Here is a 71,044-nt window from a genome sequence, read left to right as displayed (position 1 = left end):
TTACAGAGGTATCAAATTCAGCACAATCAGCAAAAGACTAGGATCCAAAATGTCTATCTTCTGCAAAGAATCTAACTGGAACCATCAAAAGCTCAATAATTCGACTTTGCAAACGATGACAAAAACAGGGCAGCACCCGAATATTACTTAATCAAGAAAGAAACAACAGGTTAAATTTCTAATTTGGTAACAACCAAATGAACTAAGATGAAGAGAGGAAAATAAAGGTGGTTACCAATATAGTCCATTTCTTCGAGCTTTGATTTGATTTCAGAGGCCGAGAGGCGGTCTTCATCAAGGAGAAGCACCCTGAGACCTTTAGGAAAATCCTTCCATTCCAACAAATCATCAGCAGAACAAACCATAGCTGGTTTCACATACTTTCTCAAGTAATCAATGAGCGTTCGTGATCACCATCTGTCAAAATCAGACTAATTCTGCACAGACCCAAATGGAAAACCCCATCAAAATTCTAATATTCTGAACAAGGAGCCCATCAAAGTTGTAGCTATTTTCAAGCTCTGAAAAATCCAGTTCAAATCTCAAAAAGATGCAATGAAACTACTAATATGTCAAAACCTTATCTAACTCTCTAGAAAAGAACATGTAAAGATGAGTGAAATGAAGGTAGAAAAAAACATCTAAAAAGCCATTTGAATCTCCCCTAGATCCATGCAAATACTAATTAGGACTTCGAGAAAGATATATATTAAAAATTCAAGCAAGAAAGGAGCACACGACTTACTACCTTTTGGCTCATCAAACAAAGTGCACAAAAAACTCCTCTCTACAAAGTTTTCTTCTTCTTCTAGATCTCAGAGAGAGAGAGAGAGGATTTAGTGCGCTAACGGTGTTTTCATGGAGAGTTGCTGTCGGTTGCTGTAGACCACAGAATATACCAAAAACCATACAAAGTAGTAAAATTTCCATAAAAAACAGTGAGACTATGGAGTGTTTCAACCATCCATATATGCTTGCCTCAGGATAGGATAATCGGCACCCCCCTTTACAGTGGTGCGGATTATCCTACAGGGGTGAATTTATCATGCCTAAAATTAAAAAAACCAATAGAATCACGTGAGATGAAAGGATTTGAGATATACTATACTGTAGATAACAAATTGCTAAATAGACTGCTGCTTTTGTTACTCTTTCTTAACAGCCACATTTTTTGGCCCCACATGTGCTACATGTACGTGATCAGATCCATTGATCTAATCTATAGGCAAAAATCCAACCCATTGGTATCGAACTCACCTGATTCTCATGATCTTCGACCTATGGATAGGATGTTGCTAATTCAACATGAGTCTAGAACCACTTGGGTCGCCTCATGATGGTCTACAAGATCTACAATCCGATTACACAAAATGTTCTGGTGTGGGACCCAAAGGTTGATCGGTAGGATCAATCCTAACAGTAAATAATCCAGATATTGCATTGATCTCTCCATTAGAATTTAGAACCATCAATTTCCCAATTCTTGCTTGGACAATTGCCTGAGAAGTGCTCATTGTGAAATAACGAAATACCAAATTTCAGGTTCTCAGGAGCTTTACAATCATCTCCCACTTTGTAGGCGTGCAACTTCGGCCAGGCTCAACCCGATTTTGGCTCGGGTTGGGTTGGCATTTCCTCAAGTTGGGTTGGGTTGGGTTAGGGTTCGGAGAAGCCAACCAGATTTAATTTTTTATTTTGGGCTGAGTTAGACTGAGTCCTGTGCAACCCAACCCGACCTGAACCCCAACTCTGTACCCCTAATTTTATCGCAATTTCAAAATCTTGGGTCTGTCTTTTTTTCTGTTTTTTTTCGCATATTTTTTTTTGGCCTCAACCCAACCTAAGCCAAGTTGCACACTTACCACTTTGCCATTGAAAGAAAACGATAGGTCATATAAAAAAAAAATCAAATTGTAGCCGATGTTGCAAAATGGAGCAACAAGACGACTCGTGGTGTATCTTTGTTCCTTGTTTAATATATCTGGTAGGGGTCCTGCCTAACCCAGCTTACCTCTCAAAAATAAATAAAAGACGACTCGTGCCCACAATGATCTAATTACACCCATAAATCTTTACAAACAAATTTTTAAACTTGAAGAAAATGTTGGCATACGCACAAGCAGAAAATCACCTTAGCCTTATAATAGGGAAATGTCATCGGCACAACCATACTTTGATATTTGCACAGACCCAGCTATCTTTTCTTCTTTAATTGGTGAGAAAAGTATGGAATGTGGGCACATGTTTCGAGGAATTATGGATTTCGGGTACCATTTAAAACAAGAATGAAACACGGGCAATTCTTCAAAATCCGGTGGGAAAAAAACCCCAATACCCTTCTGACATCATGAGGACCAAGATGGAGTCCCCTTATGTTGGTCCTCATCATTCGCCTTTTTAGTATTTTACTATTTTCTTTTAGAGAGAAAATCTCCTGTAATTAATACATCTCACCACATTTATGTTTGGCGCACTGCACGAGGCTTATTTTGGTTTGTCTCTATGAGTATTTGAACCAGCAGAAGCTTGGGTTCAACTGGATCTTGGCCGTCGGAAAGAACTGCAGATGGAAGGATGCGTGACACGTTGGAAAAAAACTTTTCCGAATGGTGGCACCTTTATTGACAGTTGATTTGGGTCGGATTTGAGAGAGAGAGAGAAGAGAAACTTTTCTGAACGGTAACATTATTGAATACGTCTGTTTTGGCTTAGAATCTTTTCACTTCTCTTTTGGCTTATAATACAGCCTCTCTTTATGAGATTCCGTTAGCATACCCTATTATTTACGCCAGAGTACCAATTATTTTCGCCGGCGTACCCCTGAATTCCGTCGGCGTACACCCTATTTCCACTTACACCCTCTTTCCGCCTGCATACCCCATTATTTACGCCGGTGTATCCCTGAATTTCGTCGGCGTACACCCTATTTCTACCGGCATACCCCATTATTTACTCCGGCGTACCTCTGAATTTCGCCGGCGTACACCCTATTTCCGCCGGCGTACCACATTATTTACGCCAGCGTACCCATTATTTTCGCCGGCGTACCCTTGAATTCCGCCTGCGTACACCCTATTTCCGCCGGCGTACCCATTATTTCTGTCGGCATATCCCTGAATTCCGTCGGCGTACCACATTATTTACGCCGGCGTACACCCTATTTCTGCTTTCATCCTATTTCTGTCGGCGTATCCTTTAATATTCCGACGGCGTTCTCAGCCAAAAGAGACGTGAGAAATAAGAAAATATTCAATAACGTCGTCGTTCTAAGCCAAAAGAGACGTATTCAATAACGTCACCATTACAAGCCAAAAGAGTAGTGAGGACCAAAAGAGAAGTGAAAAGATTTTAAGCCAAAAGAGACGTAGTCAACAACGTTACCGTTATAAGCCAAAAGAGAAGTGAGGACCAAAAGAGAAGTGAGAAAAGATAATGATTAACTTCGGGTTGTCGGCGTTTCAAAAAAATTTCCAACACGTGTCAAGCATCTATCCGTCCCTAGTTATTTCCGACGGCCAAGGTTCTGTCAGTTCAAATACACATTCAAACGAGCCAAAAGAAGCCCGCCAATTTAATAGGCAGTAATGAAAAAAGGAGGACTATGTCGATGTCAGAAGGGTATCAAGGTTTTTTTACCACCTTATTTTGAAGAATCGCAGGTGTTTCATTCTTGTTTTAAAAGGTACGCGAAATTCATAATTCCTCGAAACATGTGCCCACATTCCGTACCTTTCTCTTAATTGCTTCTGAAAGCTTTTTGGGAAATGTAATAACCTTTTGACAGCCAAAAGAGATGGTTCAGTAAGGTTGCGACACGATGCTAATGTGCATCTCACTGTATAGATTCGTTATAAGATTATCGGCACACGGTGCGTTTGGATTGTTGTAATTGGCTGTTCGAATCTGCATCCTATTTCGAGTTTGCCCATTTACATGTTTGGTTTTAAAAAATGAATGGAATCTGGGGGGACCCAAATGACACCCGGGTAAAATTAAGAGACAAAAATGTGGGAAGGCCTCTGCTGGGACGGTTGAGATCATCTGCTCAGTCTGATATGTCAACTTAGGTAACCTCAAAAAACAATGTTATGCATCGATAAGTTAGATCTAGGTGAGACAAAATGTTTTTGTCCTATTATCCAAGTAACCAAAATAGATGATCCGTAGTTATCAAAGTAGTAGATGACAAATGTCCTCAATCTATAAACTCCTGTAAGCGATATAGACCGTTCGTTTGGATTCATGGGCACTACAGTGCATGATCTCAATCCTTTTCAACCAGTGGCTCAGAACAGATGACTGAAGTTAACGGTTAGGATTATTCAATCATCACTATCATCTCTAGTAGTGGGCCCATCGCGCATGAAGCTTGTAGATGAACCATTTGAAGCCCATGCACATGTGAGCATTGGGTCACAAACATGTCCAATATTTCTTAACATATTACGATATTTTACTATTCTTTGATGAAATGATAAATATCATTAGGGATATGCTTTTTTATTCTCTGAAATTCCTTATTATATTACATGAAGAAGATATTCAAATGTAGAAAGTGGAAAATCTACAATAATGGAGGTAGAAATAAGAAAGTTTAATTTAGGTATTAAACAGCTTATCTATCATGTCGGTTCATAATTCACTAGGTTTTTTGTGAATTATTGTGAACCGTATAAGTATGAGATTGAGTGAATTATTCAATATGCCACACATATCTTTAAATTTTTCTTGCTTTATCCTATGATCCTATCTACCAGCTTAGCTGGTCTGGTCTCTCACGAAAAAAACAAGAAAAAGGACTCTAGAATTCAATGCCTTGAGGTTATTTTTGATCATATACACATGTAGTAATAAATTGCCTACCTCGCTCATATCCTAGATCTATCTATACAGATAAAAAGAGGCAAGACTCCAAGATTTCTTATACATACTACCGTATTCTTTTACTTTTTTTTAGTGAGCCATCATTTTCAGCTTTGCATTAGGTGGTTTATCCATTATCCCCAGTCCACATCATAGAGAAAGTTTCTACTAGTTTGCCTTTCTCGAGAAGGACTTCCTGGTCAGTTATTCCAAGGTTTGTAGGAATCTCACGTCGACCCAGTTAGTTTGAACTCGGCAAGTCGTAAAATGTCATCGTGTTGAGGACGTTATGGAGAAATTATATGATGAAGGGCCGTATAAACACGTAGAGGGGGTACAATGGAAGTACCACCCTTGATATTTGATCCAACAACAGCTCATTTTTTAAGAAGCTGTTGTTGGATCAAATATCAAGGGAAATGATAAATATGCCCCTTTTAATTGCTTGGGACACCCAGCTACAGTGTATCTATGACTGCAAAGGGGCTGATGTACTCCACATTTGAAGGAAAGAAGTTGGGTGTCCCAAGTAATGAAAAGGGGCGCATTTATCATTTCCCAATATCAAGTGTGGGATGATGAGTACGTGTTTATACGGCCCTTCGTCATATAATTTCTCCACAGTATGATAACTTCATAAAGTGGGATTGATCCACTAGAAATTTAGAAAAAAATATTCAGGGTAGCTTTCATCATCTGTCTAAATTTTTCTTGCCTGGTCCTATGATCTTATCTACCAGCTTAGCTGGTATCTCTCACAAAAGAGGAAAGGACTCTAGAATTTAATGCCTTGGGGGTTTTGCTGATCAGATAGGTCACATTTAATAACTTCACCCATATCCAAGATCTATTCATCTATCTAAAAAGAGGCAAGAGTAAGACTCCAAGCTTCCCCATAAATATCACACTAACTTCTTCCTAATCTTATTGAGCTATCATTTCCAGCTTTCTACAAGGTGGTTTCCTCATCGTCCCCAATTAACATCATAAAAAAAGAAAAGAAAAAAGGTTCTATTAGTTTCCCTTTCTTGAGAGGGAGTTGCTAGTTAATTATTCCAAGGTTTGTAAGACTCATTCGAGTCGACCCAGTGAGTTGGAAATTAGCAACTCAGTAAAATTCCTTTATGATGAGGACATTATGATCATCAGTCCATAAGTGATAAGTGGGGTTGATCAATTAGAAATTTAGAAAATATCTCAGGGCGGTTTCCATCATTCCTCCTTAAACAAGATTAGAATTGATGAAACAGCATGCTGTCTAGCACATAGTATTGAAAAAACAAAAGCTTGATCAAGTCAAAATTTGAAAAATTAAGCTTGGAAAGGACAAAAAGGTACTAATCGGGCATTGATAGCCACAGATTTTTCGATGCAGAGCATCAGGTCTGAATTGTGGGGCCCCGCATGCCAATAAGTCTATAAAAGGCAAAAGAGAGGAAGTTGAAGAATCTTATGATCTTATCTGCTATGTGAAGTATGATGTGGAAAGGACATACAGAAGGAAGATGTGATCTGATTCCATGTGTTAAAGCTCACCCTCCTTGCCTCTCCTTTTTTGAGTCCCTCATCCATAATTGAATTTTCAAATTTTAATAATGAGTACTTAGTTTTAATTAATAAAAAGTAAAACACCATTTTAAAATTTCATAAAAGTTAACTTTTCACCCACATTATGGAGTGTGGTTGCGGTTGTGATCCACCTAATTGCCACTTCTCACTTTATGGAAGAGTTTTTGCTTGGCTGTTGGTAGAATTTTAGGAATTGTAAAGGGAAGTGATATATTCACCTCCTTTTCTCACTTGGGGCAGTCCCTCTAGTGTATTTATGACTACAGTTTCAAATTTCGGGTTTGGAATGCATTTCGGCCGAAATCTAACGAAATATTTTATCTCGTACAAAATTTCGGCCGAACTTTTGGGAAAATATTAAATAGTGAATAAAAGCCAGATTTTTTAGTGAAATTCCTTAAATTTCGACCGAAATATTAGTTGAAATAATGTAAGGTTTCAGGTATTACCGATTTTGATTTCGGTCGAAATTTAAAACCATGTTTATGGCTACTGTTTTACACTGACATAGGGGAGAATATATCATTTACCATTTTAAAGACCCTCACCAGGTAATTAAAATGTGTAAAATGAAAACAACACTTCCACCGTTAAAAGAAAGGAGTGAGAATATCATTTTCTTATAATCTGTTTTATATATAAATATTATGCACACACGTACCACATTTTCTACTACACAAGGGGAACATGGTGAGCGGGTTTTAAAGTTATAAAGTTGAATTTTTGTGTTTTAAATTAAGTATCAGTCTTGCCTTTGAAAAAAGACAAACGAACAACTTTTTTTAGAAAAATATTGTGAGGAAATCTACTGATCTCTATGGCTCTGAAACTGTCCTTATACTATCCTTTCCCTTGACATTGAGTGGTTACTGGCCTCTTCAAAACTGTAGAAAATTCAAATATTCAGATGATAAAGTTAGGTTGGCCTTATCTATCCTCTTTTTTTTCCTGGTGGAAGGTCACATGAAAGTGTTACTTGTTATCTTCTTTGAGATCTCTGTCTCCATCTAACTCATATTGTTCAAGGCCTTGATCATTTCTTTGTCCTTGGAAGTTCACATAAAGTGACACTTTATATCTTCTTTGAGATCTCTGTCTCCTTCAACTAACTCATTTTGTTCAAGGCATGGATGATTTCTTTGTCCTTTCAAATTACACAAATGTTCAATGAATGGAATGGTGAGGGTTCTAATTGTATCCGACTATGACTCCCTTCAAATCCATTTCCATGCCTTATATTTTGATGTCTAATGCAATACTCATGTGCTTTCTATTCACCCATTTCTTCTTATCTTCCTCTAACTTTAATCTCCCACCACCTTTTAGTAAAACCACCCATATTTCACTAATTTATAGATCCCTAGTTAAGCCACTCATCTCTCACTGAGGTGTAATGTTCTTTATGTTTTTCAGTTTTTCTCATGCTCAAGGTCTGGCTACATATGTAATTGCACCTCTCAATGAGGGTATCATGGCAAACCAATTTGGATGTGAATGGGTTGAATTTCCCCACTGAGGTTTTGATTTGCTGAAATGTAAACAATTAAAGATTAGCTAACTTGGCCTCTTCTCATTTTCTTAGTTCAGTTGAATGTTCAGGTTGCATCTTTTCTACCACTTCATAAACTGTCTGTCTTAGTGTCCAAAAGTAAATGGTTGAATAGGTTCTAACCAGTTTGTGTTTGTTGTGGTATCCCCATTGAGTTATGATAACTCGCCTCATTTATTTCCTGTTACTTACTGCTATTGGTGAAGCCTGATCTCAGTCTAATCTAGAAAGTACACTCTACCTCGACTGCGGCAGTCCCGCTCGCCGCTGAGCGGGCCGGGGGTTTGCAGGGGAGCTCCCGCCCCTCTACCAGAAGGCGGGGTTCGGGGGCGGTAGTCCCGACCCTAATTTTTAAGGGTATTTTTATACTAGGGGTAGTTTCGTACTTTCATGAATTAGGTTTTCTCTTTATTGTAACGCGTCTTAGAACGCCATATAAAAGGGATGTGATAACAGGAGACGCCCCATAGAGGTGTGAGGGTTTGTAATCTTTTCTTTAGAATAGTGGAATCGTTGGCTTGTCGCTCTGCCGTGAACGTAGCCCATACCAAACTGGTTGGGTGAACCACATAAATTTGTGTGTTCTATGTGTGATCTTTCGTTTTATCTTTGCATCGTTATTTTGCTGCGTTGTTAATTCCTAACACTTATAAACATGGAATTATGTGGTTTCATGTCTTTTTTACCTTAGTTTTTTGGTAGAAACCACATGGGTTTTAAATTTCGGATTTCGGTCTGCCCTTAACCCGAAATGTTACAGGTTTTGGCCAAAATTACATCCTAAATTTAAGGAAATTCAACCCAAAAATCTCGATTTTTTTTATTAAATAATATTTTCACAAAATTTTGACCAAAATTTTGTATAAAATAAAATATTATTTTTAATGGTTTCGTCGGATTTTGGCCGAAATTTCAGTTTTGGTGAGGACCAAAACGCATTCCGAAACCGAAAATTGAAACCATGGAGACAAGTATGTGGCTGTTTTAGTTGCTTGTGGAGGGTTAGAACTTAGAAGTGGAAACAAGACAAAATCCCCTAAAAAAAGATAATAGATCATGTTCTCTATCACCAATTCCACTATAAGGAACACAACCTGGTCAGTCAGCAACTTCTAGTCAAACTTGAATGATGTTGTTGCAGAAGCTTCAGCGATGAAGGAGTGTTTGAAAACTCTAACTTAGACATGAACTCGGACAAGGTAAAACATTGTTGACTTGGGAGAGTCACAAATTGATGCGATCAATTTTTCATTACTTGGACGAGTTAAGTGAGTTTTCAATTGATTTGTCTAGGAAAAACTTGGACTCAAACGAGAACTCAGCCAAGGCAAAAATAGTCGACTAGTGTGAATCTATGACTGACTCACGGAGTTTTTAAACAGTTTACTAGAGATCAGTTCATTTAGTTTGGACTCAAAGTCTGTTCTCAAAATCCAAAACAAACAAGGCAATTCTGAGGTCAATGCTCCTGGTGTTTAGATTCTTGGAAAAATTGCCAATGGGAGATACCAAAATACAAGAATTGTGAACGAGGTTTTAAAAATTGTTAAAGAGGGTTGATAACTCCCTTTTGAGAGTTTGATAACCCCATTTAGAGGGTTGATAACCCCTTTTTAGAGAGTTGATAAACCCCATCTCGTCCCTCTCTAACAATTTTTCAAAAGTGTGTCCCCCATTCACAATTCTTGTTTTTTGGTGTCCCCTATTGGCAATTTTTCCTACATTCTTTAGAACACCAGAATAACGTGCTGTACGAGTGACAGGAATACTTCCCTGATTATTGATGAGCCACAAGCCAGGAAAACACAGCTGATTTCGAAGGAAAAATATGAGCAGAAGTACAGGTGGGACCCACTTGTACAATGATCCTTACCATTTATCTGTTAATGCGATAGAAGTACCAGTAAGGCCCACTTGTTCAATGATCCTAACCATTTACTAGTTAGTGGATGATCAATGCATGAAAATCCACACCCATCAGACGATTCTAACCCTTCCAATTGTGCCCCTTATGCTCTGTATGGTTGCCAGGTTTTTTTTGGTCCCGGGAGTTATGTGGGAGAAAAAAATACCCTAGGAGATAGGTGGGAAAAAAAAAGTCCTGGAAGTATCCTGGTAAAATAAAAATCCCATGTTTGGTTATGTGGGAGAAAAAAATACCCTGGGAGATATGGTGGGAGAAAAAAAAACCTTTGTTTGGTTGCTTGAACTGTTGGGTAGAAAAAAATTCTTCTCAAGCTTATTTTTGGTTCCTGAGTTTATTTTGGTTCCTGGGGTTATCTTGGGATGGGATGAAAAGGCAATCATTACAAAAGTGGGATTAAAAAATTCACCCCACAAGTAATCATTACAAGAGTGGGATTAAAATAAACCTAGTGCTAAAAGGCAACCAAACATGGGATGGGACCAAAATTTAACTTACTCTCCCACAAAACTCCTAGGAACGAAAAAAAACCCGGCAACCAAGACGATGAGAAAAACCATGGCCTGTAAACCACTAATTTAGAGGATTAGAGTAGTCTAATGGGAGTGGATTTTGATATATGCCCCATCTGTATCAAAGCCCAACAGATGAGTGACTTGGATCATTGAGCAAGTAGGGCCCACTTGTATTTCTATCTGCTCATATTTTTCCTTACAAAAATATGGAGATCTATCATGTAAGGACAACCCAAGAGGAGAGTTTTTTGGGTTTTTGGAGATGACATCTTTTCTACGTGGATAGCGATCAACGGCTTATGATTAGTTTGATTATGGAGGGCCCTAATTAAGGGCAGGGATGAAAGGGGCATAAATGGGCGAAGCTCTTATCAGAAAATAACTAGCTCATGTATGAGAGGCCAGACCACTTAACCATTTCTTTTGGAATTTACTGTTTCTTTTAGGCCACGTTTGGATACCAGCAAGATTTAGATTTAGATTTAGTTGATATTTTTAACTCGATCAGATCCTTAGATTTCCAAATCAGCTACAATAGTACAAAAAGTTCCGATTTTCAAATCTTTTCTACGAGACATTATTTGGAAATCAATATTTGTGGCAACTTCCGTCACCATCGCTACTCCTCGACGTTACTCTGGCAGCAGCGAGACATCCCTCCCTCGCTCACTCTCTCTCTCTCTTTCTCTCTCTTAAAACATGATCATGAAGATGATTGATGTGTTTTGTATCCAAAACTCTTTTTTGCCTTTTTTGTTCGTAATTGTCATAATTTTCAATTTTATTTGTAGTTTTGGCCGTAATTGTCATATTTTAGTACCCCGTTTGGTATTTTTCGTAATTTTTCTGCTTTGATTCCATTTTCCCGTAATTTTTCATTTAAAACTTAGTATTCGCGCATGATTATTATTTATGGCTATTATGTATTGCTAGCCACCTTTGCACAAACCGTACTTCGCAGCAAAGGATGGGCGAACAACCAGAAAAGTACGCTCGGCGAAGGTGACTAGCAAATCCCTATTAAAAAAAATCTTCGCTCAGCGAAGGTGGCTAGCAAATCCCTATAAAAAAAAATCTTAAAAACATACGTCAAAAAACCAGTTGACCTGCGGGCCGGGTGCGGGTCTAAGCCCAATGACCCGTAAAATTTCTCGCGTCACTTTGACCTGTCCAGTTTGACCGTTTCCCCATGATTTAGAGGGAAATGATGTGATTATGAGAGTTTTTATATATATAGTGTAAGTCCTTACAGTGAGTATTGTTCTTCAAAAAGCACGGTATGGCTTACATCTTAGGATGATCCAAAACGTCCATTTGATGGGCCACAATGTAAGTAGGTTGTGTGCCAAAATTCATTTCCATAGGATAATTACAACCCTCCAATCAATAAATGTTTCCTAAATATGTCGTTCCTCTATAGACTGCATGGCTAGGATCATCGCATGGAAATGTGTTTTTTGGGAACATCCTATTTACGATGTGGCCCATCAATTGGACGGTTTGGATCATCCTATGGTGTAAGTTATACAGTACTTTTTTTTAATAGGGAGTGTAAGAAATATGTTTTTGGTTTGCAAGCTTTGTCACAAAATTCTTGTTACAATATATATGGTGTAAGCCCATGTAGTGAACTAGTTTTTAATAAGCCGGTAGAGGTCCCCACAAAACCCCAACTTACCTATCAAAAATTGGAGTGAATATTTTACCGCCTACACCATAGGATGATCCAAACCGTCCATTTGATCATTCCGAAATGATGATCGCATCCCTACAATCTATAGATAAATGACATAATTTGGAAACCCCGCAACTGTGTTGGGATCATCTTATGGAAATGATTTTTGGCATACAACCTATGGTGTAAGTCCGTAGAATCAAGTATTTTTCAAAAGAATCGTATGCCTTGTATCATAGGATGATCCAAACCGTCCATTTAATGGGCCACAGTATAAATTGATTGTTCCCAAAAAATAATTATATATGATAATTCCATGCCATTCTTTTAGAAAAACTTCCTATTGTATCCTATTAGCTGGGGGCATTTAAGTCATTTTGATGCTAGAAGTTTCTCGGAATGAGAAATGATTTGAGGGTACAATCGTCAATTGCATACGAAAAGTACCAACATATGGTACCTGTCTATGACAATTACGGAAAAAAAAAACTACCAAAAAGAGGTATAGACATATGACAATGACGAAAAAACTACGTTATATGACGCATTCGGGACAAGTTACAAAATATTGACAGATGCCGAGCACCTGAAGAGGAACAACAATTATGGAAATCTCTATCGATTGGAGGGCTACGATCAGCCTATGGAAATGATTTTACGGGTACAACCGATTGATGTTGTGTTCCCATCTAATGGACGGTTTGATCATCCTATGGTACGGGCCATACCGTACATTTTAACAAAGTGAGGAGTACAATCATCAAAATACGGTGAGTAGTGCCATTATAAAATATGGCAGTGAGGACATTAGCACTATATATAATTTGAAACCATCAATGTTCTTGGATATTCCCACGCGGGTCGGGTTCAACCCGAATTTGGGTTGGGTCGGGTTGGGTTAAGATTTTTCACAAATCGGGTTGGGTTGGGTTGGGAAAAATCAACCCGAATTGGAATCAGGTTGGGTTGGGTTGTCGGGCAACTCGACCCACCCGACCCGAAACCAGAATTTGGGTTCCATCTGAAGAAGTTCTGTATATGTGTTTTTCTTTTTCAACATTAAAATAGTCTCCACAGTCCACAATGGACGGTTTGGATAATCCTATGGTGTGGGCCATACCGTACTTTAATCAAGTGAGGACTGTGATCATCAAAATATAGTACTGCGGATAACATTTCCCTTTGTTAATTGTTAGTCCCTGTTTGTTTTGGATTTTGAGAACCGATTGTGAGTTAAAAACTTATTATTGGTGACTCACTATTGGTTCCCAAAATCCAAAACAACCCGGCTTGAGTTGAGGTGGTCAACAATTGGTACCATATCAAATTGGGTCAACCCGACCCAAGTTACACCCCTAACGATGACGAAAAAACTACTTTTCCTTATTCACTATATGAGGGTCAAATTACGGAAAGTTTGATATTACGAATGCAGGACACCTATAAAAATATTGACGAATTTCGGGCACCTTAAGAGGAACAACAATTATGGAAACCTCTATAGATTGGAGGGCTAGGATCAGCCTATGGAAATGATTTTACAGGCACAACCTATTTATGTTGTGTTCCATCACATGGACGGTTTGGATCAACCTATGATGTGGTCTGTACAATTCTTTGTCGGCCTGTGCATCGCACAGGGCCCTTGCCTTCAATGCTGCAATGTTCCTGCCATTTCACTAAGTTGGATTTGTCTAGGGTACTTTCGCCATTTCACTGCTGCAATGTCCCTGCCATTTGCCATGTTATTTGTGGGAATTCTTATTTCTGTATTTTTTGTTATTTCTCAGTCGAAAATCCTGATCAGGTGCCTATGGTTTTCAAAAGAAAATCTGTATAGACTGTATAATATCTATTCTAAATTGATTTACATTTTATTTTTATCAATCTTAGTAGGTAAAATTGTTACTAAGAACCCAGTCTCTCTGATGGATCAAAAGCTTCGGGAAGAGTTGTGTGTGTTCTGCTGATGTTTTGAAATAGGGTTTGGTGATTTTTATCTTGCTTTTTGTTCTTTGGTTCTTAGAAACCGCTAGATGGCGAGATCTTGTTCGGTGGTGGAAGCTGGCAATTGGAGAATTGCATGTTGATAGGTTCCTGAAATGATAGAATTAGGTTCTGCTGGAACTATCATTATGATCTGATTTTTTATAGATTCGAAACTTGATGCAGATTTGCTTAGGTTTGTGATATGTATATGATACGTTTACAGTCTTATCTCTCTGCCTCTCAAACACTTTCTCCTCCTTGCAAAAAAATATCCCCTTTCTTTCAAGAAGAATGCTGAATTGAAGGGAGCCTCTGGAAAAACTCAGTTTCAGGCAAACATTCGATCCATGCCACCCCACAACATTTATTTCTTCCTCCAATAAATCAGAGAAGTTTATTTGTTCTTTCAAAGAAATTTTTTCCCTGTTTCTTCTACTAATTGATCATGTTGCCATTTCTTTGATTATTCTAATATAAAATTTCTTCTGAAATTAACAATATTTGAACAATATTTTTAAAAAGTAATACTAATTCATTAATAAATATTGAAATAAACAAATTGTAAAATACCTTAGACCGCACGTGCATATTTTACTAGTAGAGTAGAAAATGAAAGTGGCAAATATAGAAGTACACTGAGAAAAGTCAACACCTTTGAACACTTAAAAACTTGAGAATTTTACGAAAGACAGGTTCTGAGAAATGCTCAAACAACTAACACCTGCCCTCACTGAGAATGAAGGCAAGGGATGAGGCAAAATTCTGGGAATTGCAAGTCTGCTCCCACTCTAGTTGTTAATAAGCTTGCTATGCTTTTAGGGGGAGGGATAACATTTTTAGCGATTTCATTTTCCACAAGAGAATGCACCATGAATGATTGCTCTTCAATGAGGGCTAGTCAAGTTGCTGAAATAGATAGTGACACACACCAAAAGTGGTATTCAAGGAATTCTCCAATTAGGATTCAAGGAATTCTCCGATTAGGATCCAAAAGGATCATGACCTAGATATGGGTGGATTCGATCCGAATTGGCTTCTTTGACTGGACTAGTCCACACCCAGAAAACTAAAATTTTGGGATAATAAAAAAGAGAGATGAAAATAGGACTTTCCCCCCTAAAATATATCATAAGCAGGGGATCTTTCCTTCCCTGGGACAAGCATTTAAGTTATTAACAAGAGTGTTTAGCATCTTCAGGAGAGCTCTACCCTGATTTTGAATGTTTACAGTTACTGTACTGCTTCTCATGCTCGCGACGGTATTTGGCTCTGCAACTTCAGTACTCACGCCGTAAGAATATTTGCCTCTAAGACAATAGAAACCAGTAGTACTGCTAGAAATTTCAGCTGTCATTCAACAAGCTGAGGAAAATGGAAAGTATAAACTAGAGAAATATATAAGGGAAAATAGATGATGAATCAGATCCCATCTTTGATCGAAATTTTTGCTCAGTGGGAGTATATAAACAAGCAACGTAAGGAATCTAAGGTACACTTGAGATAGAGCAGGATAAGAAATAGCTACCAACATTGGCACATGTGATAGCTACATTAATTCTTTGCCAGTCTCCAAGCAATGATGAAGTGCAGGTCCTTGGGTTTTCACTGGATCGTATATATGACACCAGTATGAAATCCTTATCCCTTCCCTGCTCAATTGGCTCAGGTAGAATAGAAATAATGCTTTAACGCTTCCAGATCCTAGGCTCACGTAGTTATGACGTACAAAGAAAACTCCAATTGAAAATAAGAGGAAAAAGATAAACCCGTATACAAGAGAAATACTAAATCAACAAATCATAAAAATTGACAACACTATGGCATGGCACTCTTTCAGCACAATGGATTCAAAACTGGTTATAGACAAAGTGCAGCAACCAAAGTAGATTCCTTTGGAATAGTTGAAAAACATCTGAGATATTTGAAAGACAAGGGTCACTCGGCCATTTTTTTTTCAAAAAAGAACATGGGATTGCAGCTCATACCTCTGCTAGAATGTATGCCTCCTGTTGGGTTATCTGCAATCTTATGTTTGTTTGCCTTAAGACCAACAAGCAAATCTATTTTTGATGAAGGGTTTCATTAAGTACAAACTTTACGAAAAAACAAATAATCGACCTGTGTGGATCCAAGACCTACAGAATTTTTTATTTTATTTTTTATTTTTTTTGAGAATGGCAAGACCTACAGAAAATGAGTAGAAATTAAAATGACAAACAAATAAGAGGATATATCACATCAATCATGTATACAAATGCGGTTCCACATGAACATAATGAGTGAATAACATATCAAACAATATAAAACTACACCCAGATACACATATACGAACATATATCAGATACATTACTACATATCTGCATATTCCTACACAAATATACAAGAATCCACATGCATGAATGCATCCCACTCTTGAAGAAAGAACACATCCACGGTTTAAACTTTAAAACCAAATGGCCAAGGATCCTAAAGCCTGTGCTAGGGATTTTAACCGTCGAGATAACAAGGACTTGAATAGTGGGTTTCTGTGACGATCCAGACTTGAGGACTTATGTTGATTCTCCTGTCGAGGATTATAGTCCAAGGCTATAGGATCAAATGGGTTTCTAACTTCCATTGCATGCATGCAATCGAGCTGTGAATGTGCTTTACAACCCTTGACTAACTTTGCAAGGTTGCAAGCCATTTTTATTTTACATATATATTATTGTAATTTGGGTTAGGAATGGGCAAATTGAGGACCCATTTTTACCTTTCCTGATGAAGCTATTTAAGGCCAAGAACAATCGATTTTTCGGTAAGATACATACGAAGAATAGATGTGATTATAGGTACAAACCAAGTTTAACATACAGGCATTCTTTGGAGGGTGGGATTAGCATGACACGAAACTCCGTACATGGAAGGATGATGCCCAGCATGAATCACAAGTGATAAACTTTCATGGCATGAGATTGACTGTTATAAATATTGAAGCCGAAAAGAAAATGAAGAACAAGGGAGGATACATTGGGGTTAAGCTGGACAGAGTTTCACTAACTCGGTTTATGGATCGAGCTTTCCAAGAAAACTATGAGTAGTCCATAGTTTTAGGCCAGAGATTATCCTAATATGAGCATTATCAGAATATGAAAGCAAATTGGATAAGGTCAATTGGGTGCAGCAATTGCTTTTCAAGGATCTCAATACAAGTTTAAACTGAGATTTATTAGCTATGATATGCATACCACTAATATTTGATTTATGTACTATTCATTTACAGCTTTAAAGTTTGTGATATTTGGAATTGGGTATTTGAAAAATATACAAGGATTGCTAACTACTGATGCAGAAGACCTCGGAGGCAGGTGGTTTTGATTATGGAAATCTCCATATCACCTAAAAAATAAGTGGCATGTTTGGTTCCCATGGCATGTAAGGGGTAGTTTTGTAGGAGGGCTAAGACCCGCCCGCCAATAACATCCGCCAATCTACCACCGGCGAACACATGGAAATACCCAAGATCTTGCACTACAAGATGGAGAAAATATATGCCAACAAACCACAACCACCAAAGGAGCAAATCACAAGAAGCCACAAGAAGACAAGAATATACGTGGTTCACCACAATGGGCTACTCCAAGGACAAGGCAACACACAATCCACTATTTAGAACAAAAATAGTACAATGTTACCTCCACCGGTAAAATCCAAAGATAAAACCCTTCTCCCCAACCTTATATGTAGCGAGAAAATAACCTATAAGTCTCTACACCAAGTACATGGAAAAACTCTCTTTCAAGATGTAGTTGGAAAATCCTCCAACACAATGCTTATACTACAATAGACAAAAATCCAATGGAGAAGAACAATGGAAGAAGAAGAAGAATACACCTTGATAAACAAGAGGAGGAAAAACCCTTTTTGCTTCACCACAAAAAAGTCTTCCAAGAGCCCAAGAGAAAACCCTCTTCTTGCCGTAAATTTCTCCTCAAACTTGAGTAGAAGAACCTTGCTTTTGCTTCACCACAAAAGCCCTCCTAGAGCTCGAAGAGAAAACCCCTCTTCTTGCCTTAGATTTTCTTCAACCTTGAGTAGAAGAACCTCGCTTTTGTTTCACCACAAAAGCCCTCCTAGAGGCTCCAAGAGAAAACCCCTCTTGGATTGCCCTAGTCTTTTCTCCTCAAGAAGAACCTTACTTTTGGTCCACCACAAAAAACCTCCTAGGGCCCCAAGAGAAAACCCTCTTGCCTTGGCCTAGCCTTTTCTCCTCTCCTCCCTACATTTTCATTTTCTCCAATTCCTCTCTTTCATATAATAACCCTACATATAGAGAGAACATACGTCCTACTTAAAAAGGCCAAGTGGGACCCACTACAAGAATGAAATAGATCCGGTGATTTTGTATCACCAACTCAACAATCTCCACCTTGATGCATAATCACCGTCATGTTGAGCCTTCCTTCTTGAAGCCAAGAGAAGATATAATCCAAATTCTCTCCTTGCACCACCATAGTGAGCATAACCACCACATTTTCCTTGGTTCAAACTTTGAACAATCGAATCCTTCTGTCTTCTCACTAAACAAGCTCCACCTTAAATATGTGGCTAGTCATTTTCTCAAACCTTGCTTCTCTCAAGCAATTTCACAAACACCTTGTGTGTAAAACCCGGACGCCTTAGATTTTCTTCAACCTTGAGTAGAAGAACCTTGCTTTTGTTTCACCACAAAAGCCCTCCTAAAGCCTCCAAGAGAAAACCCCTCTTACCTTGCCCTAGCCTTTTCTCCTCAAGAAGAACCTTACTTTTGATCCACCACAAAAGCCCTCCTAGGCTCCAAGAGAAAACCCTCTTGCCTTGCCCTAGCCTTTTCTCCTCTCTTCCCTACATTTTCATTTTCTCCAATTCCTCTCTTTCATATAATAACCCTATATATAGAGAGAACATACATCCCACTTAAAAGGGTCAAGTGGGACCCACTACAAGAATGAAATAGATCCGGTGATTTTGTATCACCAACTCAACAAGTTTGTTGTACAGTGGCAGTTAGCATACCTCAGATAATATGTATACATTGATAATAAAATATTTTAGTAGTGGCACATGAATTCATTGTCAGCATAAACAAGGAAAATAGGTTCTGATCATTTCACACTTTGTGAATTTTTTTTTGCTTATGTGATGGTTTTGAATGTGTATTTATGCTTATTCTAGCACTTCTTGAAGTCCCGTCTCAAATGCTAATCATTTGCATATCTTTCCATACATTTCTGTAATTTTATAAAATTTTAACTGAAATTTCTGTCTGAAACTAACATGTTTCATTTCTATCATGACTAAAATGCATACCGAAACCCTAAACCTGAAATCTTATCTGGAGCATTTATTAATTCCATAATGCCAAAAAACATGTGGTACTGGATGCTATATAACACTAATGCCTCACTAATTCGTTAAATTCAAAAGAGAGGGAGAAGACATGCCATCGTACAAAAAATTGATCAATAATTGAGCAAAACCTGGCATTGCAAGGCTGAAGATGCCTCATTTGTGCTCCAGAAAGCCTGCAAAATAAGCTTATCCCCATTCCATTTTCCCGATCCTCTGTGCTCTAAATAAGAAATACAAATATACCCACTAGTCAGTAAATTAAAAGTGAAACAGTGGCAGAATTTTTCAACATTGAGATTAAAGAACTAGCAAAATTGGCTCAAGCCACACATGGTATAATCCAATTCCAATTTGCCATGAAAGCCTGTAAGTAATATGAAATGAAATATCAAATAAAAATCTACACCATTTTGTCTAGAAGTTATAATAACCTTCTGACAGTTCGTTAAAATTTTAAATTCTAAAAGACAAGATGGGTTTGTGAAAATATTAAAATATGGTTGTGCTGATACGATTTCCTCTAGGTTTTTCTACATAAAAGTTAAAAAACCAACTCCGCACCTACTCTTACGACGAAACAAGCACAAAAAAAAATAATTAAACAACCTCTACCTTGGCTTAGTTAGTGGCCACCTTTAAGATTTTTCATAGGAGTCTTCATGTATTCGTTGTCATTGGCGTCTTCATCTATTTTTGTTGTCACCTTGAAGGTTTTTCATTCGTGTCTTCATCTATTTGTCACTATAAACGACTATTAGCCTTTGCGAGAGGGAAGGGGGCCTCGCCAGTTCAATCAATAAGAACTGATAGATAAAAGTTGGATCAGGTGATAAATGGTGACCATATGGGCTGTGGTGAGAAGAGCTAAATGTTAGGGACGTGAAAGGATACAGTGTACAAACATAGGTGGTGCCCTTCATGTTTGATCCAACTACGGCCTCTTATAAAAGTCTGTTGTAGTTGGATCAAATATAAAGGTGGCATCTTGATTGTGTGTAGATGAAATGTTATGTCTGTTACTTTCCTTCCATTCTACTAGTCTTGAAATCCCAAGTGTGGCAACCCGAGAGGGGGGCGTATGAATTGGGTTTTATAAAACTTTTGTCCTTGTTAATGAAAATTAAAACTTAATGGCAAAATTAAAATTTTAAATGCAACGGAAGCTAAAAAACAAAGCACAATCAAAAGATCTAAGTAGAGATAAGTGAGAGTGCACCGAGATTTTTAAGTGGCTCGGTCCTCAACCTTGAGGCCCACTCCACTCCACTCCACCAAGAATTTGATGGCTTCACTAAACTTATTCCCTTAACGGAGAGTAATTAACCTAATTACAATCTAGAGAATGCTCCGCGTATCCCACACTCGCTCTGCGGAGATGGCTTTGCATCTCCACCAACACTCGCCTAATTACAATCTTGAAGATTGAAGAAGAAGACGAAAATCCCTCCTAATAGGGTTACAATGTGTAGAAAAGACATACAAAGAAAGCTCCTATATCCAATCTTCCTCAAAGAGTAATGGGAGGCAAAATATGAGTTTAATCCACTCTTAGGTTGTTTAAATAGAGTTCAAGAGTGTTCTAGGTGTCTTAAATGGGTTAGGGAACCCATATATATTGTTAGAACTCAAAACTAACCGTTTTAGGAGCATTTTCGCAATTTCTGCGAAGTCCCCAAAACTAGAGCCTCAACGGTTATAATTTTCAGACAGTCCCGGTCGACCGCCAGCCGTTTTAGGGGCATTTTCACAATTTCTGTGAAGTCCTCAAAACTAGCTGTTAGAGGCTTAGAGCCTCGATAGCTATAATTTCTCAGACCGACCCGGTCGACTGCCCTAGTCGACCACCATGAGACTGTTGGTATGTTTCTTATTTTGGACAAAATCCAAGCGGCAATCAACCAGCCCTACACTTTTTTGCATGTCTTTGGCCTTTTGTTGTTTAACTTTTGGGTGTGTTATCTAAGGCTGGTCCCACATATTTTATCATGTTTTGGGACCCTAGTGGACCATGTTTGAACCTTGTTTGATTGCCTCTAAGAACTTTAGAGCAAAAATGAATTTATACAATCTAAAAGAAACTTGAAGTGCATCTTAAGTGTCTTCACTCACTTCAAGTTCTTCCTTTGCTTGGATCTTATAGGTTCCTTCCACTTGATTGAATTCTCCATGAAAGCTCCAACACCTTGATCCCAAGCTCCTTGATTTATGTGTTTGAGTTAGATGATTTCCTTTACATGCACTAAAACATCAAACATAATAGAAACAACAAAACAAATCAACTTGTGTGTGGAATCATCAAAACATATAAGATTGCCAAGGTGTGGACCATGGGGCTTACAATTCTTTTTTACAGGACAACAAACCGTACTTTTGAATCATCCAAGTGGTTAACGTGTGAAAAGTGAGCATCGGAAAAAGCGTGTGAGAATTTTTTATTTTTATTTTTTGGTAAGTAAGATGGATTGAGCTTCTTTCAAAGTCAATGAAAAAAGCCTTAATCACTGCGCTGGAGACTCAATCCTATGGGGGGAACTCACGAAACTAAATTACAAGTATTTTATTTTATTTTTCAAGACATAGTTTTAAGGTACGAGGAATCCTACAAAATAAGGCTGCAACAGGGTCGGGTTGGGTCGGGTTTTTCAAAACCCTAGCCCAACCCTGGATCCCATTATCTCAGCCCTGACCCACCCTAGCCCTGAGTCAGGGCCGAAAAACCTCAACCCATTGCCCGCCCTACAGGGCTCAGTGCTGGCCCTGGCCCGGCCCTAATTGACCCTAGTGCAAATACTTGTTAAGAGTGCCAAAAATAAAGCAACCACTTATCATATATGTTAGAAGGTGTATTGCATAGCCTAAGGGCATAGTGGTCTTTGTATGTTCTCTTTATATATAAATACTAAAGTAAGGGGGAGTAAACCCTACTTCTTCATTTTCTCTTTAGTCTCTTCTCCTCTCAACATGGTATCAGAGCCCTACGGGTTTTTGTGCCCTAGGGACCATTGGAGAAGCTCCCCTTCTCCTTCTTCTCTCCTCCCTTCCTCCATCACGCTCCTCTTTCTTCTCCTTCTTCTCGCCCAACCTTTTCACTCGCCCTAGCCAAATTTTTTTTCTTTTTTTTTCCACCCCTGCTCCTCCTCCTCCCTCGCTCTCTCTTCCACCCCAATATCTTCCTCTTTCTTCCCATTTTCACCCTTTCCTTCCTTTCCCTCATTAAAACCCTCATTTTTTTCCCTACTAATCCCATTTCCTATCCCTCATGAAACCTTAAATCCCTAACTCTCCCACCCTAAGTTCTAACCCTCTTTCTCTCTATGGTCTAAATTTCTTCTGCCCCTCTTTTCTTCTTCGCTCCACGACTCCGACCTTTCTTCTCCATTTATGCCCTAGAGGCCCTATTATGTCTTTTTTTTTCTCCTCTCATTCGTCGGAGTCGCGCCACATTCTCTCACCACACATAGTGGTCTCTTTATGCCCTAGAGGCCTTCTCATTTCTCTTGTCCCTTACTTTGACGTCGTGTGTTGTCTATTTTGCCTTCGTTCCTTCTATGGATCCTCCTATTATAGACAATCCCTCTCTCGGGTGATGCCTCCTTCCTCCCGATGACCACGGTCAAGCTTGATGGTTCCAATTACATGAATTGGAAAGTGGCGATGAAAGTTTATCTCATTGCCAAAAGGAAGGTCTACACCATACGTCGTGACCCTCCTGCGGCTTTGGATCCCACTTATGAGCAGTGGGAAACGGATGATGCTCATATCCGTAGTTTACTCTGGCAGAGTATGATCCCACAGATTTCAGGGACTATGATGCAGCTTCCGACTGCAAAGAGGATTTGGGATCATACTGCGGTTATGTTTTCAGGCGTCGGTAACCTCTCCCGTATTAGTGCCACATATTCTGAGTGGATGCATCTTCGGCGTGGTGACACCCCTCTTTCTACATACTATGGTCAGTTCGTCTCTCACTGTCAGCAGCTCGACATTTTTCTGCCCTTGACGACAGACTTAGCCGTCGCCGCTCGACAGCGGGATCACCTTCGAGTTGTTCAGTTTCTCGAGACCTTGGGCCCCGAGTTTATGTTTTTTCGCCAGCAGATTTATGGTTCTAGCACTATGCCTTCCCTCGAGGAGGTCTATCAGCGGGCACAACAGTGTCTAGGTGGAGCCTCTCTTACTCCTACTGTTTTTTATGGTCATGCTACCGCGACATATGCAGTAGGAGATCGTCCTGCCCATGGTGGTGGGATGTTTGGCCGAGGCCGTGGCTGTGACTCTAGCCGTGACGGACGTACCATGGGTACGGATTTCTCTAGTGGCAGGGGATATGGTGGCCGACCTCGTCCATATTGTACACATTGCCGGCGCGAGGGCCACCGTGATGAGACCTGTTATATGCTACATCCTGAGCGTCGTCCCTCGCCGCCATCTCAGTTCGGGCGATCAGCACACCTTTCTACTTTGGACGACTCTGATCCTCGAGCATCTTCCTCCGGCTCCAGCCCAGCTATACCGTCTTTCACTCAGGCCGACTATGATGAGCTCCACCTACGCTTGGCCGCCCATCCTCCCAGTGCTGGCTTTGCACAGCCAGGTAGCACTCCTGCCTCTCTTCTCAGTAGCTCGAGCTCCTGGATCATTGATTCAGGAGCTTCGAACCATGTGACAGGTACTCTATCATCACTCAGGTCTTTTCACCCTCTTTCCTCTCAGTCTATGACCCTCGCTGATGGCCGTACTACTCCCATTTCTGGTACAGGGAGTACCTCTCTCTACCCTGGTCTTACCCTCTCCTCTATGCTTTGTGTTCCCCAGTCTCCCTTTAACTTACTTTCAGTCAGTCAGCTCACTAAATATCTTAACTGCTATGTCTCATTTTATCCATCTTATTGCTTATTATAGGATCTTGCGACTGGGAGGACGATTGGTAAAGGACGTGAGGTAGATGGGTTGTATCGTCTGGATGGAGGTCCCCCCCCCCCGTACCATTTTACACAGTTCTGTCGACACCTACCAGTGGCACTGCCGCCTTGGTCATCCATGCATTGAGCGCTTACGGCGCACCTCTATAGTTTCTGTTCCTATTCAGTCTTTTCAGTGCGAGGCATGTGAACTTGGAAAACACCACCGTGTGTCTTTTCCCTCTAGGCTTATTAGTCGGGCCTTGCACCCTTTTGCTTTAGTGCACTCTGATGTATGGGGTCCCTGAAAACTCCTTCTATTTTTTGATATAGATATTTTGTTGTTTTCATTGATGACTATTCTCGCATGACTTGGTTGTATTTGCTTCACGATCGTTCTGAGGTTTTCTCTGCTTTTCGTACTTTTCATTCTGAGGTTACAAATCAGTTTGATTGTACCCTCAAATGCTTGCGCACAGATAATGCTAGAGAATATTTCTCCACTACCCATGGGTTCCAGGATTTTCTTTCCAGTCTGGGTATTCTCCATCAGTCTTCCTGTGCTCATACCTCTCGGCAGAATGGTGTGGCTGAAAGGAAGATGCGCTCTTTACTTGATGGGGCTCGCTCTCTTCTTATTCAGATGCGAGTTCCCAAGAGCTATTGGGGTGATTCTGTTCTTACTGCATGCCACCTTGCCAACCGGCTTCCATCATCGGTTCTTGGTGGCTCTTCCCCCTTTGATGTGTTATACCCTGGTCATGACCCCTTTCCTATCACTCCTAGGGTCTTTGGGTGTGTGTGTTTTGTTCACCACCTTGGTCCTGGCTTTGATAAGCTGGACCCTCGGGCTGAACGATGCATCTTTCTTGGGTACTCCCATACCCAGAAAGGTTATCACTGTTACAGTCCTCGCCTGCATCGGTCCTTTGTGTCAGCCGATGTCACATTCTTCGAGTCTGAGTCCTACTTTGTATCTTCTCATGAGACTCCTTCCACAGTTCCTGACTCGGATCTTCCTCTTCCCCTCCCCACCCTTACGGCTCCTCTCCTCTCCCCTCCTGTATTAGTTCTTGAGACTATTCATGTTTGTGATCCCTCCTCTTCACTACAGGCTCCTCCTCCCGCTCCTCCGCAGACATATCCTCGTCGGCCGAGATCTACAGCTCATCCTCGTCGGCCGAGATCTACAGCTCATCCTCCTCCGCCTGCGCCATCGTCCTTGCAGCCGGAGATCACACCCCCCACATCTCAGGTACCTATCTCTCATACTCCTACTTCAGATTCTCCCATTGCTTCTCGTACTCGTTCTCACAGTACTGCTCACCCGATTTCCTCTGTTATTTCATATGATTCTCTCACCCCGATGTTTCGGAGTTTTGTTTCCTCTTTGTCCTCTGTTTCTTTGCCACAGTCTTTACCAGCTGCACTTGATCATTCGGGATGGCGTGCAGCCATGGATCTTGAGATGAAGGCCCTCCAGGCCAATAAGACATGGAAGTTAGTTCCTCTTCCTCTTGGGGCTCGACCAGTTGGTTGTCGCTGGTTTTATGTCATCAAACACTTACCTGACGGTACTATTGAGTGCCTTAAGGCGCGGTTGGTGGCAAAAGGCTATACTCAGACCTTTGGTGTTGATTATTTAGAGACTTTTTCGCCGGTCGCTAAGATTCTGTCTGTTCGTGTTCTTCTATCTCTTGCAGTTACACATGACTGGCCTCTGCATCAGTTAGATGTCAAGAATGCCTTTTTACATGATGAGCTTACTGAGGAGGTGATATGGAGCAACCTCCTGGGTATGTTGCTCAGGGGGCGATGTCCTCCTCAGTATGTCGGTTGCGGAAGTCTATATACGGTCTCAAGCAGTCTCCTAGAGCCTGGTTTGGACGATTCAGTGATGCTATCATGCACTATGGCATGAAGCAATGTGTAGTTGATCACTCCGTCTTCAGTTCTCATTCCACTACTAGTTGTGTGCTATTGATAGTATATGTCGATGACATCATCATTACAGGCAGTGATTCAGAGGGGATACGCAGGTTGAAAACCTTCTTGCAGAACGAGTTTTCAACCAAAGATTTTGGTCGTCTCAGATACTTTCTTGGCATTGAGGTTGCATATTCTACTAGAGGTCTCTCCCTCTCACAGAGGAAATATGTACTAGATCTTCTTGAGGAGACAGGTCACCTTGGAGTGAAACCTGCGTCTCCTCCCATGGACCAAAATGGGAAACTTCTTCCAGAAGAAGGAGATTTATTAGATGACCCTGGCAGATATAGGAGGCTGGTGGGTAAGCTCATATATCTTACAGTCACTCGTCCAGATATATCATTTGCTGTTGGCTCAGTCAGCCAACATATGAGCTCACCCCGTACTTCTCACTGGGCAGCAGTGATCCAGATTCTTCGCTACTTGAAAGAAGCACCAGGGAAATGACTCGTATTCAAGAAGCATGGTCATACCCGGGTAGAAGGCTTCTGTGATGCAGACTGGGCAGGATCTCCAGCAGATAGGAGATCTACCATTGGATATTGTACCTTTGTTGGTGGCAATCTAGTGTCGTGGAAAAGTAAGAAGCAGGACATAGTCTCCAAGTCGAGTGCCGAATCAGAGTATCGTGCTATGTCTCATACCATCGGGAAGCTTATTTAGTTACGTTCTCTCCTTTCAAAGATTGGTTTCTCTTCATCTGCTCCAGCTCAGCTGTATTGTGACAATCAAGCTGCAATTCATATAGCTACCAATCCGGTCTTTCATGAGAGAACCAAGCATATAAAGGTTGATTGCCACTTCATTCGCCAAAGGATACAAAGAGTCGAGATTCATGTTTCTTTCACGAGATCTGCTGATCAGTTAGCAGATGTGTTCACAAAGCCCTTAAGCTATACAAAATTGAGTGACATATGTAACAAGCTTGGAATGTACAATATATACATTCCAGCTTGAGGGGGAGTGTTAGAAGGTGTATTGCATAGCCTAAGGGCATAGTGGTCCTTGTATGTTCTCTTTATATATAAATACTAAAGTAAGGGGGAGTAAACCCTACTTCTTCCTTTTCTCTCTAGTCACTTCTCCTCTCAACAATATAGAACAAAATGATCAATAAACAGAGAAAGGGAACAAAATAAGACAATATGAATTCAACAACATGACGGGCAACAGAGACAATTAATAATAATAATCTAAAGAAACATCAATCCAAGATAATAGAAAACATTAGCAAAAGAAACATGCACAGATGGTTCAATTCTATAATAGAAAATTTAGGGTCGGGCCGGGTCACGGTATCCAAGGCATTAATCGAGAACCCGACCCGACCTGAGTCAGGGTCTAAAAAAATGAACCTTGACCCGCCCTCAGGGTTGGAAAATCCAGCCCTGACCTTGTTCGGACTCAGGGCGGGTCAGGGCTGACAGGGCCAAACTTGCACCCCTACTACAAAACATTAACATTGAATTTTATACAGAAAAAATGAAGCAGTTTCCTTTCCTTTCCATGTGTCGTGAAAATCTAAGTTACCTTGTATATTAGTGGTATAAATAGTCATTAGGGAGGTGACAAACATTTGATTTACATAGAATTTACCTTCTAGAATAGGGATAAGTAGTGTTTGGTTTTTGCCAAACTCGTAGAGCATTGGAAGGGGGTGTCATTACCAATATAAAAAGATAAGAGATAGAAGGAAGAGAGAGAAAGGTAGAAAAAGCAAAAAAATTCCTTCTCCGGGGAAATTTGCTTGGAAAGTAAAAGGAATGGAAATTAATGCCACATCACACCAGACATGCAATTATTACCTCGAAGAAAATGGAGGTCATAGATTCGCCCCTATAGATTACTTGGGACACCCAGCCCCTCTGCGGTCATCATTGATAAATTGCTTGTGGGTGTCCCAAGTAATCAAAATGGGCGTATATATAACTTCCCAAAGAAAAGTGTTCTTTTGCCCTGCTAGGGAAATCCCTACAAGGCATGTGGCAACCAAACAGGGCTTAAACAACCAAAAAGAACCAAGTTCGTATCATAAAGGTGGGGAAGCTCAGCTTCACCATAATAGAAAGAAAGAAAAAAAACAAAGAGAGGTGGGGAAGCCCGAACCCAAACTCCAACACCAACTCGGCAAATGGAAGTAGGTAACGTAGAAGTTGTTGTACAGACCGCACCGGGGGTGTTTTTAGTCATTTTGTCAACTTATCGGAAAACGAAAGCCGGCGACGGGGAAGAAACAAAACGATTGGATACCTTTTTAAATTCCTTTCCTTTTTCAGAGTAGGCACGGTAAGTGGAATCTAGTTGTAGCATTTTCCCCTTCGATTCTCTAAACAGTTGTAGAACGAAACGAAACGAAAACCCTAGGGTTTGGTCGGGGGAAACGTGGTTACCGGATCTGGTTTAGAAGCCCTACCTTTCAGGTAGATCTTTGAAACTCTGTTCCTCTCAATTTATTTTTTTCTGTTCCGAATTCACACTCCAAGAAAGCTCCTAACCCTTAGAATTAGGGTTTTTCTTTCTTATGTGTGCTCCTGAATTAGTTAAAATTTGTATCCGGAAACATGTAATTCATCTACCATGTATGTTTTATCTTAGATCCATGGACTATATTGTATGCCGTTGCGTTGATATTCTTGTATTTTTTCTTTCATTTTTTACTTGAAACGTTTCGATGATCATCAATTCCTAATGCTACGATGTTCTGAAATTTTTTACGTGTTTGATGTATAGTTCGTTCTTGTGCTGAATTTTAATTACTAAATATGCACTTTTCATTTTATTTTATATGCGTTGTGTTACTTCCCTGTAGCAGATGAGGTGAGGGAATGGGAAGATTGAATTAGGTGGAATTTGCATAGCAATATTGCTGATCTTATTGAAACAAAACTATACTTAGCTTCTAAATCCTTGTTGACTGAAATAATTCAACACTTCCAACTTAAAGGATATGGGAAGAAGAATTTCTATATGTGGAGAAAACTTTAACTTTCACTGGTGTGACTTTATGTAGTTTCCTGATAAAATTTCTCTTGGGCTATACACAGACGAGAGGTGGGATACCAATTACCAACATTGTAGAGTGGTTATTATGTATACTCAGTCAGTTGTTTGAGGGAGGATCAGAAGTGGATTTGTTTTTTACTATTGTCTAACACTAGGTTGTGATTCAATTGTAAATGGAGTCTTTTTTGTATTTCTAGTTGAATGAATCAATAGAAGTTATATAGCATATTTGCTTTGTAATAGTGGGAATGATTCTTTGAGGAGCTTCTTGTGAAAACTTTGGTTGGGGTTAGAATCAGATTGGACCCAACTGAATGATGTCAGCATGATCAAGACCATTCATCTGTTGAGACCTCTGGGTGATTTATATAACCCAAAATTCCATCGATAATATGTCTGCCAGTGAACAATCAAAATAGCAGAGTAGCGATCCACATTTATCAGACAAAGCTCCTATGATTGGAAAGCTTGGATTGTCAAAATGGAGTTCTTTTTCCTTTTGTTATGAACAATCCATGGTGGGTCGAATTGACGGAAGGTCTTCACCATGATGATGTTGTCGTCAAGGTTTTAAATTTCGACTGAAATCCGAAATTGGGTAAACTCGAAACGTTACAAAATTTCAACCGAAATTTCGTGGAAAGCCGAAATTTAAGGAATATTCAAGGTTGCCAGAGCGGGAATCGAAAGCTCCCAGGGAAGAGTCCTGCTTCCTTGGGAATATCACCAAAAAATCTGGGTTTTATTTATTATTTAATATTATCAAGAAATTTCAGCTGAAATTACGGCCGAAATTTCAGGGTTATCGCCGAAATTTTGTAGGGGATAAAATATTACGTTAATTGATTTTGAGAGATTTCGTCTGAAATTTATGCTGAAATTTCGGTTTCAGTGAGGACCGAAACGCACTCGGAAACCGAAATTTAAAACCTTGGTTGTCGTGTGGCTGAGTCTACTCATAGGGTTCTGACAGAAGGTTTCACTTCCATAAGAGGCATGTGATGTTGATGCTCCTTCTATACCCTTTTCGCCCTAGTAGAGGTACCTCATCACTCCTTATTGAGGAAGATCCCAAGGCTACCAACATCGGTCAATGTGAAAGTGAACTTGTAGTGCTTTGAATTTTTTATAGTTTCAACCAGTTCCATTGAGCTATGTACCAATTACAAAGGAGAACTGATTACTTTTTTTTTTTTGGTTTGCTTCAAGTATGTTCTGGCGGTATAAAGTTCTCTTGTACAATGGGCTCATACATGTGGCTTAGTTTAGCAGCACAAATCATTGAGGAAACAAGTGTTTACTATTTGGATCAGCATGGGACTCTTTTACTTTCCCAATTACATTTTTGCTATCTCCATTGCTATTTTATTCTCAGCTTATGCAGGTCACGCTTTATTTTATAGTTTTGGTTGTGTGTAAATTATTGACATGATTAAGGATATGTACGATGGAGGAGTAACTAGTGTCAGAACTACGGATAGCACTTCTAGTGAGTTTCCAATAACAATAGGACTACACCAAGGATCAGCTCTAAGCCCTTATCTTTTTACGCTAGTTATAGATGAATTTACGGAGGGTATACAGGATGAGGTGCCGTGGTGTATGTTGTATGCAGATGACATAGTATTAATTGACGAAACCAAAGCAGGAGTTAATGCTAAGTTAGAATTATGGAGAACTACTTTGGAATCCAAAAGTTTTAGACTAAGTAGGACTAAGACAAAGTCTATGGAGTGTAACTTTAGTAATGTAAGGAGGCGGGGCGAGGATGTAGTAAATATGACTGGACACGAGGTACCTAAGAGGAATATCTTTCGCTATCTTTTTTCAATCCTACATAAGGAGAGATTGAAGAGGATGTTAACCACAAAATAAGAGCAAGTTGGTTGAATTGGAAGCATGCTTTAGGAGTTCTGTGAGACCGTAAAGTACCTACCAAGTTAAAGGGAAAGTTTTATAAGACAGCTATGAGGCTAGCCATGCTGTACGGCTCAAAATGTTGGGCCACCAAGAAGCAACATGTGCATAAGATGAGTGTAGCGGTGATGCGAATGCTTAGATGGATGTGCAGCCACACAAGGTTAGATAGAATTAAAAATGAAGACATCCGTAAAAAAAGGTGGGGTTGCACCAATTGAGGAGAAGATGAGAGAGAACCGCTTAAGGAGAAATTATATGGTGGCCGCCCTTTACATATAAAGGGCGGAGAGAGAAAATATCAACCCCCTTGATTTTTTATCAAGGGGAAAGTCAAAAAAGGGGGTTTGACCTAGATGAAAAATCAAGGGGGGAGTTTTTTCTCTCTCTGCCCTTGTTGGTTGACAATCGACCACCATATAAAAACTCCTGCTTAAGATGGTTTGGGCATATCCAACGTAGGCCTTTGGATGCTCCAGTGAGAAGAAGTGTTTCGTGCCAAGTTGATGGAGTAAAAAGAGGTAGGGGCAGACCGAAAACAACTTGGGTAGAAACAATGAGGAAAGAGTTGATGGCGAGGAACATAACAGAGAACATGACCTTGGATATGAGAGAATGGAAGAAAATGATCCATGTAGACGAACCCAACTAGTTTCAGTAGTAGACTTAGTCAATTTGAGCCGGGTAGATCCTTTCACCTTCTTCATGAAAATTTTCTAAATGATTCATTAGCCGACCCCAAGTAGTTTGGGACAAAGGCTTATTTGAGTTGAGTTGAGGTTGTGTGTAAGTTGTATATTTTCTGTGCATTCATTCTCATATTTTCAGTCCATAAGATCTTAGATGCACTGCATGCCCAACTTATTATAAGGGCCTTTTCATCTCATTTTTGCTCAGTGAGTGAAAATTGGATTGGATTTGCAGATTGTTGTCATGCTGCACCTTTTCGTTACCTCTTAGGTGATGAATTGAGCTTCAAATCTGTTCTTGGATACGTCTGGTCTTTGGTATTCGTTAATGCTTCAGTGCTTCACATAAGCCTTAAACCAGCACAAATATTAGATATATTTAGTGTTGATTAGAAATTACAGTGTGCACACCATCATGATACCACAACTCTGCTACATTGTGTTACATATGAGTAGGAAATCTGAATTAGTCTGTTGTAGTAGAAATCCTATGCCAGGTTCTTCTTAGAGAGGGTGAAGAATAGTCTGATGCTGAACCATCATCCAGTGTTGTGGAATATTCCAGTAACTGAGGAGGAACCAGTTAAGTCATATGGTGGGCATGGACAATGGTTGCTGTAAATGTTGACAAATACATACGTGGAAGGCATTTAGAGATGCTAAGAAGACTTTGTGGAAAAACAGGTACTTGGTAGGTACATCTTTCGTTGCCTTCTTCGTGTTCGATCTCTTCCATCTCTGCCCTGCTTCCATGTGGGTAGAGACCCCTGTAGAGAATGAAGAGGGGCCAAGGATCTTCCTCTCCACAGTGCTTCTCGAGTCTTCACTCTCCCCCTGAATAAGTAAGGCCCCATTAGCCTGGGCTGAGATGGGGTTGTGGAATATTCCATTAACTGAGGAGGAACCAGTTAAGTCATATGGTGGACATGAACAATGGTTGCTGTAAATGTTGACAAATACATATGTGGAAGGCATTTAGAGATGCTAAGAAGACTTCGTGGAAAAAGAGGTACATGGTAGGTACATAACCCATCTTGAAAAAGGAAGAGTGTCACATAATGTGGCAGAGATATGAAGAAACTTCATTTCAATACATGCATCCGTAAATCAAGGATGAGAAACAGCAAACCAATGCCATGTTTCTTCCCAATTTAATGGCTGGACATACCTTACTTGAGAGGTCCATTAGCATCATATAGGAGGCAACGCTAATCAAGTAAAATCTGGGCACAGAAGCCTTATTTCCCCCTTCCAGACAGATTCACTTTTCCTCAAAGGGCATATTCAGAGGAGATATGAAGTGTTCAATAGATATGATTGAGGCCCACTATCAGTAGAAATTGTCTAATCTATTGTGTTCTTATCATGTTATGTTTTTCCTCATGTTGCTTTAGGTGTTAGTACGCCTGTATCATTATTCACTAGGTTCCTTTCGATGTAGAAGAACTGCTTCATATTTACTCTGAAATTCTCTCGCATGATAGTTTCTCACAATGTAGCCTGCATAGTAATCGGTGCCCATTTCATTTAGGCCTCCTTACCCTTGTTTGTAGTTTGTTCCTATGGATATGACCATACAAGCCATGCTTTCGCTATTTAAGCTGGCTTCTTGTATATTCAATTTTATGGCTGTTCTTTGAATATTTGGCATCAAGTATCAAATTTCATTCTACCTTGTATTGGAGGAAGTTGTTCTCCTTCACTTGTTTTTGCTTATGCGTGTTTTTATTTGCACTTCAATTAGGAACTTTTCGAATGTTTTTTCAGTGTTGTTCTGCTGATAGTAACCACTTCTTGCTAAACAGGTCCTCTTTGTGCCAATCTTTCAATCTTCCAAACATTGTTGCAATCTCCTATCAACATTTGCTACTTTTTGCAGCCATTATCTTGAAAGAGAATTGGTTTCTTTCTTCGTTTTTATCAAGCCCCTGAAGTTTCTAATCCTAAGTAGGGTAGCCTGCTGGAACTATGTTTCATAGAACTACAAAATTTCAGGGATCCAATGCCCTTTTCTTTTCTTTTTCTTTAAGATACATGGCTTGTATCTTACTTTTTGGGGACAGCTTGTCCCCAAACTTTGTATCTTTTAGTTTTCTTGGAATGAAAATCGCTACCTTTCAAAAAAAAATGCTATCCATAATCAGTGTAGTATGTAGTCGGCAAATAACCACAAAAATTGTCCTATGAATTTTGATTCATGTAAAATATCATGTTCAAATTACCATTTCAAAAAATAAAATAAAATAAAAAAAAATATATATATATATATATATATATATATATATATATATATATAGAGAGAGAGAGAGAGAACATTTCCTACACACTTGTGTAGGTAAGTTACCTACACACTACCTTAAAATACAGTGGGGCCCACATTGTTTGGGTGATCCAAACCATTCATTTGAATGGTCCTCACATAGATAGGGTGTCCACAAAAAATCAGATCCATAGGATTATCCTAACCATTCAAACTATGGAGGCAAAAAATGGACTAATTTGTGAAGGTTTATACACTTCCATTTTACCTCCACAAATCGTAGGGTTGGGATGATCCTATGGATCTGATTTTTTGTGGACAAACTATCTATGTGAGGACCATTCAAATGAATTGTTTGGATCACCCAAACAATGTTGGCCCCCACTGTATTTTAAGGTAGTGTGTAGGTAACTTACCTACACAAGTGTGTAGGAAATGTTCTCTCATATATATATATATATATATATATATATATATATATATCATTTTCAAAGCTTTAGCTGGATGTTATTGGTGCTCCCAATGTACTCGAGATTCCCTAATAAACTCCACTGAGTTATGCGTAAAAATAGGCCACCTTGGGATCTAGCACATCTTTCTTTGCATTTTTATCATCACACCAGTAGATATATTGGCTCCAGTTTCTTAGTTTCAGTAGGTGCAAGCAGTATCATGAATATGATGGCTAAAGGAATTTAGATGGAGTTATTAAGAGGATGCTGTGAATGTGATCTCTGTAGTTTTGCTATCTAACCTTTCCAACCATTGAACAACTCTACATTTTTTTTGTAAGATCTATTGTTATTACTAGGAAAGACTACATTTTCTCTATGATTTATCAAGCACGGGCCATATAATACTTCTATGCATTATCATCAAAATTGTGCACTTGTCGGATCCGCTGTGTCACATATGATTGTTGGACCTTTCATTATTTTTTTTTGTTTCATCAGGCTTCCTTTGAATGTGATGCTTATGGAACTCAGTTTCTTTATATTTAACACAGTAGGTTGTGCCCCATCAGTTCTTTCCATCTTCAGACTTGCTATGTGGTAGCAGCAAATTTAGACAATGGCAGATCTTCCTCGTCATGTGGTTGCCTGCTTTCATTCTGGAAAACTTGCTTTCCTGGCAATAATGGTCTCCGCTGGAATCGTATTGCAAATTTTGGTCGGTATCCTTCCATTGCCATCTTTGTTTTTGTGTCCTGACCATGCAGTTGAACAGTCCATAAAGCCTTGGGTTCATAATTCATATTTACAATGTTGCAGGCATGTGCTTTGTATCATAACTGGTGGCCGATGCTAACCTGTAAGAGTTCAGTTAAAAGGATTCCTTGTTCTGTTCTATAATATGTCTGACCCTATTGTGTTAATGTTGGATTTCTCTTGCTGCAGTGTTAATGTATGTACTTCTTCCCATGCCTCTTTTGTTTTTTGCTGCCTCCGACACCTCCTCTCTCATTTCCAGTGGTGGGGATAGGTTAGTGTTATTTTATTTTTATTTTTAAATCCATTGCTAATATCAGGCGTCTAGTGGGACTTCTTTTTTGCATCTTTGCTTCTTGGTTTTGACAATGATTTTGGTAACAGCTGGGTAAATGCTGCAAAGTTCATGACTGGAGCTTCTGCAGTAGGAAGCATCGCAATACCAGTTATCTTGAAACATGCTGATGTTATTGGTTGGGGAGCCCTGGCAATGGAACTCTCATCCTTTCTTGTATTTGTACTGTCGATAATTTTCTACCTTCAGATGAACCACGAAGATGAGTACAGGTTGTTTTGAGATCTGAAACCCAGCCATTTTTCATTCTATTTATTATGCCAAGGTGCCCATATCAGTTCTTCTCAGTTGTACCTTCTTTGCCTGTGGGCTTCATTCTCTCTTCATTTATCGAAGCATGTGTTATATTGTTTTTATGAAATTCCAACTTTCGATATTTGAATGTTACCTCTACCCTCCATAGATAGGGCAGAAATGATGTGTATTCTTAAACTTTCTGGCAATACAATGTGCCCACTTGGATGTGATTGGGTTCTTTGATCTGAACAGCGAGCAGAAATTTGGCCCATTGGGCCAAGACCATGTGTGGGTCATCTCATGATGGCCTTAATCTTCCATTTGTTCAGAGAAATTTTTGTGTAAAGCCATGTTCAGGAATTTTTATTTGCTTGATAAATTATTATCTCCAAGTGGTGAGAGAGTGGTAGTGCGGGTGGGAGGAGGAGAGACATCTGAGAGGGCATGATAGACATGAGTGAAGTGGCTAAAAATCAGGAAAAAGTTGATCATATTTTTAGTAGAGTTTTTTGTTCCCTAATTTGGAGACACTAGTTTCCTGATTTTTAGCCCCTTCCCTCTCGGATCTCGAGTCGAGACACTAGCTTATCCTGAAATAGAGGAATGATAGATACAAGGCCCCTGCTGGAGAAGGGCCTTTGAATAAATCCAAGTCATTTTTAAAGTCGGTTGAGAAACTTAATTTGGTTGCACTTGATGAGGTGGATATATTCAAGGGCCTTTCTTTAGCCCTTCATAAAGAGGGATCTTCATCTATCATTCCTCCATGAAATATCATGAAAAAAAAAAAAAAACATACTGTAGTCAAACGTGCCCTAAAAGGACAAATATTTGCACGATCGGACGTAAATGTGTGATTGTAACTTCCGTTTTGAAAGATTTTTATGATCTTTTGAAAGGTCGAGCTCGAAAGATGAGGTAATTAGGAATTGTGATATGAGGAAAGGACGTATGCGTTTCATATTCGGTTTGGAAATAGGAGATTATCTTAATGAGGAATCTACAAGGAGCCACTTGATATAGAGAGAAAAAATTATAAGGGATAATTACATTTACACCACCTCAAGCTTTCATGGGTTTTTTTTAACTGATGGAGAGGAGGAAATGACTATAATGCCCTCGTCTTCCCCAATTGAAAATTATGGTTTTCATACTTGAAAACTGAAATTAAGGATTTGATTCAAACCCTTGTTTATTTACCAACATAAACTCTCGATTTAGGAGTTTTATTTTTCTTTATTCGCATCATTATTATGATTGGCATAGAAACCCTAATTTTTTAGGCTTTTTTTTGTTTTTATCACTGTTTTTTCTTGAAATGTGGGTTTGATGTAGCCATGGGATGGGGTTTCATTGTCTATGGTGGCGGCGGTGGCCGGAGGTGGCGACGGCGGTGGTGGGAATGGCGTAACCCTAATCCTCTGCAAATGGCTTAAAACCAAGGGCATTTCTGTCCTCAAAATATTAACCATGGTTATTTTTTAGTCATTCCGTTAGGTTAAACTAACGGTCCGTCAACGTAGGGGGTCTACTTAAAAATGTCAGAAACTTGAGGGGGTGTCCTTGATGAAGTTGAAACCACAGGGACCCGATTGGAAATTGGCTATAGTTGAGGGGGTGTAAATGTAATTATCCCAAATTATTAAAAAAAAGGTAATTTCAAGGAATATTAAGGGTGTGTTCGCCGTTTCTAAAAAATTTCATCACTCGGTGTCTGCCCGATTTTTTACGCGAGAATGAGAAGCGTTGCCGAACATGCCCTGAGGCATACTTCCATGCAAAAAATGAGTTCGCAGAACTCATATTCCGGGGAAAATATTTTCCAAGAATTTTCTTTCTCAAAACATCCAAACAAAAACTTAAACTTTAAAACGGATTCGTCCTCAGCCCGTACTTATAAAACGAACCACTCTAGGGTTTTTGCTGCGTTTCTGTTTGTATCACAAAACAATATGGCGGACGTGATGTCAATGGCGGAAATCGAAGCTACTGCTGCTGGACTCGGAATCGATTTGTCTCTAATCGATTGGCACTCTATTGAGCTTCCTCCATCCGATGATTTCGATATCAAACAGTGCGAAACCCTAACCCTAACTCTATTCTCTTCTCTTCTTCCGTAAACCCTAATTATTTATCCCTCTCAGATTTTGATCTTCTCTATATTTATTTTAATCTCACAGTGATGAAGACAAGGATCCCCTCCAGGAGGATAATCTGGAATTCGAGTCCGGATTTGGAAAAATCATAGTCGTGGACAATGTACCTGTTATTCCCCCCGAGAAATTCCAGGCGCTCGAGGGTGCTATTCGCAAATTCTTTGGTCAGATTGGTTTAATAAAAGAAGATGGGCTATGGATTCCTGTAAATCCAGTGTCTCAGAAAACCCTAGGATTTTGCTTCATTGAATACAATACCCCGCAGGTAATTTTGAAATATTGTAGGCATTGATAGTTGATCTGTTTTTAATTCTTACTTTATTTCCAATCTGCGATCGAACAATGCCTGTTGTTATTTTCTTCAAGATTTATGCTTCTCAATTTTAGGGATTGAATAACTGTGATACTTGTGGGGTTATTGTCATATAATCTACTATAAAAACCTCTAGTTTCTGCTTTTTGAGTATTGAGTATTCCTCAAGCAGCCAACTGTATTAATGCACATGTTTCAAGTCTCTACTTGTATATTGATTAACCAAAGGGAAAGAAGGATTATATTTGCTAATTTGTAATGATTTTGGTTTTGCTTCCAAAGTTGTTTTGTTAGTTAGAACTTAGAAGTTTGTTTGGGGTGAGTGGACCATCTATTGATTTATTGTTTCTTATTGCAGGAAGCAGAGCTTGCAAGGGAGAAAACAAATGGGTGCAAGTTGGATAAGAATCATACATTTTCCGTTAACTTGTTTGATGACTTTGACAAGTACATGAAAGTTCCAGATGAGTGCAAGCCTGCTGAAATTAAGCCATACACACCTGGGGTAACTCTCTCTCTCTCTCTCTCTCTCTCTCTCTCTCTCTCTCTCTCTCTCTCTCTCTCTCTCTCTCTCTCTCTCTCTCTCTCTCTCTCTGTTGCTTGTAGGTTTTTTTGTACGAAGTACTTGAAAATAGTATCTTTTATGCAAAACAAATGATGTAGTGAGCTGAACTCACCAAAATTTGTGGCAGAACATGGTCATTATTGCTTTTATAGTAGTCATTTAAAAAAAAACAGGAGGTGTCATTGATTGTTATGTTCACGAGATGCACCCCTACTATGCAGAGGCTAGTATATTCCATCTTTTATACTTTTAGCCTGGTGTCCAATTCTTCATGGGACATCCTATTTTTGGTTCCTCTGTTCTCGAAGCCTTACTTGGTTCAAAAAATGTTGCATTAGCCATGTATTTTCAGAATCAGCTATACACCAAGTAAATAGCTTTCCATCTACTCATGTATGCACTGTTGTATGTATTGCTATGCGGAGGCTAGTATATTCCATCATTTATACTTTTAATTTTCGTTTTTCCGTTGTTTGGCTTGTATCTGACCACTCGGTTTGCTCTAATAAAATCGTCGCCAAGAAAAAAAAAAGTTGACTTTCGTTGTCTGTTTTGTGTGCAGTTCATTTTTATCCATACCATATCACTGGAAAAAACCACCCAGTAGAGTCTGAATTATTCTGTGCCATCCATAACACAATGAGATTTATTGCCGATCCATAACACAGAATTTTTACTTTTCATAAAAAAAAAAAAACACAGAATATCTGTTTCAAATTATCAATTGTGATACTTATGCTTGCCATCCAAACTTAAATGAACAGGACATGCTGATCATCACTTGAGAGAAACTCAACGATACTTGAAATTATTTATTCAGAAATTTGGATGTGTGATTCTGATTCTGATTCTACTGTGTTTAACATGATTCCTGTCGAATAAATGTTAACCATGCTTCCTGCATACTCACTATTGTTGTGCATATTTGTGCATGATTACAGGAAAATTTACGACAGTGGCTGACTGATGAAAAAGCAAGAGTTTGTCATCCGTGCTGGTTCTAATACTGAGGTTTTGTGGAATGACCCCAGGCAGTTGAACCCCGAACTGGTTTACCATCGAGCTGTAAGTTTGTCAATTTTTTTGTTCTGTTAGTAGGGCAAAGTTGCATTCTAGTTCTCTCTTTGATAATGTGGAATATTTGCACTTGTGTTCTCATACTCAAGTGGCATCCCAGTTTTGACTATTTATGCTAGTTATAGGTTCAATTGGGTTGCTTTTCTGATTGACCAATTTTGTCGACTTAGCAACACATCGCTCTCGTCCATATGCATTAGACAAGAAGTTGTTTCTCCTTTGTGGTTATCATGCACTGCATACAGTGACACACACACGCGCGCGCGCGCACACACACACACACACACACACACAGAGAGACAACTTGTAAGTCAAGTAATCCACATTTCTTGTTGTCTTCTGTTTTTCCATTTACCATCCCATCCCATCCCAAAGAACTCAGGAATGGTTGGGCTGAAGTAAATTGGTAAAAAATCAATTTAGTTTCTCCTTTTTGTCTTTAAATTAACTTTTCCCTCCTTGGTTTAGAGATAGACAAGTAATTTCTCTTGGGTTTTTCCTTTTGCCTGATAACTTATGTAAAATTCATTCTACATGTCCTGCATTTCTTCTTGATTTCTTGGATCAAACTGGACCAATTTGGGGGTATGAATATGATTATTTTTGTATGGCTCTCATTGAGCTGTGGGCCTAAAGCATCCAACAATATCATTTATTTTGTTGAGTATAGATTCCATTTGCATTATTCTATGGGATTCTCTTTTTCTCTTTTATGTACTACAGTAATGGCTAAAAATTCATTTGGCACTTCTTATAGTCTCTCTGCCATTATTCTGTGATAGGCTAGATTCTCTCCACGACTTACTATAGGTTGAAGTTTATTTGAAAGAAATGGGGATCAATTGCTGATCAATTGCACCAAGAAATGGGTTATAGGGAGGCCTGTAGTGTACGAAGTCTCCCCTGTCCATGCAATAATTATATTGTTTATTTATTTTAATTTTCCATATATTTACTTAATAATGTGTCATTTATTTTGCTTATCTGTGTAATATCATTTTGTTGCCAAGTCAAGTGCTTCCTTTCTTGACCGTGCTTAGTTGTTTATTTTTCGGAAGATATTAAAAAACAGTTGTTGTGGGATTGATCCAAACCATCACTCTAATGTTGCCTTGCAAACCAAAGTAGTGGTATTTTTGTCATTTTATCAAATGAGGTATTCTTGTCATAAAAAAAAAATCATTAACTTATTGATTTATTATTGTGTTCTCGGAGATGTGGTAAGATGGGGAGGACTGTTCAGGAGCACTCTACAATCGGTGTGTCTACACCTAGTAGCGCTCTTATTTTTTCATCAGGAGTTACTAAATCTTATTTTTGTTTGGCAGTTCTGGACTGAGAGCTTTGTGCAATGGTCTCCGCTTGGAACATACTTAGCTACTGTTCACGGGCAGGGTGCACAAGTTTGGGAAGGTGCGACTACATTCAACCGCCTCATGCGCTATGCTCATCACCAGGTTATCTATTTCTCTTAGTTTTACATTTCAACTAATCTGTTTGGCTTTTTATTGATTATAATATAACTCATTTAAAATAAATGAATTATAATCTAACTCATTTGGGATTAATAACAGGTTAAACTCATCGATTTCTCACCTGGGGAGAAATACTTGGTCACATTAGCAGTCATGAACCCAGCAATCCTCGTGACAAACATGTAAGCAATCTTACCCCAAGTATTAGATCTTACTTTGGTCTACCAATTCGATTCCGTCTTTCATATGAGTATCTACATCTTTTTTCAGAGGACTGTTCTTAATATTTTTGATATAAGAACTGGAAAAATAATGCGAGATTTTAAAGGGAATGCGGATGAATTTGCAACTGGTGGAACTTGGGGTGTTTCTGGAGTATCCTGGCCTGTATTTAGGTGATTTTACTTGCCATAACTCGGTTTATTTGTGCTTACTTCTCCGTCCTAGGCCTAGCTTTTTTGAGTAATCTCTTCTGATGGGTGTATGATTATATTCTTTTCAGATGGGGTGGTGGAAAGGATAGATACTTTGCAAGGATCGGGAAAAATGTGATCTCTGTTTATGAAACTAAGACTTTCAGTCTTATTGACAAGAAATCTTTAAGGGTGGAAAATGTATTAGACTTCAATTGGTCGCCAGCTGATCCGATACTTGCTCTCTTCGTTCCAGAACTAGGTGGCGGAAATCAACCTGCTAGGGTGAGTGGATACTTTTCAAACAATTGGGAAACATCAAAATGTTTTAGTTATTCATTATGACAATTGTGTTCTTTCACAGGTAAGCCTTGTTCAAATTCCTGGCAAAGAGGAACTGAGACAGAAAAATCTCTTCAATGTTAGTGACTGTAAAATGTATTGGCAAAGTAACAGGGAATACCTCGCTGTTAAGGTTGATAAGGTTGATAGATACACCAAAACAAAGAAAAGCACTTACACTAGCTTCGAGTTGTTCCGTATCATAGAAAAAGATATCCCAATTGAAGTATTGGAGCTTAAGAACAAGAATGACAAGATTGTTGCCTTTTCTTGGGAGCCTAAAGGTCACAGGTTTGCTTTTATCCACGGAGATAGCCCAAGGCCTGACATAAGTTTCTACTCAATACGAACTACCCACAACACGGGTCGAGTCTCAAAGCTGACAACTCTCAAAGGAAAGCAGGCTAATGTTCTTTGTTGGTCCCCTGCTGGTTGTTTCATTGTTCTTGCAAGGTTGAAGGGTTTCAATGGACAGTTGGAGTTTTACAATGTTGATGAGCTTGAAACCATGGCCACTGGTGAGCATTTCATGGCAACTGACATTGAGTGGGATCCAACTTTTGGGTTCCTTAGAATATAGATTTGTAAACCTGAAAAGCAACATCTTTGCCCTTTGCAGGTATGTTGCGACCTCGGTTACTTTAGTTCATGAGATGGAGAATGGCTTCATCATCTGGTCATTCAATGGCAAGCTACTTTATCGGATTCCAAGGGATCATTTCTATCAGGTGAAAAAAAACTCGAGTCCTTTGTGGAAAGCTATTTAAGCAACGTTTTCAATTGTACTAACATCTGAGTTTGTCTTTGTCACTGGTGATCAAACAGTTCATGTGGCGTCCAAGGCCGCCGTCATTCTTGACTACAGAGAAAGAGGAAGAGACTGGAAAGAACTTGAAGAAATACAGCAAAAAGTATGAGATGGAGGACCAGGATGTATCGATGCTTCTGAATGAGCAGGATCGGGAGAAGCGGAAGCAGTTGCAGGAAGAATGGGAAAGATGGGTGAAGCACTGGAGTCAGTTGAATGAGGAGGAGAAGGCATACAGGCAAAATTTGAGGGATGGCGAAGCCAGTGATGAAGAAGAAGAATATCAAGCCAAAGAAGTAGAAGTTGAGGAAGAGTTGGATGTTACAGAAGCGATTGTCTCATACGATTTTGAGCAGGAGTGAGAGGAGAACAATTTAATTTATTTTTATTTTTTAATTTTGAATATTGATTATCATTTTAAAAAAATGGGGAGTGATAAATCGGCTCCCATGTGTCTTTCTCTCTCCTCTAGATTAGAGAGAGAAAGAGGAGAGAGATAGACACATGGGGAGTGATAAATCGACTCCCATGTGTCTTTCTCTCTCCTCTAGATTAGAGAGAGAAAGAGGAGAGAGATAGACACATGGGGAGTCGATTTATCACTGCCCAAAAAAATTTAAATGTTAGATTGTATGTCTAATCTCAACCCATAACTGACACACAGCTCGGCCTTTGGTTTCAGTCCCTACGATGTTCAAAGAAACAAAGAGGTGCAAATTTTTGTTTCAGCTACTACATATAAATGGCTTCTGCAATTTCCAGTGGCCTTTATAAATGATAACCCACTCCACGCCATAGAAAAGAGAATAAACAGAGCTCCAAATCCAAGCAACAAAGAGCTGCTCACTACAGGGGAGGCAAGTGTGAATAAAAAAAACTACCAGAACAGAATTAGATAATTCATCAGCCTTTTAAAAAGTAGAAAATAATTCTCACGTGAATAGTAAATGCCATTCAAACAATACAAATTGAAAATGTGTCCTTTTACTCTCACTTTTTGGTGCATCCAACAGACCCTTGGAGAATAACTTAACATTCCTCCATCTAATGAATGAGATCTCTGTTAACTTTACACTGATAGTTGGTCTTATTAGTGTCTCAGTAGACCAAATAATTCTAATAGTTCAATGTGTGCAGAAAGAACAATTTTGAGTCCAAGAATAGGTTCGGCACTCGCAATTGGTTGACATAATCTTAAAGGAACAGGGCCTAAGAACTTGGTTGTATTGCATGAGTTAGCAGATTTGCTAGCCAATTTCGCATAAAGCCATTTCGTGGCAGGCTTTTGCATGTGATAATAGCCACACATGACTTTTTGAAAGATTTTGTCTTATTCAATTCATTCATCTGAGGTGGGTGTTCTCACATGCAAAAGCTAGTCATGAAATGGCTTTCTGCAAAATTGGCTTGCAAAGGAGTAAATTTTCTAGTTGAACACTTGAACTCTTTCTAGGGAATTATTGGCAAATATTTGATATATAATAAACAAAATGATAAAAACTTTAGAATTTTAAGATTTAATAGAAAAATATAAACAGAATAAGAAAATCTCTTGATATATTGCCAAAGGTCAAGAAATATCAGGAAAGTTTAAATTCCTTTTGTTATTATTTCAATATATCAGAAAATTACTGTTTAAAAAGGATTTGCTAGTCAATTTGGCAGATAAGCATTTCGCTGCTGACTTAGCAAAAGAGAACAGCCACACAGGCTCACTTTCAGGCAGATTTTGTCTTATACATTTAATTCATCTGAGGTGGCTGTTCTCTTTTGCAAAAGTCAGCTGTGAAATGCCTTTCCGCAAAATTGCCTAGCAAATAGCTATTTAAAAATATCACATATATGAGAGTTTCAAGATATTTATCACCCCGAGATTCTTTCTTAAAAATTGTGGCATATCTTCCTCTTTTTTTTTGAAAGATAAAATCTCTTGTTTCTGGCCATTCAAAAAAAAAATCTCTCGTTTCTTAAAAATGGCTGCAGATCTACTTACTTCCTTTGGTTCATATTTTTCTTCACTTTCAGTAAAAGACAAATAAAAAATGTGGGAATATTGAGGAAGGGGTTGCTAATATCAATCCCATGTTTGTTTTGAAGGTATGTTAATATAGAATCAATATAAATCTCTTTTTAGAGAAGAACACAAGTTCAAGTCACCAAATCAATGTCAAATTGCATCTACATAAACTAACAAATAATGCTTAATGTAGGAAAAAACTTGCACACATGCTCTTTCATTACAGTTAATTATCCTACGAGATTTGCTAGGGACTAGGGCTGCAACTCGAGCCGGGTTTTACCCGACCCGCATCGACCCGACCCGAAAATATCCTGGGTTGGGTTCAGGTTTCATGGGTTTCGGGTCGAGCCGGGTTTAGCATTCAAAAGCCCGCATGAATCTTGGGTCGAGCCGGGTTTGAAGGGGCCCGACCCGACCCGAGTTACATAAGTTATAGTATGTACATTTTTTTCTATTGTTAGTTAAAAGTTAAAAGTGAAAACCCACGCACCCACTGTTACTGTATGTGAGTGTAATTTCTGCTTCTATGAGTTGAGTTGATTCAAGTGTTTCATTTAGCATTGTTTGATTGTAATTACAACATTGTTTGATTACAGCATTGTTTGATTCAAGTGTAATGTGAGTGTAATTACATCATTGTTTGATTCAAGTGTAATGTGAGTGTAATTTCTACTTCTATGAGTTGAGTTGCCTTGCCAAATAAGAATTTTCCTTAAAAAATTGCGTCAACGTGAAAAAACCCGACCCGACCCGAACCGACCCGAGATTTATCATGGGTAGGGCCGGGTTTGGGAATCGTGGGTTTTCCGGAAAAAAACCCGACCCGACCCGACCTGAGATATTTCTCGGGTAGGGTTGGGTTCTCCAAAACCCGACCCGAGTTGCAGCCCTACTAGGGACCATCGCAGAAGGCATTTGGCGGACCGGCTCCCAAAATGCCTTTTGCGATGGTCTCTAGCAAATCCCTTATCCTATTTTACATTTTTTTAGATACAGATTAATAAGATGATCCATCCTTTTAGGTTTTGGTTACAATCCTAAGTGTGGGCTCGCCTAAGGTATGGGACACCCACCCTCGTACATGACAAGTTTAAAAGGCCTAATCTGATGTGTTTCCGGTCAACTCCGGAGCCTTTGGCGTATTGGTTAGGTACCTAACATTTGGTATAAGAGCAGCCACCACTAGGGGTGGACATGGTTCCGGTTCGAACCGAGGAACCGAACCGAACCGGCACATATGGTTCGGTTCGGTTCGGTTCCATAGTTATATGGTTCGGTTCCGGTTCTAATAACCTGGAACCGATGGAAATTCGGTTCGGTTCTGGGTTTGGATCCCGGAACCGAGAACCGAACCAAGAACCGACCCACCTTAAAACCCTTAGTCAGACTGGAAAACAAGTTTTTTAATCTCAGCACTTGCCCAAATATTTTTAATCTCACCAAACAAGCCTTAATATTTTAATGGCAGGAAAGAAGATGTGGGAATCCTTTTTGTTTTTAATATTAACTTGAAAGTTTTTGTAAGTGTAAGAAGAAAGTGAAAGGCTTTTAAAAATAGTAAAATATTATGAGAGTAGTTTGTATAACGCCCCCACAAAGTCATATTCATCATTTCATTAGAGACTTTTGTGCTCTGCTTTTCCCATAATGATGATGACAAGCTGGAAACAAAAAATTATTCTATCTCAAGAAAAGAAAACCAAACATTCAAACAACTATTGTGAAGAAATTCCGTTGATTTGATGAAGATCGGGTAAACCCAGAACCGAACCGAACCGAACCGATTATATATGGTTCTGGTTCGGTTCGGTTCCAAACTTATATGGTTCTGGTTCGGTTCCAATTTCAGGGAACCGATTATATATGGTTCGGTTCTGGGTATACCCCAAAACCGAACCGAACCGAACCATGTCCACCCCTAGCCACCACGTCAAGTATTCCCGTAATGGAATGGGTGACCAGTTGAGAGGACTACCTCTAGAAAAGGCTAACTGGTAAAAAAGCTGGAGTAAAAGCTGCCGAAGTGAAGTTACCACAAAGTGGACCGCCGAGAAAGAGGCGACCCGTGGGAAGGGCTATCTAGAAACAAAGGCCAAAGTGGAAAATCACCATAGAGTGGGCACCCGAAGACGGTGGCTGCAGAAGTGTGGTGGAATGTTACGGTCCTAAGTGGGGGCTTGCCTAAGTATGTGGCTAGGTAGGGCCTAGGCTGACATGGACAGGTTCAAAGGGCCTAGCCTAACATGTTCCATCAACTTTGGAGCTTTTGGGGTTGGGTACCTAACAGGTTTTTAATAACTGAGTTTTGACTGAGCAAGTTGCCATAGCAGACCATGTTCTACATTCATCAAATGACAAGCACACATATTGAGAATAACTATGAACTTAAATCATCTCTCTTACATGGGATGAACAAAGAAATTTTATGGCATCTGAATGGGTAAAAAATTAGAAGACGGTGTCTGTGATTTCCAAAGCTAGATACGGTGGCAACAGAAAAGATGATGCCCTTCTATGCCAAAGATCTATCAAGCTGAACTTTGATGGGAGGTCACATGGGAGTTGAGGCTGCCGACATATGGGTGGCGTTTGAAAATGAAACAGCAGAGGTGCAGTTTCTGTTGTTTTTTTGTTTTTAATTTTTGAATGGTAGAGGTGCAGTTTCTGTTAATCCTCTTATCGTTTTTAAGACTGTATAAGCAGAGGTGCAGTTTCTGTTTTCCGACTACTCTTACTTAGTATGTGTTTTTATCAACCTTGGATCCGGCACCGACCATCTGGTCGTGTGCAGGCTAATAGCGAAAGTAAAAAGAGGGAGAACAACAGCCAGGTGGAGAGCTGCTTTGGGGTTGTTATTTTTCCTGCAGCACGTGAGTTGCTTGTAGCATTTCAGTCCAGAAACATAGTGGAATTGTTGTTATCACTGACCCGCTTTTGGGTGGCTGAATGGAGAAATGTATCTGCTTAGTATTGAAAACCGGGAGTTGTTCTAATTTCTAAACAGCGTATTGAAACTAGGGAGCTCTTCTAATTTATAAACAGCAGGCTGAGAGTTGCTTTAATTCAATACGCCAACCAAGAGTACCCTGAGTTGACAACCGTAGATAAGAAGCAGACTCATGGACAGAACTGCTGAATAACAGTCAGATCACGACGGATGTGATGATCTTTTCCACATTCAGATCTTAAAGGAGGTGGGGCAGGAGCATCATCAATCCAGAAAGTCAAAAGAATTTGATCTACCGAAGGGATGGTGGCTAAGATGGGGTTGTCGACCACCCATCATCCACCACCATACCCCTAAAAGATGAACCCAGAAGGACGTGGAGATGAAGATCACCCGTCAGTGTACCTTCAACTTCAAAATTACTGAAAAGTATGTGGACGGGGTGACCTGCGAAGTGGTGCCATTGGATGTCAGTCGGTGACTCTCGATAGTCCATATCTATGGAATAGAGATGCGATCTTTTACCAACGGGAGAAAAAGTATCGAATCCTGGAGGACAGAAAGGAGTATACTATCAAGGCCAATCAACCGATGGAGGATGCAATCACACCCATTTCAACAACTCAAGCCAAGTGGATGGTGAACGCCTGCGGCAAGTTCATCTTGTTGATGATTCTACACAAGCCCACCACGGTTCTAGTGGCTGAGACTCCAACTTCTACCGCCGAGCCTAAACAACAAAAGTAGATGGAAGAGGTGTTGGTAGAATTTGGCACTCTCTTACTGGAGTCTCATGGCCTGCATCCCAAACGGCCATCCCAGCATGAGATTCAGTTGATCTTGGACTCACCTTTGCCCAATCTTAGGTTGTATAACAATTTGATCACGATGAATGAAAAGATCAAGAGACAACAAGTGCATGATCTCCTAGATCAAGGGATGATCCAACCCATTAGTTCGCCCTGCACCTCCCAGTGGTACTCATGCTGAACAAAGACAATGGATGGCAGATGAGCATCGACTACAGCACTCTCTTACAAGATCATGAGCAAGAATCAATACACGCATCCCCGTATCGATGATTCCATCGATCATCTACAGTCGGCTACAGTCTTCACTAAAAGCAATCTCATGGCTGGTTACCATCAAGTCCGTGTTCGTGACGACACTTGGAAGACGACTTTCAAAACCAGACAAGGACTACTCGAGTGGCTGGTAATGCCATTTGGGCTATGAAACACTCCTGCCACTTTCATGAGGCCGATGAACGAGGTGTTACGGCTTTACTTGGATAGGCGCGTCATCATGTACCTAGATGACATCCGCATCTACTTTTGAGATTGGAAGGAGCATCTTATTCATGTATGAGATGTGTCGAGGACCTTGAAAAAGGCACAGTTATACTTGAATTTGAAAATGTATGAGTTTAGCAAGGAAACCCTCATCTACTTGGGGTTTATTGTCGGAAGAGGAGAAATGAAGACCAGCACTGGCAAGTTGACCGTGAATATGACAGACAAAGGGACAAAATACCAAGCGTATAAGCTCTGCAATCTCTGTGAAATTCAACCGAAGGGGCACACAGAAAAATGATATGAATAGACCTTGTGGATAATAGCTTATACCACGTTGAAAAGCCTTAACATCTATGCACTCGTTGAGTCAGAACTTGGTAGTTCAAGCAAATAGGGAAGCAGAACTCTTGTGCTAGTAACAATAGTAAATACAACAGAAAGGGATGAGACTCAAGCTAGTGGTATGACCCATAAGATAATTGTGACCAAAATAATATACATAATTGCACAACTAAAAAATGTTCTAGTCCTCCAAACATGGGACATACAAAATAAAATGTTCAACTGTTCTTCGAGAGACATACACATTTTGCTCTCCTAAAAACAACACATGCCTCTTGCATAGCCTACATTTCTTTATTTAGGGTCCTATCTTGCTAGAATGATATTATATCAATGAGATTGCATGATCCATAAGAAACTTAAGGATTGAGAATTTGATTGTTTGGTTAACCTTCTTTGTATTTTGGAACATTGTTTTGCTTCTCAGGTTCAGACCGATCGTACGTTTTGTGATGCAGTGCAAGTTCATGGGTCCTTCAAACCAGAAATTGGAGAAAGAAAGATGGCCATTGTGGAAAGAAATTATCAATAATTTTGTACTATTATTAGAAGATTTTAGAATTTCTATTTTGATTCGAGGAGGTTTAAGTTGCAGGGGAAAGGCAGAATACGGAGTAGTTTGTAATTAGAAATAATTCAGAAAAGCTAGTAACATTCTAGAGGAGATTTGGGTTTTTTTTTTGGAAAGTTTCTATTTTTCTCATGGAGGAATTCTAGCTTGTTTAGAATTGTTTTACAAGTGATTTAAATTACTAGGAGTTTGTGTCCAAGAAGGAAAGTGTTTGAGGTGAAAAAAGATTGTTTATAAGATGTATGCCCTCTTTTAGGGGAGCTTTGATCGATTACAAAAATTGATTTTTTTTTTTTTTGAATGGTTACAAAAATTGAAGTTTCTACAAAGAGTTCTCTCTTTTCTGAGTTCTCTCTTTGAAGCAGCACCATATTCTCCTCCCTCATCTTTCATTGAGGTGAGTGCTTGGCTTTATTTTGGGCTTGGATTAGTGTTTAAAACTTCTTCTTCTTTTTTGAATGGCTGGATTAGTGTTTAAAACTTAGTTTATTCTTCCATTTCTGCTACACCAGTTTGGGCCCCTAACCATAGGTGCGAGTTTAAAGTTAGATCGTTATTCAGTCATCTCAACCTGCTTGTGCCTTCATCATTCCCTAGAAAGAAGATTTGGTAGGCCTTGGTTCCTACCAAGATTCAAGCCTTTTGTTGGACATTGATGTTTAAGAAGATAGACACAGTGACTAGACTCAAGAAGAAAAAATTCCATTTGGCAAACAGGTGTACTATGTGTTTGGAGGAGGAGGAGATACCCATTGACCCCTTATTTCTTCAATGCAAAGTGGCTTCGGAAATTTGGTATAAGGTTTTTAGTTTTTTGGTATTCAATGGGTTCCCTCTAAATCAACTGTGGATTTCATGGAAAGTTGGTGTGCCGGTCGATTGAGTTCTCTGGGAATGATCCTTTGGGAGCTCATTAACCTTTCCTTGTTGTGGGAAATTTGGGGGGAAATAAACCCACACCCTTGAAAAAAGGAAAAAAAAATTAAAAAGGCGACCCGGTTGCATGGAACACTGGGAGGATTAAGTTCAGCATGGCTGTTTGGGCGACAACTAGGAAAAGGCTTTGGGGATACTCTGGATTATATTCTTAGAAATTGGAAAATTACGATGATGGGAAGTTTGCTGACATCTACCAAGAAGTGAAAATGAAATTGATAGCAAAGAATAGGATGGGAAGTTTGCTGCCATATACCAAGAAGTGAAAATGAAATTGATGCAAGTTAGAAAATACTAGGAAGGGCGGAATTGTATTTCCAACAGATGCTGCCCAATGATGTAATTTTTAATTTTATCTTTTCTTTTCTTAATAAAATTATCTTTTAAAAAATCATGATGGAAAGAGTCCCTAAGGAAAAAATTGCTGCACGAAAGAGATCTCCTTCATCTAACTCGATTAAGCTGAATTTCGGTGGTTCCTCTCTTTGCAAATACAGATTAGCAAGTATATGTGGAGTCTTCTTTCGGTACAATTATGGCTGCATCCTACACTTAGTTCTATGGGCCGATTAGTCATGCGGATTCGTTGCAGGATAGGTTAGAGCAATGCATTTCGGTTTTTTCCATTTTCATCAGCCAAATGGAAGGAAGGTTGGAGGTTGAGAGAGATTCTTCTAATTTTATCTCTTAGGTGAAAGATAAGAGTCTAAGGTCGTGGCGTCTTGCGAGTTATTTTGATGAAATCCATGAGAAGATAAGTGGTCGCTAAATCATGTTTTTGCACATCCTATCTCTTAGGTGAAAAGGGGGAGTATAATAAAGTAATGACGCCTAAGGGTACATTCACAATATCCATGAGAAGATCAGGGGTCATGAGATCATTTTTTGCACATCTGAAGGAGTGTGAAAGCTTCTTTTTTTCAAAAAATTTGGACCATTTCTCGATTTTTGCGTGTCATCCTTGCACAGGGGCCATGCTAATCTTCTCTGTATCGTTCCAATTTTACCGGATGTCACTGAAGAGACAAGGAATGTGAATGCTTTAGCTGATGAGTTAGCTAAGTCCGGTGTGTCTGGACCATTTTTGTATTATGGACAACATATGCACATGTAGTCTATCTTCCTAATAAATTCCTCATTATCTTCGTAAAGAAAAAAGAGATTGCATTATCTCAACCTTTGAAATTTAATAACTTCCGCAAAGCAAGTGCATAAATGGTGAAACAATTAATAAGTCAGCTAGGGCAGTCCATGCCCGTTGTTTTTCAGAGATTGATGGCTTGGACACTAAGTAGATTGATAGCTTGGATCCTAAGTAGCTTCAGACAATGCCCTCATAAATAGAAGAGAACTAACCACTCGCATTGAAAGGAAAATTCAGAAACAGATATAAAAAGACAATGCATTCTCCATTCATTTGCAAAATTGCAATCTCTCACTGACGCATGGTCAGATTTATTATATAATGAATTCCAAGAACAACTACAGTAAGCAGGGTGGTGTGGTTTCATCCATTAAAGTTCTTTTATATAACTAACAACAACAATATCAGTGAACTGTAAAGTTAAAATAAAAGGAGAAAACTCATCAATAACAAGAGGCCTGTTAATCTTGTTTCTTGAAAAATGCCCACATCTACCAGTCCAAATCAAATGATAAACATAACAAAAACGCTATATTGCAGGAATTACCTCATCAATGCCTCTTAAAGAAAATGCAAATGTATCAAATCCCCAAATTTTTAACACCCCTTTAATTTTCAGAAGCTTTCGAGCTACGAAAATCCCTTTTCAACTCCGCAACTCTTTTCATACAACATGCCTTAGATTTACCAGGAACAGCAGCAGCTATTTTCTCCCACCTCATAGAAACATCTTTCGGAAAAACCTTCAAAGCATTAAGAAGAGCAATATCTTCTCCAGAACTCCAATTCAAGCCTCCACTCTCTTTCTTCCCTTCAACATTCTCCATAACCGATGTTTCTCCATTAACAACCTCTAATTGCTTACTCAAGGGTTTCCTTTGCTTCAAAAACTGCGCGAACGGATCACCACCACCAGGTCTCTTCTCAGCCATCGATTTTGCCATCTTTATCACACTCTCCAATCCATGACGCCCTTGAAAAGAATCCGCAATCAATTCCCAACGTCTCGGCTCTCCTACAGGATGCTTTGCGATCTGTTTTTTCAGAATCTCAAAATCCTCCTCATTCCACTCCTTTTCCTCTCCGATCACATGAGATCCGTTTCCGTTGCAGTTTCCGACGGAATCCCCAACCTTTTTCTCTGTTTTCTCTGAATTTACCAATTCTACAATAGGATGATTGGAAATCGAAGTGAAATTTTCAGATCTACGGGTTTTAGGTCTCCGACTAGGGTTTCTTTTCTTGGATTCTTCAATCTCCGGCGGATCGAGATCCGGCAGCGGCGGCTCGAGAAGGTCGCCTTTTCCGACACAAATATTGCCGCCGGTGACTGAGATCGGAGCGAAGGATCCGAGAAGGAGAGATAGAGAGATCCAGATGAGAAGAAATTGTAGGGTTTGGGATTGAAAATAGAAGATGGCTGAGAATGAGAGGAAAGAGGATATTGAAGAGCATAGGGCTACTTGAAGCTTGTTGATTTTTTGGATCTCTTGTTTTGATGTTGAAGAGGATGAGATTCGAGACTGGAAAAGAAACCTAGGTCGGGTTTCTTCGTCCAGGAACTCCATTTCTCTGTTGCAGAGATAATTCACAGAGGAGGAGAACGGAGTTAAAATGGCACATACGGTTTATTTTAGGATTTTTGGGACGGGTGTAAGGTAACGTGCGCCGATAGTTTACGAAGACTAATCAAATATACGTGAGATGTCGGCACGTTCAAAATCGGTGTCTATTATAACGCTACGTAACCTACGTTATGGGGGTGTTTGGATCCGATGGGCTTTTGACTTGCAAGGGAAATGAAAATCCTTGTACATTCCAAGCTTTAGCTTATAAAATCCATGTTTTAGCTTACAACATCCGGGACCCATGATTTTACAGTCCTCAATTATAAAATCCTTGTATGATTAAGGGTGAAGATCAACTGTAGAGGCAAGGCTATGTCTAGCCACAATCCACTCCACGAGGCCATTTGACTCAACCACGGTTATAGTAACTGACTGCACCAAGAGTCAATCTACAAGACCATAACACATGCCTACACATCCCACTCAAATTGTTAAATTTCAAGATTCCACTAATTTCTGGATGTATCTTCATTGAAGAGTTAAGGGTGCTTAAATAAGCACTTACATAAAAGGAGATAAACATGAGAGAAAAAGATAAGAAGATCATCGTAATCTAAACCAACTTCACTAATCTACATCATTTTCTAAACCAACTATCCTAATTTACCACCGGTCAAATCTTATCATGTATGATAAATCTTAACACGCCCCCTCAAATGTATATTGCTTGAAAATCTATAAACGTTTGCTTACAATAAAATCTCCTAAATTGATTACAATAAAATATCCCCAACACACTTAGGGGCATATTGCCGAATCTTCTAGTGTAATGCACCCCATGTTGATGATGAAGGTCCGTTGACTGATGCTTATTGCCGCATGTAGTGTCGGTTGCCGAAAGTAAGCCACGATAATGGGCTAAATGAGACTCAAGGCCACGATGGGCAAGTCTACATAAAACAGGTCATAATGGACCAATGTCACAATGGGCAAAGAGATGGGGTCGACTTTTGGGAACGATCCACCAAGAATTTGAAGACTCTCTCACGCACGTACTTCATAGGTCCGAGGCACATTACCTCAATGGACTGAAGCACCTCAGTTGAGTAGAGTAGCTACTATTTCAGGGACGCATCCCAAAGGTCCGAGACATATACTTCAATGGATTGAAGCACCTCAACTGAAATAGTTGGAAGAAATGAACTAAGGAAAAATAGTAGGAGAGCGACAACAAGCGGCTTAAGGACAACAATTATTGGCAAACATCAAATAATGAGGGATGCACATATCAAATATGAGGGTGTACTTCTCAATTTTGGGGTTTAAGATATTTGGGTAAAAGCAAAGGCGGTATATTATTAAGGATAAGGGATCAAAAGGCAGGATGGAATTTATTTTTTGAAGATAGAATGAAGAAGGGTGTTGATATCAATTCTAGGTCTATGGAAATTACAAAGGACATAGACCAGTTGTAAGAATCAAAGTTAAGGGGAGCTAATTCTTCCTTCTTTCACACACTAACCTTTCTGACAGCAAGCAACCAACAAGTACTTGGTAAGGTGAACCAACCCAAGGTAGGTTTGATGCCATAGAGATAAGGAGGTGGTCGAGATTCATGAAGAGAGAGGAGTTTTTCGCCACAAAGGTTGAGCAATCAACAGCTCCGACAAAGAGGTCGTGGGCCATATTGTTGACTGAAGTATGAAGAAAGGTTCTCCATGGGACAAAAGAGAGTGGCTGAACTCCCAAGCTCGAACAGAATCTCCCAAGCCTTGATTGCACCAAACATAGTAGACGACAAAAATAAAATAGAAAGAATGCTTGTGTTGTGGTCGATTTGCAGCAAGTGGTGGGGATTGTGATAGGGCTTGACGATGGCCCGGCGGACGGCAATTCTAGTGGAATAGTCGTCTGGCGGAGAACAACATTTTATGTGTTGTGCTCAAATGCCGGGTGGGATCTACCCGCTTTGATACCATGTTAAATTTCAAGATTCCACTAAATTATGGATGTATCTTCATTGAAGAGTAAATGGTGCTTAAATAAGCACTTACATAAAAGGAGATAAACATGACAGATAAAGATAAGAAGATCATCGTAATCTAAACCAACTTCCCTAAAGAACTAAAATAGAAAATGGAAGAGAGAGACGTGATCGAACATCTTAAATCTCACTAGAGAGAAGACGCTTTTGAACGTCTCAGATCTGACTATCAAGTCACAAATTAAATGGTTGCTCGGCTCGGGTTCGAGTTGGACCCGAGTTGCACCCTTAGCCAACCGATTTCCTTCCATACTCGCACATTCTGACCAGGGACCCAAAAATTGATTTTAAAAGTTGATGGCTAAAATAGAAAATGGAAGAGAGAGAAGACGCTTTTGAACGCGATCGAACGTCTTAGATCTCACTAGAGAGAGAGAGAAGAGAGAGAGAGGACGCTTTTGAACGTCTTAGATCTCACTGTCAAGTCCAGATAACTAGTCTCCCCAAAATCGCCTCCTCTATTTAAACTACACACCCCATTCATCCAACTTCTCTTTCTTGGAGGGGGCGCGCCTTCTATTTCCTACTTCCTGAACCTCTCTACCAAGTCTGGCTCCCACTGCAAAACCCTAACCCTAATCTCAAACATCACAAATCCTTCAATTTTTCATCAGACAACGAAGATAACCAAATGGGAATCCCAGCTTTCTATCGATGGCTGGTAGGAAAATACCCTCTTTCAGTCACAAATGTTCTCGAAGAAATTCCCCTCTTCATCGATGGTACTCTAATCCCAGTCGATTCCAGTAAACCTAACCCTAACGGCATTGAATTTGACAATCTTTATCTTGACATGAACGGGATCATACACCCTTGTTTCCATCCAGAAGGCCTGGTATTTCACATATTCTTATCTTTCCATCTTTTCTTTGTTTCTTTGTTTATTTTTTGTATTTTTTCAGCCTGCTCCGAAATCGTATGAAGAAGTTTTCAAGACTGTGTTTAAATACATCGATCACATTTTCTCCATGATTCGCCCTCGGAGCCTTCTATATATGGCGATTGGTGAGTTAGTAGCTTTTTCGGCTCTTTTTTTTCTCTGATTTGTTCCCTTTTTTTTTTTTTTTTTTTCTGGAATTTAATTGTGTTCATAGATGGTGTTGCGCCACGAGCAAAGATGAATCAACAGCGTGCAAGAAGATTTAGGGCTGCTAAAGATGCGGCAGATGTGGTGAGTTTATTGCCTTTATTTATTGGGAAATGATATCAGCACTACTATGTTTTGATTTCCACTAGAGCATCTTGTCTTTTAGTGTTTGAGGAGCTGTCAAAAGGTTATTACATTTCCCAAAAAAGTTCTCACAACTCACAAGCCAATTAAAAAAGAAAAGACAAGCTGGGACCGTGCTGATATCATTTCCCTTCTTTTATTGTTGTTAGTTGTTCAAGTATTAATGATTGAATAACACCATCTCTAACTGCTTAAGCTTTTGTTGTAATTGGTTGTTTCACATGGTATTAGAGATAGGAAAACACTTTGAAAATGGGATTCCGTTTGGAAAATAAAAAAGGGGCTGAAATGACCGTTGATTTGGCCCGTTTACATGTGTATTTAATGCTTTTACGGGAATTTGAGCTCCCTCCATTTGTCTTTTAGTGGACGTGGCTCTAATGATCGAAGCCCGTTTTTCTTCCTCAAGACGGAATCTCGTTTTCCTAGTAGTGCTCTTAGAGATATTGCCTCATGGCATGCCTGAGTTCAAAACCCAACAACTCCCTGATATTAAAAATCCATGTGTATGGCCAACCTAAAAGAGGGGTAACATGTGCCACGTGTACGGCCAACCCAAAAAAAGAGGGGCCGCATGTGAGGGGGAGTGTTGAAGTATAAATGATTGAATAACACCATCTCTTGCAGCTCAAGATTTTGGAGTAAGTGGTTGTTTCACATTATTATTATTTTTTTATTGGGAATGTTGTGGGGGTTTGATTTAACTTATTGCTAATTCATCTCAGGCTTCTGAGGCGGAGAAGCTAACAAGCGAATTCATATCAGAAGGGGAAAAACTAGCTCACTTGGAGCACAGTAAGGTACTAGATTCTAACGTTATCACACCTGGAACAGAATTCATGGCAACTCTGTCCACAGCTCTACAATATTACATACACTTGAGACTGAACACAGATCCTGGGTGGCGAGGCATCGAGGTAAACCCAATTTTTTTTCCCTTACCATGTTTTGCTTTTTTTCCTTTTTTCTATTTCTTTTCTTTGTTTTTTGGAATTATGCCTCATTGTGGGTGCATGATCGAAGGTCATTCTTTCGGATGCCAATGTGCCGGGTGAGGGGGAGCACAAGATAATGTCACACATCCGTTTGCAAAGAAATCTACAGGGATTCGATCCAAACACACGGCATTGCTTGTATGGGTTGGTAAGTACCTCTGACTTTTGTTTTAATATCCATCTGTCTTCAAGCTTAGGTGCCAAATAGGTCTTTGTCTTGTAATATGAATTTGCCCTGTTGTTGTTTCAGGATGCTGACTTGATCATGCTTGCCCTGGCTACCCATGAAGTACATTTTGTAATTCTTAGAGAGGTTGGGATTTCTTAAGCTTCACACTCGCTTTTCACTGATCTGATTTCCAATGATTCTAATTTGAGAGTTTTTTTTTTGTGCGTAGGACATCCACACATTACGACAGAATGATAGGAGTCAAAAAAATGGTGGTGAATCTCCACATCCAGCTCGGCAAGAAGAAAGGAAGAATGCAAATAAAAAAGACGTGGTAGGGGCACATGATGATGATGATATTCCGAGGCAGAAATTTCAGGTTTGTTTTGTTTTCTCTGATATAAAATGCTATTTAATTTGGTCAATCTAGGAAGGGATAATAACTCAATAAAATCTTATGCATGGGAAGTTGAATTAATGTTGAGCAAAATAGCTGGAAATTCAGTGTGTTTACACTTTGAAATTGCAAGAACGGAACACAACTTTCTGATGATAAGGAAGCACAATAGTTGGACCTAAGCAATAATAGTAACCCATGTGGTCACTTGCGTGGTTCTCATTTTCACGCAAGGTGGAACTAACCTGAGGCACGTGTTCAATGTTAGCAGGCCGATATGCAAACCACTTGTATGCACTTTTGAATGCACACTCTTTCCCTGTCAGGATTATTGCGTACTCAAGCATATGTTCTTGGCTTTTAATCATTGGCAGGGTCGGAATTGTATTAGAGGCTGTTTGCCCCTCTAATATTGGCCTTGGATAATTTCAGGGGCTAGGTCTATATTGGTAGGTGGTTGTAACTTCTTGTTAAATTGTAACTTAAAATGGTGTAAACCACCCTTTTCAACAATTCCATTATGCATCTGATACTACTAGGAAAGCGGACATGGAAATGTTCTAGAGACATCAAGAATTTATTTCATACAATGTCAGAATCATCTATGGCCATAAGCAAAGCTATTTCAGAAAAATCGAAGACCATAAGTGAAGACTATATGGGAAGGTAAAAAAAAATGAAAAACTTCCGGAGAGTACTCCCTAAAACATTGTCGCATAACTGTTGAAGCGTGTGAAAATTGAATTGTTTTATATTCACATAGCCATTCAAATGTATATAGTAAGCAGGCGAATCATGGATATGCATAGCCATTTAAATTTATATAGTTAGCAGGTGAATCCTTGATATGCATGCCCATTTAAATGTATATAGTAACCAGGCAAATCCATTCTTGCATATCCTTCTCATTTACATGGGGGATTAAGTCTTGTTTTGTTGGTTCCCAATATACGAAATTTGTATATTTCCATTTACTTTTTATCTCAAGTTGATCCGAAGTTGATGGTCTCCATTTTCTATGTCAGTTTCTCAAAATTTGGGTTCTTAGGGACTATTTAGAGCATGACATGAGAATACCGGATTCAACAATGAAGACAGATCTGGAACGATTGGTGGACGATTTTGTTTTCATGTGCTTATTTGTGGGAAATGATTTTCTACCCCATATGCCTTCTCTGGAAATTTCCGAGGTTTGTGCCATTACTGGATGCTTGAAAAAAAAATTCTGCATTTTGGTTTGGGGATCCCATTCAATTATTTTGATATGCTTATCCAATGCAATGAAGATGCCACACTTATTTTTACTAAAACGTGACTAAATATTTTTATTTTTTCTGACTTTATGACAGGGTGCCATTGACCTACTTATGAATACATACAAAAAGGAGTTCGTCCGAATGGGTGGTTATTTGACTAATTCTAGTGAGGTGCTTAGTTGGCATATTTATGCTCACGTGATGCCATTCTGATTCAAAATTTTTGGGTGCATATTGTTTAAAGTGCTTGGCCAACTTTTTTTGAGCCCTACTACTAATCGGGTGGAAACTTAACCTTTGTTTCTTGCTGTTCATTCTATTTAATATTTGAATCTACTCCAATGTTTCATCATTACCACTTTCTTAGTCTTGCTTTTGGTGTTTTGGGCATGCTACCTTGAACTTGCAATCATTTATATTATAGCTCTTTTTTTGGACAATTTGATTGCTCAGATTTAAGTGGGTGAAAATGCCTAAGATGCACAATGAGCATTATATTTGTATGTATGGTATATCCACCGACATAGGATATCAATTTGTAGTGGGAAAATCTCCAAATTTATTTGCTCGCTTTCACATTTGACACACAACAAGCCTGGGCATTTTCATTCTCTTAATTCCAATGTCCCCTTTAATTTCTCTTACTGCTATAAAGTTGTATTTAAGATTCATTGTGTGGTTTTGTGTCTAGGTTCCCATGACAGGTTTCTCGGTTGTCTCCTTATTAAACTAGGGGGGAGAGAGAGAGAGAGATTTTTGGTGAAAACCTAATATATAAGGATTCTTTTGATCAAAAGGTTAGATTAGGAAGAAACACATGAAGAGTATGAGAGAGGCTTTCTCTTGATCGTGAGTGGAGAGTGAGAAATCCTTCTTGTACGCAAGAAGAGGGAACAATTTTCTTTCTCTTAGGGTGTGTTTGGTTGCACAAAAGCCAGGGAGGCTTAGGAATTTTGGTTGGAATTTGGGTGCCAGGTTAGCAAAATTCCCGTTTGGTTTTCAATATTGCATTGATTGAACTCCCTGGGGACTCTCTGGGATGTCTCTTAGTAATTATTGCATGTTTGCTGATGTGCCATTCTTGTCCCCTCCTTACGACATTCAAGCTAAAATCGACAAAAAGGTGGAATTTTGCTTGAAATTTCTTGGGAATGGTGGGTTTTTTCTCTCTCTTTCTCTCTTCACTCTCTCTTCTCTCTATATTGGTATGACACCCCTACTTATTCCCCTACTCTCCGAGTCTATGTCGCGCAACCAAACACTACTTTACCGCTATTCTCCAAGGTAATTCCAGGCAAATCCAGTGCTTGCCTCCTCTCTGTTGTCTACTTATTCCACCACTCTCCGAGTCTATGCCGCACAACCAAACAGACCCAAAAAGGCATGGGAGAGAGCGTGGTTGGATGATCTTTGGGTCGAGAGAAAGAAATAATTTGTTTTGGGATTGGATTTAATCCCATTGTAATCTTTGTATATTCTTCCATGGTGGCAGGTTGTGATCTCCTCTGTGGAGGTGTGCTTTTAAGCCATACCACGTAAACACGCTTGTTATCTTTGTGTGATCGTGATCTCCTCTGTGTTTGCATCTTTCCATTATGTTTCCAAACACTACTTTACCACTGTTTGCATTTATTTGTATTCCTCTTTGAAACTTTTGAACTTCCCTTACATGTATATACATTTCTATACGTATAACCTCCCAAATATTATTGTTTTGCTGCTTATTGCTTACAAGTTCTGTTGTAACTTAGGTTGTTATTATCTTAGATTCTATGGCATGGTTCTTTTTCGTTGGGTAGCAAAGATACTGGCATAAAGTGGGCCATTATAAAGTTAAGGGAATGATATGGGCACGACCATGTTTTGATGATAGGTGGGAACTCACCTTGTCCTATATGCTTAACCAGTTGTTACAATTCCCAAAAAGCTGTAAGCAGCTGTTGACAGCTGGTTAAAGCATATGGGACAAGTTGAGTTTGTGGCTATTATCAAAACATGGTTGTGCCTATGGCATTTGGCTAAAGTTATTATGCCTTATTCAAACATGACGACTTCTTCAATTTTTATTTTTATTTTTAATTTCATTTCGTGATGTGCATTTGTTCTTATTCTACAGGTGGATTTGGGACGTGTGGAGTACTTCATACAGGCAGTTGGATCTCATGAAAATGCCATCTTTAGGAGGCGTAGCCAGGTTCTACATTAGCACTCAGTGCTTTCCATTCTCGGCAAATTTGACTCACATAATCATTCCAGAATTGGTTTCTTTTGCGTCTTGTAACATATATGAGCTTAGCTTTCTATTAACATTTCACGTTTGCTCTTGAAATCATTTCTTTTAGTTGCCTTCTGTTAACATTTCTTTTATAACATGAAGCGGGACGTCATGTTCATCCTAAAGTTCTTTCTTTTTTCCCCTCTTGTAATTAAGCGAGCTTAGCTTTCTGTTAACATTTCACGTTTGCTCTTGAAATCGTTTCTTTTAGTTGCCTTCTGTTAGCATTTCTTTTCTGTTTGGTTGCCAGTAAACTTTTTGTCCTAGGAAGTTTTAGTAAAGTTTTGGTCCCATCCCATGTTTGGTTGCCTTTTAGCACTAGAATTTTTTTAATCCCACTCTTGTAATGCTTGCCTTTTCATCCCCTCCCAAAATAATCCCAGGAACCAAAAATAAGCTTGAGAAGAATTTTTTTCTTCCCAACAGTTCAAGCAACCAAACCAACTTTTTTTTTTCCCACCATAGTCCGGTCAACCAAACATGGGATATTTATTTTACCGGGATACTTCTAGGACTTTTTTTTCCCCACCTCTCCTTGGATTTTTTTTCTCCCACATAAATCCCAGGAACCAAAAAAAACCCAGCAACCAAACAGAGCATTTTCTAGTGTCCATCGCAGAAGGCATTTCGCAGATGGCCTGTTGCATCTGACAGCAGCCACACCAGCTTTCTTGTCAGCAGGTTTTGTCTTCATTTATGATGTGGCTGCTGTCAGATGCCACAGGCCATCTGCGAAATGCCTTCTGCGATAGACGCTAGCAAATTCCTTTCTTTTACAACATGAAGTGGGATGCCATTTTCATCCTAAAGTTCAATTTTTTTTTTCTGGATGGATTCTCCTGTTATGTTTCTGTACTTTCTGTTTCTGAGGGCATCTCTTCCTATTTTATTTCTTGTATTTGCTAATTTTCTTGGTATTAATGCCTTTTGTTATCGCTAAAAAAGAAATAGGGAAAGTCCGAAGATATCCGACTTTGTTTCTGAGTGATCATTAGGACATATGAAAATTGGTCAAAGCATCCTCAACAAGGTTTGATATAAAAAAAGAGAAGTGTCTCATTAAAATCTTCTAATCGTTTGCCTACTAGATTTTTATTAAGAAGCTTCTTGTGATTTCACTGTTTATAAACATGGACTTGGCCAATGACTTGCCCAAAATCATTAGTAAGTATGAATATTGGTCAAAGTATCCTTAACAAGATTTCATATCAAAAAGAGAAAATGTTGCATTAAAAACTTTTATCTTTAGCCTACTAGCTTATTATTAAGCAGCAGCTTCTGATTGCAATGATTAGAAACGTGGACTTGGACATTGATTTGCCTAATTCCAAGCGAGTCAACTCTCGAATCAATAATTGACTTGGATAGAGATGGCTGAGTATTTTTAGTTTCTGATTGACACAGACGTGACAAAAAATGGATTCACTTGGTCGTAAATGATTGCCCAGAGAAGTTTCTCAATATTGTGTAGTCATATGCTCTGTACTTGAGTTGTTATATGCCTTTTGGTTATTTATGGCCTTGCATGTATCAAACATGTTGTCTTCGGTTATCTTCAGTCTTTTAAACTATGTCTTTTAATCAGAATGAAAGGAAATGATATCTTTGTGCTGTATGTTAGCATTCTGACATAACATTTTTGTTGCTGTTCTATCACATGGTTTGGCTACTAATGCAGTCCGCAAACAACTTGATTTTTGTTCAGCTACAGAAAGACAAAGAGATCCACTTTCAGAATTTGTCAAATAGGAATATCGGCAAAACTTGTGCCTCGTCAACTCTATCACGTGTCGAGCAGAAACAGGCATCTAGCAATTTTTGGTCCTCTCTTACGCCCATGGAAACACCAATTCGCCAGGCTTCACAAAGTGTGAGTATATAGTGGGTTTTTTCTTATTCTTAGCCCATCAAAAAGGAAATTCTATTGGACAAGTGTCCATTTCTCTCACACTTATTATGCTCTGATCTAGCTACAGTCTAATGTGAAGGAGTTGCAGAGCTCCACAAAGGGGGGCTGTAATATCGTTTCAAATGGTTCGTCATGTAGTGATGGAATAGTTGACAAGGTTTGTCATATCATTATTCAGGCTTCTATGGTGTTTTAAATGCATGTATTTAGTTACTGGTCTGCATACCTGGGTTCATTGAAGCGTAACTGAACAGATAAGGCTGGGAGAAGAAGGGTGGAAGGAGAGGTATTATTCTGAGAAGTTTGAGGCCAGGACTGACGATGACTATGAGAAAATCAGAAGAAATGCTGTAAGTCAATTTGGTTACTTCAACATTTTATTTCCCAATACTGCATATTTAACTGGAGGTGTTTTTGATGTGTTACACGGATGCCATATCCCTTCCATCCGGCTGGTGAGCACGAGCTACAATTCTCAAACCCTATGGGCTAATATTGTATTTATTTTCTTATCAATGACGTGGGACGGAGACTTTTTTGTGGATTTACTGCACACCTAACCATAGAAGTGAAGATTTCATTTACTACTGCTGACTCACATTGGAGATGTTCTTTATGGCAGTTTTATTTTATTTAATGTTCTAAATCAGATGACTCTCTTGCACTGGTTTCTTTAAATGTTTCCCCTTTGCTTTTTATTTGGTGGAAATTAGTTTGTATTGTAATCGAATGTTTGTGTGTTTGCTTACTCTGTAGGTCTTGAAATATGCTGAAGGGATTTGCTGGGTCATGCACTATTACTACCAAGGTGTCTGCTCATGGCAATGGTATGTATGAGCTGAGTTCGCTTTTTAATCTGCTATGATTGTATTACCTCCCCTTTTGATTTTTATGGCTGATTGGTGGATCACTGCCTTAATTATTTAGAAAAATTAAACTTTTGGTGCTTGCTCTTATGTTTATATTTGGTGTTTGCTCTTTATGTTTTCATTTTATATGCTACCGTTTTTAATATTATATAAATTTTCATTCTGCAGGTTTTATCCTTATCATTATGCTCCATTTGCTTCAGACTTTTATGGTCTGGATCAGTTGGGGATCCATTTCATGCTTGGGTACCCCTTCAAGCCATTCGATCAGCTGATGGGTGTTTTGCCTGCTGCAAGGTTGGCAATTGAGCCTGTCCTGTTTACAGGGGAGCAAGACAGTATTTTTCTTTATGTTACATAATTATCAACTCAATCAGCGATCTAAATTCTGCACCTGCAGTGCGCATGCACTTCCTTTGTTCTACAGGAAATTGATGACTGATTCTTCGTCACCTATTGCTGATTTTTACCCTACTGGTAGGGTTGTGCTGTGAATATTTGTAACTCTTTAATTTCCCATGAGTAGTCCTCCTTAAAGGCTCTAATACAGTTCCGTAATTTTGGACAGATTTTGATCTTGACATGAATGGAAAGCGTTACACATGGCAGGTAATGGTTGATTTCATTAACAATTTTGAGCCGTAGTGTTATGATATCTAGGTCTTTAAATCATTGGTCTGGGGCCCAGATTCAAGATCCATTTAAGTCTGTCTGCATGTAATGTCTAATTGATGATGCATAGGAATATCTCACCTGTAAATATCTCCATTTTTGGAGTGGATATTAGACAATTCTAATATACAATCTTCTATTTGTTATCATATTTTCTTGACAATTACCAACATAACTTCTTGTTTCTGCTGTATATTTTCTGTTATGACTTTTTCCTATAATAAGCATTTGCATCATTCTCTTTTCTTAATGATTTTATAAAATCCTAAATGAATGCCTATTTATCTTCTTATCAGTGGAGGCCTATTTTTCTTCTTATCAGTGGAGGATTATTTTGCACCTGCTTTACAATAATATTTTACACTGCACTATTCTATATTTAGTTCACTTATTTGCTGTTAACCTTCTGTTTTTAAACTCATTACATCAACATATTCTAGTGGCATAGACTATTATGTTGATGTATCATTTTGGCATGCTGGGCTAGAGTTCACATACAGTGGAAATCCCTAAGAAATCTCACAAGCAAACTGAAGAAGGTTAGGAAATTTTCTTCAATGGAGTTTGATTGAACTTTTTTGGAAAATGCCTAAACAGAACCTCTTTTTTCGCTAGCTTCATCATTCTGTTACTTCTTGTAAACTAGCATTTAACTTTGTTAAGCAAAACAAAGTTTCTTAAAACATTATTCCAATCAAACTTCACTAACTACTAAATCAACACACAAGTTATGTTTTTTTAAGAAAAATAAATGTGCAACACCTATAGATTTTTTTTCTATGATTTTCACCAGCCCCCTTCAATTCTAATTCTAATTCCTAGCTCAATATGCTTGGTGGTCCTTGCATGGAAGGTGAGGTGCGTATCTAAGTACATCTTAGGAGTTTCAAAAGGATTATATGTAGGTGTGCATATTTAAGGAGATGTTAGGACTTTCAAAGGTTCACAAATTAAGTGATGCTCAATGTAATGATTCGTGTCAAAATAATTTTATCTTTTTTCTCCTGATGGGCAGGCTGTTTGTAAACTACCTTTTATCAAAGAGTCCCGCCTTCTCGCGGAAATTGCAAAGGTGGAAAACACCCTAACGGTAATACTTGATGGTTATTCATATCTAATCCTTTTGGTTACTCTGTTGACATATTTTTGAAATTCCCAACCGGTTTTGTACCTGATCTTTAAGTTTTTCTTTTCTAGGATAGCGAAAAGCAGAGAAACAGTTTGCGTATGGATGTACTCTTTGTGCATATTTCGCATCCTTTAGCAACAAAGATTTTGTCAACTTATAGGCGAAAGAAAGATCACCCGAAGTTGCCCAAGGCTAAAATCAAGAAGAAAATTGATCCGATGATCAGGTTTGTGTTTAAAACCACTGTGATACTAAAGTTTCAGACTTATGCAAATGTTTCAAATTTATGTATTCTTTTGCTTTCTGCATACACTATCTCCCAGCTTGTCCTTTGTGTTCTTGGTTTATTACTTCCAGTCATAAGTTGTTGAAGAAGTTTTTTGAGGGAAAGATTGCTTTGTTTAGTATGATCTAGTGCGTCATGTATAAAAAGATTGGTCAGTACTTGTAATGAGATGGCAGACGTGTACACTTGGTTTTGTTAGATGAAGTTATGTTTCCAAAGAAGTATGGAGTGCTCAGTTATATCTCCACTTATTGTGATTCCGACAGTCTTGTCATGAGCATGCCTATATTGCGCACCCCAAAGTTCACCACTTGACAACTTTCGAAGGCAGTTTTTTAACAAAAAACTATTAGGCTGCACGGGGTTCAATGTTTAATTCTTTAAAGGCAGCCTCCCCATGCTTTCTATACTATTGTCATTGCCATGCTTATGTGGGTAAGGACAGTTAAATAAGTATCATTTAGTTTTGTTGACCTTTTCCAACCATTACGCTAGGTGGGCAATTCGAGCACACCAATGTTGGAATTGATCTCTAGTTTTGAATCCAGCGTTTTTTTATGGAACGATGTGGGTTAGTCATATTCTACCTCATCTCAGAAGGCATAGTCTGAAGAAGCTCAGCAAGTTTCTTGATGAGGTTGCGTATCTTCATTAAATAGCTAACAAACAAAAGATTTTTTATTTTTTTTGAGAAATGACAAACAAAAGATATTTACTTCATGAGAAATTATATGGTGCCCGATCGGGCACGTACCCTTGGCATTTGATCCAATGGCAGCCCCTTAAAAAGTTGAAAAAGCGGGCTACTGTTGGGTCAAATATCAAGGGTGGATGCCCTGCCCTTGTACGTGCCCGATCAGGCACGTATAAAATCTCTTTACTTCATTTACTTAAGCAAGCTCTGTATACTCCCTTCTCATTTTAACAGGGTATTACAGTGGTGATGTTGGTTGTTTCTATATTTATTCTTCCGTAAGATCTAATATCACTTTTCCTCTACTGATGTCATTATCATGCTCATATGATCATATCATCCATAGTTCTTTCTTTTGCCCCATAGTTACGGATACGTTAATCAAGTGATTAGATGTTAATTGCCATGGCATGTTTGGATTCAATGCGATTGTTACATGGGGAAGCAAAGCTGCGTTGATTGGCTCTAGTTTAAGATATATTTTAATTACAACCCATATTTGTTTTGCATTATGTGGGGTCCTATAGAGTCCAAGAATTGGGCAGTCGAAACACGGAAACATGTATTAAACTTAAATAGCCCTGATTTCATCCTATTAATTTTATTTGGAATGCTTTACCTACACTTTTCCAAGCATCTCATTAGGGTCCGAGAAAAATGGATTTAACATCTAGGTGGTTGCACTGCTTTTAGAGCCAAAGCTGATTCTATACTTGAAAAGATTAATGGATGGTTAGTTCCTTTCGCAGTGCTGTAAGTAATCCTAACAGTGCGCTTACTTGCAGTGGTGGAATGAATGGGTACATGTATATTTCTGATAAGACTGCTTGCCTGCCGGAAGGATGTTCTCCTGTTGGGGACATGGAGAAGATAACAGAGAACAGAATCCTGTAAGTATCCAGTTAACAATTATGAATTAGTTGAGTACTATCACTTTTTCTCTGTTTCTCACTAAAATCTGTTATCTTTTTTGGGTTTTTGTAGATCTGTGTTTTACAAATACCCTCCCCCTCATCCCCACATCCCCAGACCACCAAAAGGGCTCATCAAGCCTGGAAAGGTACAATTAGTAGTTTCTTCTTTCTTCCCCTTCTTTATTGTTACCCTTATTGTTTTCCTTAGTTCTTCCAATATCCTCATGAACATATGTTATTTTTGTTCCTTATAGACGGTTTCCAAGCGGGATGTGTTACCAATGCCAGTGTTATGGCATGAGAAAACAGCTGTCCTTGGCCGCATATTTACCGAAAGGTGATTATTTCCCAGACTACCTGTTTTCGGAGTTTTTTTTTCCCTTTTTTTTGTTATTGTGCCCAAGTAATGTATAATGTGTTTTCCTGCTGCACGCACAGTCCCGTTCCTAAATCCATATCTGGGCCTTATCTGGCAAAGTTGGCACACCAACTTGTGTCGAAATATTATCTCGAAAGGAAGCAACTAATTGTGCCTGCTGAACTTAACGGCTCAATTACCGATGGTTCTATCTCTCATTTGAAAGAGACCGACGAGGAAGTGATTAGTGCTGAAACAAGTTGCATGAATGAAGTGCACATGAAGAAGAAGCTGAAAAAGATGAATGGTGAGAGAACTCACATGAATGACTTGTGTAGTAAAAGAAAACGACAGGATGTTGATGGTGAGGGCATGAAAATCAAGAAACAAAGGAAGAAATGCCACGAGGCCTTATAATTTTTTGGTAGGTAAATGTCTGATTAATCTACCCTGTTCGTTATTAGATTTAATTGTGTTTTCCTAGTTGAGTTTTTATATAATTTATGCGAGAAGTAGTTCATAAACCAATGGCGGCGAATGGTTGGGCGTGCCTTGAGCTGTCTTTTGTTCTCTATGCTTAGGAGCCATGTGTATTAGAATATCCATTTTGTATTCTTTTTGCATAAACTCAGGTGTATTAGAATTAGCCACTTTGTATTCTTTATGAATAAACACATTATTTTTCAAGCTTATTCATGGAGAAAGACCACCTTAATATCTTCCCTTTATTTTCAGTAAGCTCTCACCATTAGCAATATCCATTTTGTATTTAGAGAACATAGAAAAAAAATCTCTGTACTACCTGGTCGTTCTCATATGAGAATTGAACTAGTAAGAGAACATAGAAAAAAAAATCTCACTCAAGCATCTACCTTTTTTCCCTTTTGGAGATGTTGCCAACTTTGAAGGTGAAATGTTGGAGGAAACTGACCTATCCAGCAAAACACATGCATTCTCCAGCTCCATTCCTGAAGTTAGAAGAGCTATAGATGAAGGTTGAAGGTAAGATTTCGAAGGAAACTGAACCACCTAAAGCAATTTTAGTACTAATAACACAGTAAATGGTTCAGTTTCCTGCAACTTTCAGTTGCAACTGCCACCATCGCCGGCATGTAGATTTACAGGGGAAGGTTGAAGGTGAGATATTGGAGAAACTGAACCATCTAAAGCAATGTTGGTATGCTAATAATACAGTAAATGGTTCAGTTTCCTCCAACTCTCACTTGCAACCACCACCATTGCCAGCATAGAGATTTACAGGAGACGGTTGAAGGTTAGATATTGGAGGAAACTGAACCATCTAAAGCAATGTTGGCATACTAATAACACAGTAAATGGTTCAGTTTCCTGCAACTCTTCCCACAGGGATGAAGAAGAAGAAGAAGCAGCTAGAGGGCGGAACCACCATTACCACCACTGCAATTGCAAGAACTGAACCAATGAAATCTCATATTTATAACTCCTTTGATATGTGTAATGTGCAAATGTTGTGATATTCTTTGGATCATTGTAAATAGATGAGGAAAAATCCCATCCTTCCCAACACATTGGCATTAAATGTGAGGTTTCTTCCTCACATGCTTCAAAGAATATCACAGCATCCCAATGTTATATGGGGAAATTGCAGTTATAGAAATGCAATGTCTGTGCCATTTTTGGTGATGGGTGACTAATTATAAATTTTTTGTAGGGCACTTTAAAATATCACCCAACTTTTTTCGTTGTTATACTGTGATTGAAAGAGTAGTTCCATATCAATCTGCCTGACTAAATTTCATGAGTTTTATATGATCTAAACTATTCATATTTCATAGTATACGATTATCTTAACCGTTCGATTTGTGCCTCATCTTTCGGATGG

The 71,044-nt window shown here is 39.1% G+C and overlaps 4 protein-coding genes, 1 non-coding gene and 1 pseudogene across 13 annotated transcripts in view; 3 read left to right on the top strand and 3 right to left on the bottom strand.

Moving 5' to 3' along the window:
* The window catches only part of LOC143877212 (two-component response regulator-like APRR2), a 7,312-nt gene extending 6,365 nt beyond the window's left edge, over window positions 1-947 (bottom strand). For 3 of the 5 annotated variants that reach the window (XM_077379126.1, XM_077379128.1, XM_077379129.1), the window contains exons 1-2: window positions 749-947; window positions 236-437 (exon numbers count right to left, since the gene is read on the bottom strand). In XM_077379126.1, coding sequence (XP_077235241.1) covers window positions 236-365 — 130 coding nt within the window. In that variant the 5' untranslated portion in view covers window positions 366-437; window positions 749-947. Of the gene's footprint in view, window positions 1-235; window positions 438-748 lie in introns of those variants that run through there. The other 2 variants (XM_077379125.1, XM_077379127.1) reach the window with 2 other exon arrangements.
* Window positions 948-28,398: 27,451 nt separating this feature from the next.
* On the top strand, window positions 28,399-36,258 carry LOC143877211 (Vacuolar protein sorting 55 (VPS55) family protein). 3 transcript variants are annotated; one of them, XM_077379123.1, is made up of 5 exons: window positions 28,399-28,764; window positions 35,238-35,383; window positions 35,485-35,524; window positions 35,611-35,695; window positions 35,806-36,258. In XM_077379123.1, the coding sequence occupies exons 2-5, from the start codon at window positions 35,285-35,287 to the stop codon at window positions 35,996-35,998; spliced, it is 417 nt and encodes a 138-aa protein (XP_077235238.1). In that variant the 5' UTR covers window positions 28,399-28,764; window positions 35,238-35,284; the 3' UTR covers window positions 35,999-36,258. The 3 variants fall into 3 exon arrangements, with proteins under 3 accessions (XP_077235238.1, XP_077235237.1, XP_077235236.1); XM_077379122.1 differs by having other exon boundaries at window positions 28,400-28,764; window positions 35,223-35,383; XM_077379121.1 differs by having other exon boundaries at window positions 28,401-28,764; window positions 35,220-35,383.
* Window positions 36,259-37,917: 1,659 nt separating this feature from the next.
* On the top strand, window positions 37,918-43,565 carry LOC143877209 (eukaryotic translation initiation factor 3 subunit B-like; annotated as a pseudogene). Its single transcript, XR_013250572.1, has 11 exons — window positions 37,918-38,087; window positions 38,194-38,434; window positions 38,841-38,987; window positions 39,989-40,112; window positions 41,453-41,581; window positions 41,699-41,781; window positions 41,870-41,994; window positions 42,102-42,297; window positions 42,377-42,918; window positions 42,974-43,082; window positions 43,180-43,565. The product of XR_013250572.1 is annotated as a eukaryotic translation initiation factor 3 subunit B-like (transcript).
* Window positions 43,566-52,196: 8,631 nt separating this feature from the next.
* LOC143878027 (U6 spliceosomal RNA) lies at window positions 52,197-52,299 on the bottom strand. The gene has a single exon (XR_013250857.1). It is a non-coding gene; the product is annotated as a U6 spliceosomal RNA (small nuclear RNA).
* Window positions 52,300-52,704: 405 nt separating this feature from the next.
* On the bottom strand, window positions 52,705-54,096 carry LOC143877208 (transcription factor MAMYB-like). Its single transcript, XM_077379120.1, has one exon. The coding sequence runs from the start codon at window positions 53,983-53,985 to the stop codon at window positions 53,026-53,028; it is 960 nt and encodes a 319-aa protein (XP_077235235.1). The 5' UTR covers window positions 53,986-54,096; the 3' UTR covers window positions 52,705-53,025.
* A 2,407-nt stretch (window positions 54,097-56,503) lies between these two features.
* On the top strand, window positions 56,504-69,902 carry LOC143877207 (5'-3' exoribonuclease 3-like). Of its 2 annotated transcripts, none has more exons than XM_077379119.1 (23): window positions 56,504-56,864; window positions 56,932-57,034; window positions 57,124-57,200; window positions 57,986-58,177; window positions 58,284-58,403; window positions 58,506-58,568; window positions 58,654-58,803; window positions 59,847-60,011; window positions 60,171-60,248; window positions 62,194-62,271; window positions 64,058-64,222; window positions 64,329-64,418; window positions 64,516-64,611; window positions 65,018-65,088; window positions 65,299-65,427; window positions 65,531-65,607; window positions 65,699-65,739; window positions 66,818-66,892; window positions 67,000-67,157; window positions 68,697-68,801; window positions 68,896-68,971; window positions 69,080-69,162; window positions 69,264-69,902. In XM_077379119.1, the coding sequence occupies exons 1-23, from the start codon at window positions 56,661-56,663 to the stop codon at window positions 69,598-69,600; spliced, it is 2,733 nt and encodes a 910-aa protein (XP_077235234.1). In that variant the 5' UTR covers window positions 56,504-56,660; the 3' UTR covers window positions 69,601-69,902. The 2 variants fall into 2 exon arrangements, with proteins under 2 accessions (XP_077235234.1, XP_077235233.1); XM_077379118.1 differs by having other exon boundaries at window positions 64,323-64,418.
* The last annotated feature ends 1,142 nt before the right edge of the window (window positions 69,903-71,044 follow it).

Source organism: Tasmannia lanceolata, unplaced genomic scaffold (genome assembly GCF_043159265.1).
Source record: "Tasmannia lanceolata isolate RefF3 unplaced genomic scaffold, GAP_Taslan_0.1 ptg000005l, whole genome shotgun sequence".
Classification (NCBI taxonomy): domain Eukaryota; kingdom Viridiplantae; phylum Streptophyta; class Magnoliopsida; order Canellales; family Winteraceae; genus Tasmannia; species Tasmannia lanceolata.
Note: the sequence above shows the minus strand (reverse complement) of the source record. Positions and strands in the feature narration are given on the sequence as shown.

Coding starts and splice junctions, on each gene's coding strand:
- LOC143877211 (XM_077379123.1), top strand. CDS start 35,285: ATGGCAGATCTTCCTCGTCATGTGGTTGCCTGCTTTCATTCTGGAAAA. Junction 35,384..35,484: donor GAATCGTATTGCAAATTTTG/GTCGGTATCCTT, acceptor ACAATGTTGCAG/GCATGTGCTTTGTATCATAA. Junction 35,696..35,805: donor ATTTCCAGTGGTGGGGATAG/GTTAGTGTTATT, acceptor TTTTGGTAACAG/CTGGGTAAATGCTGCAAAGT.
- LOC143877208 (XM_077379120.1), bottom strand. CDS start 53,985: ATGGAGTTCCTGGACGAAGAAACCCGACCTAGGTTTCTTTTCCAGTCT.
- LOC143877207 (XM_077379118.1), top strand. CDS start 56,661: ATGGGAATCCCAGCTTTCTATCGATGGCTGGTAGGAAAATACCCTCTT. Junction 65,740..66,817: donor GAAAGCGTTACACATGGCAG/GTAATGGTTGAT, acceptor CCTGATGGGCAG/GCTGTTTGTAAACTACCTTT. Junction 69,163..69,263: donor GGCCGCATATTTACCGAAAG/GTGATTATTTCC, acceptor CTGCACGCACAG/TCCCGTTCCTAAATCCATAT.